Source organism: Phycodurus eques, chromosome 11, assembly GCF_024500275.1.
Source record: "Phycodurus eques isolate BA_2022a chromosome 11, UOR_Pequ_1.1, whole genome shotgun sequence".
Lineage (NCBI taxonomy): Eukaryota > Metazoa > Chordata > Actinopteri > Syngnathiformes > Syngnathidae > Phycodurus > Phycodurus eques.
The window spans coordinates 9,212,533-9,279,365 of NC_084535.1; the positions used below are offsets into that span (position 1 = coordinate 9,212,533).

Genomic DNA, 66,833 nt, shown 5'->3' on the forward strand with positions numbered 1-66,833 from the left:
GTGACAAAAAGTATGGGTGTTTAACCCTTTCAACAGAAACACCCACATCCTTGCGAGTGCGACAAAAACAAACGAAGGTATTGGTTTCAAAACACCCACGTCTGCTGTCGGAGCGACGGAAACCCATTCACCGGGAAAGGGATGGGTGTTGAGACACACGTCACCTGCAGGTGCAATGAAAAGTGTGGGTGTTGAACCCTTTCACAGGGGAAAAGTGCCACATGCCATGCAGGTACAACAAAAACGGTGGGGTTTTAAACCTTTCACCAGGAAAAGTGTGGGTTTTGAAACAGCCACATCCCCGTGCGGTTGGAAGAGAAAAATGTATTTTTCTACCTATAAAAAAATATATTTGTTTCCGTATTCAGATGAGCGCTGAGGTGTGTGTTTATGTATGTATCCCAAGACGTATCTTATTGTCTTGGCATTTGAATCTCATGGACCATTTAAAACCAACATATACATATATCATATTATAATGCAAGGGCTGCATTATTGTCTGAGGCACTTTAAATGACTTCTGAGAGACAGGCATTTTTTTCTTTTTTTTTTTTCTGACGAGCCCTCAGGATGATGGGCTGCAGAGCCAGAGAGCAGCGCGCATGCGCAGTGCATCCAGGGGCTCGGCGGCATTCGGAATCGGTGCTGAAGTGGGGGGATGGACGGAAGAACGGCGGCGATGGACGTTCCGCGGCGAAATCCCCATTGACGATGCCTTCGGGACGGCGTCGGGACACCGTCGTGTGCGCACCCACCACCCTGGGACACTGACAGTCCGACACAAAGCGGTAAGACGACAATTTATTCGTGCGCACTCTGAATCCGAGGGCACACACACACACCGGCGGCGGCGGCGGAGCTAGCTCGGCGATTAGCATTCTCAGCTAGCTCGCCCGCCCGCTCAGCTCCCTCCGCCTCCTCCCAATCATAGCGGCTCTTGGGCGGCTAGCGAGTGACAATGATGGTGCTGTCGCTCGAATAATGTCCGTCTCTGCCGACTCGCTGGGCCCGGGCGGCGGCTGCTCTCGGATGTGGCTAGCCAGCGGAGCTAATGGTAGTAGTAGTAATAGAAGTAGTAGAAGCAGTAGTTCCCCGTTGAGAGCAGGTTCAAGAGATAGGGGGAAATGGGGCCCTTGAGGCAGATGTAACATATCCACTTAAAACATAGCTTTTAGTCCAACCCATCCAAATGTTTTCAGCTCCTTGGGTGACCAGATGAGAGCACCCCCACAGCGTTGTGTCACAGGACCAACCTGGTTCTGGGTCTTCTCATACTTCCTGGTTCAGCTCATTCACTTATTCTCCTATTTCCTTATACAATCCATATTGTACAGTATATACAATACTGCCACAACATTACACCGGTATCCAAACATCTCGTTTCACGTTGGCAAATGTCTCTCAAGTTGTTTGGCATAACAGTCACACTAACAAAGGTGACAAGACATCCCCAAAATAACAGTCTGTCAAAATAGAATTTTGAAAATCGCATATGGGTTCCTGAGGAATTGATTTTTTTGTGTTGCAAAAAACAAAATGCCTTTTTGGGGGATGTTTTAGGTGATATTGCCTCCAGAAAATCTGGTTAAATTACACCTTCAAATTAGAATAAAGCAGTATAACAATTATTTCTCAACATATCCCCTCAACAATTTTGTTTCATCTACTACCTGTGGGCTACCTTCTCCGATTGGCTGACAAGTTTCAGTTACAAATATCCGACAACAAGCTCGTACAGGCCAAAACTGCAAGTTGACATGTCAAAATTACTGTAATGTTTCAAACAGCGTCACTTGCCCTAAAAAACTCCACTTAAGTGGCACTAATGGAACATTATTCGCGAGAAGAACAGTATGGGCAGTAGAATAGTTCATGAACATTAGTAATTATCCATTATGGTAAAGAAGGAGCTAAGCCGAAAGGCGAAGCTCTCGATTTACCGGTCGATCTACGTTCCTACCCTCAACTATGGTCACGAGCTGTGGGTCGTGATCGAAAGGATACAAGCGGCCGAAATGAGTTTGCTCCGCAGGGTGTCCGGGCCCTCCCTTAGAGATAGGTTGAGAAGCTCGGTCATCCGGGAGGATCTCAGAGTAGAGTTGCTGCTCCTCCACATCAAGAGGAACCAGATGAGGTGGCTGGGGCATCTGATTTGGGAAGCCATGTATTTCAGTGTGAAACATCATTGTTCCTGTCACTCAGTCTTTTATTATTTTAGGAAGCATGCCACTATAGCCTCTCCATGGCCCATCTTCCTTCTGGGAACCTTTGCCATGCGCGAAAGAAAAGGCTTGTCTTTTCATGCGGGCTATGCAAAATCCTTCTCCATGGGCTATTTTGCCATACAAGGAGGACTTTTATTTTTCGGTTTAATCTGTCGCCAGTGGATATATTTGAAGTTCAGAAGAAATGGTTGTATAGTCCAAAGAGTATCAGTCCAGCATGTTGTGTCATATGATGATAGCCACCCCGCACCCTCCTCCAGAAATAATCAGTTTGCGGATGAAAGATGACTATGCTTAATCGTGAAAGTCAAAACAGGACTAAGGAATAATGGAAATAATCTCTTCCGGGGCGATATTGTCACTGCCACAAATCCTTGTTTTAAGTTAGCCTTCGAATTTGTGTGTTGCACTTTTTAATCTTCTTTACTGTCGTACAAGTCAGGGGGGGCCTCGGTTTGCGACTGTACTGACATCCAAGTTTCAAGGTTACTAATAGCGCGCGTGAACTACTTTGAGCAGTGGCAAAAATCTGTCTGTTAGCTGTGTGGCCTAACAATCATATCCTCGTTTTGTTAAAACAACCACTCTTTCAGCGATGTGTGTCATAAGCATCACACACTTGTGTCATCAAAACAATCACTCTCAATCCTGAGTGGGATTACAATCAGACGCTAATGTCGGCAAAACAATCACGCTCAAAGCTACAGTATGTGTGGTGTGTATGTGGCCTCGTGAGCCTCCAGGTTGGATATTGAAACATAATAAAGGGAAAATGAACACAATGAATAGAATAATGGCTGAGTTACATTAATAAAATAATATACAGGGGGTCCTCGCTTTTGAATGTTACCGAAACTCAACATTTCGAGGTTTTGAATAGCGTCCAATAAAATAGTTTGTGTATCAGAGTAAGAGTATGTCTCCGACTTATGAGTTTTTCGAGACATTAGCAGTCGCTCAGCTCAGTATTCGTTGTGAGCAAAAATTTGAATTACGTGTTCGAAAATGGTGGCAGTGAGCTTCACGACAAGCAGCAGAACAATTCTTCAAAAAAGAGGCCAAGTGCTTGCTGCAAGCTGTTTAAATTCCCATTTTGAGTTGAAGTTTAAAAATAAGAGAATTACACTTTATTAATCCAAACCACAATTTGCAAAAGTCAGCCAGCTCAATGCTCACACACAATGCAAAACGCCATAGACGGGCTAACAAAACAAGCATCAATGTTGCGATTGTGATAACCCTTTAAGCAACGGATATTTGAACACAAACTGTGCAGCATCATGTATAGACAGACAATATAGCAATATTCACAGCCATATTTACCTTGTCTTCTGTGAAAAACGAGTACTATTACTGCAGCTTACTGAATCAGTAAGTTGTGAAACTCTTCTGTGTATTATGTAGGTCTGTATTATACTCCCCCCTTGTTTCCAACTCTCACACACCAAAAGAAGCTCAATGTGTATTGAAGCATGAAGTCATGATGCACAAATTTGTTTAATTTTTTTGCATTCTATTTGATTGTTATTACTTATAAAGTACAATACTGTACTGAAGACTTTAAAAACACGTTACAGTTTGGTTGGTGTTTTTTGTGGGGCTATAATGGATTAACGGCCATTCCATACATTTCAATGGGAAACATGATTTGAAATGATTTGTTTTGCATTATGAGCATAGTATCAGAATGAATTAAACCCATAAGTCAAGGCACCGTATGTCCAAATTTGATGCCGTAGGAACAAAACTCCATTGTGAACCAAGCACCCCCCTGTTCACACATTTCTGTATGACAGAGTTGTATGACGTTTCGCACTGATTACAAATAATACCTAACCTTCACGTAATTTAATCATCATGTGAAGATGATGACCACAGTGTTGTAGAGGTTTTTGGGGAAGCCTTTCTCGCTTTCACTTTCACCGTATGTCCGATTCTGGTGAAAAAGACAATTCCTGAAATCAAAACATGAGGGAGGCAGGCTGGCCGACAACGCCCAGATTGCATCACGTGACCGACGAATTGCCCCTCGCGGCCCGTCTGCTTAGCTTGACACGCACACGTCAAAAATTGTTGCTGCGCGTCAAACGCCCCGGAGATCATCTCTCGTGATTGGTCCGTTTTAGTCACATGCTGTGATGACGTACTCAGCGTGCCCCTTGGTTCTACATACCATCTACGCTGTCGATTTTGCAGCAATTAAACGTATCATCTGGTCATCTAGGTCCTTTTTGTTCTAGGAGACACTGTTCCACGGTTGCCATTGTTGTTGCTTTGTTCCTTGTTACAAAAAGTAAAGTAAAAACGGCTACCGGAAATGGCCCAAAAAATGCAGAGGAATCTCCACCCTGTGGTGTCCTAGCCAATACCAGTCGTAGCGACACCCCCGACTTGGAGGTAAGATGCAGTACATTTTCAAAACTGCGCGCGTGGGTTACGCTCGAGTATAAGGGCAAACTACGCGTGGGACAGCCGCAGTGACGTCAGCGCAATCGCCATCCGCGCTAGTATAAAGAAGCATTTAGTCAGTTTCCTTTCCGGGGAGAAAGTGCAGCAAAATTGCGTCTTGACTGAGTGTGTGCTCTTGTTTTTGGCTGAAGCAGTGAAAGTTGGGCTGGGTTATTATTCATGATATCGTTTAAAACTTTTGACCTATTTCCTGATTTGGTTGGTTGGATTCTGATGTTCGTCTTGGAGCGCTCGGTAAGCCTCCTTCAATATGTCACCTCATTGACAGTTAACACCATGGACCATTCAGTATCATGTCAGTGGTCGGACTGTCGCTTACTTTTTATGTTTTTATGCAGTGTTAATGGTGGATGTCTGGTTTGAAGGAAAGGTAATGCTTGGTTTCAAAGAACTTGTGAAGAGCAGAAAGTGTGTGGGTTGACTATAAAGTACCCTGGTAAACCTGCCAGAAGGGTAGCGTTTACAAGGCTCCGTTCACCCTGGGAATTTTTTTTTGCTGGGTCAAGACAAGAGCGGTTCACTTAAGGCTGTGAAAAGTTTACATCACGATTATGTAGGTATTGCCATTCAAACATAAAATCATTGCAATTCATTGAGTTTGGTTGCACGGTGGTCGACTGACTAGAGCGTCTTCCTCACAGTTCTGAGGACCGGGGTTCAATCCCCGGCCCCGCCTGTGTGGAGTTTGCATGTTCTCACAGTGCCTGCGTGGGTTTTCTCCGGGCACTCCGGTTTCCTCCCACATCCCAAAAACATGCATGGTAGGTTTATTGACAACTCAAAATTGCCCATAGGTGTGAATGTGAGTGCGAATGGTTGTTTGTTTGTATGAGCCCTTGGCTTGCAACCAGTTCAGGGTGTACCCCGCCTCCTGCCCGATGATAGCTGGGATAGGCTCCAGCACGCCCGCGACCCTCGTGAGGAGAAGCGGCTCAGGAAATGGATGGATCATTGAGTTTTACTTTGTTAACATTTTCGATCGGATCTCGTAGAAAATACACTTAAATCTTTTTACAAGATCTCAAAATCTCTTGTTTACCGTAACTTCCAATTCTGAAATGTTTTGTTGAAGCAAAACAAACAATGTAGTATTCTGCGCTGGTGCACCTGTACGCCTGATAATTAAACTTCTAAAATGTTTAAACAAAATTTCAGCATTTTTACCACAGTTAATCGCTAAACCAATAACTGTTCACACTGATATACATATGTACAAAATTTACCGAGTAAAAATTATTAGGCTTTCCACGATCAGGATTTTTGGGGCCAATCAGCGAGTTTAAAAAAACTGATAACCGATCACCGATCTGATCACAAGATGGAGCAATATGTCTATTTAAATGACTTGTTCATTCACTGTATATACTTATGTACTGTATACTGCGTATCTTCAAAAATATCTTGTCAGGTCATGTTGTCTAATCAGTCAGGTCAAACCAACATTACTTGACAGAAATAATGGGTGCTAACTTACTGTAATACCTTTATTGTAATTAAATTACTTCACACACAGAAACTTTAGAGCAGTGATTCCCAACCAGTGGTACATTAGTGTGTGCCATAAGCGATCTTCAGGTGTGCCATAGGAAATTATAAAATTTTATTTAACTGCTCAAAAAATTATTAATTCACAAGAAATGTATCTTTGGTCCTCTATTTATGCCAGTGAGGCATAGTGACAGACAGAACAAATAAAGGCCCTTCTATTAGATGGCAGGAAGTAAATACATGTAATTACGGTGTATCTACTATTTGCGACATTTTTGTTTGTTGGTGTGTCGTGAGATTTTCCAATTGTAAAATATGTGCCTTCGCTCCATAAAGGTTGGAAATCACTGCTTTAGAGCATGATTCGACAGAACGCCGCTACAACCGTTAGTGCTAGCACTATCTTGCTAGGCTAGATTACGTTTTGTTGCCTCCTTGCGAGCTGTATCGTAATAAAAGTATGTGAACATACCTCAAGAAAGCCTTGAATTAAAGTCCTCTCCCGAGCATCAGTGACCACCAGCACACGTTTTCCCCCATTTTGTTCTTATAGTACACAAGACACGATCAATTGTTTTTGTCGTGGCCGTGGTAACGGTCGTGTTTGAGTTGACAAGATAAAGCCCGGTGATCGTAAAAGACGGTATGCGGTGGTATCGGAATCCAAGATTGTATTGCAGTCGTCTGACATAGTGCAATCACGAAAGACCAAATTTCTCTTGTAGTCTGATCTGCGCATTACGTGTTGTCTGTCCCACAGCGCCGACATGTTTTTTAAAAAAAAAATAACTTTATTGGCTGTCAGATATTTACAGTACTACGTCAAAAGACACAACAAGGCTAAAAATAAACCAGCTTTTGGATTCAAATATACTGTACATGATGGCAACGCAGAATAAGTGTCTTTTGCTCGGCGAATTATGACATAAAAGCCGATCAGCCGATCCACATAAAATGCTAATTATCGTCCGATACCGATCAGGTTGATCAGATCGGTGTAAACTCTAAAAATTATTCGGATTAAGTCAGTAGTGGTTAGAACCGCAGTTTTGTCATATTTATCGGCAAAATGTCAGTGCTGTCTATAAGGTTGTGTACTCTTGTTGGCTTAATGATCATATCGTGCTATTTTTACCATCTGAGATATTACAAAGAGATTGGAAAACAAATGTAGTATAAAATTCTGTCAATTCTGTCACCATTCTACCACTGTAGAATGGTCTGCGACATCAGTCTGAAACACACTACCAGCGCAATATTAAATCATTGTTTAACCGAACCAAACCTGTCAGGTGTATTCGTACTTGAATTCATAAGCAACTGACTGAGAAGCAGAAGGTGGTATTAAGGAAGATTCGACTTACGGTTACGCTAAACATCAGACATTTTTATTGTGGTTAACTGGTTAACTGGTGACCCTTTTATCAGTCTTTCCAGTGGTTTCGGAAATGTTGTTGAAATGAAAATACAGTAAAATATTTTTGTTTCTATTTCCATTTCTATTTAACATTGGACCAAAAATGGCCTGGTAAAAGGAATTAGGATAAATTCAATGCCCCTTTGTTTTGCAACGCTGTCTGTTGGGCTACATACGCTTGTTGAGTTTATGTTCTGTGCTATTTGTAAGTGTAGATTCCATAAAAATATTAAAAGATAAAAAATAACATGCACAGGATTTCAACTGTTGCTCACACAGAATGGAGATATTGCAAAAGTCTGTTTGTGACAACTGTACCGATCTTTAGTGTTACATTTACATTATTAGGATTTCCAGACGCTGGAAACCTTTGATTCATGTAGTGTTCCTGTTTCATGCTAAATGGACCAGTCTGTAACAGAGTTTCTTTGTAACAAGTTTCAGATGTTAGCATTAGTGCACCGGGCTATCAATGCAATCGCACAATCTTTTTACCAAGCCTAACCCATCAAGTGTGAATATACTTTTTGTGGAAATCTTTTTCAGGAATTTGGCTTCTTAACAAACAAACACCCATGACAACGTAACCGCGTTGGTTGTGCAACAGATTGGCCTAAATCTATTTGCACGCCTCTCATTTATATTTGATCACACAGTCGGTCGGATAAGCCCTTATTGATTGTCAAATTTGCATTAGCTCTTGTTTTTTTTTTTCCCTCAGATGCTGTACTTTCAAGTCCTCAAACGACCCATTCGCTGAGATTGGAGGAAGCCCAGAGGGCTAGACAGCAAGAGAAACCAAAGGAGCAGGTGTGAACTGAGGGAAGATTTCAGTGACCATCTCAGGTCAGGGATGGTGAAACCACTAAGTGCTGTTGCTGTTGGTAAAAAAGGACCTCCTCGCCTTGCCCCGAGTCACCCGCCAGCAACACAGGCAGTCCGTTAGCCAATCAGACGCTCCGCCGAGCGGCCCCCGCTATCATCCAGCAACCGATTACCTCACGCCATGACCACTCTGTCAGAACTGCTTTCAAGAACTCACTAATTCATGGTAAGATGTGCTATGAAACCATCGTTTTTGGGGCATATTGAAGTCCATATTCTTACACACCAATGTGGCTGAAATGTTGAGGGCCCTCTTCTAAAACCTGTGGCCAAAAAATATTATTACCTTTTGAGAGTTGTTTTGTTATCTTGTCTTGAGTTTTTGGGGACCATTCATGCCACATAATACCTCAACTACTCTACAGATGGATTATTTACTTTTTAATTGCTGTTTGGTCTCAGGAGTGTCTGCCCACTCATCAAGTGTGAACTTAAACAAAAGTGAAACTTTTGGGGGTGGATTTTGTGCTTTCCCGACGGATCCACACACTATCTGACAATTTTATAACATGTAGAGTATGAAGTGCTGCTTCCACGAGTGAAAATTGTTTTATTGTCTTTACGGGTACTCGCAAGTTTACTGCAAAATAATGTTTTTCCAATAATTGCCCCGACACAATGCTAGGGCCATCAGGCCAGAACCTGCATGTTATTGGAATGTGGGAGGAAGCTGGAATAAAAAAAAACAAAAAACCCAGCCAAGCTTGGGTAGAACATGCAAACGCCACACAGGAGGGACGAAACTGAAACTTGAACTCCTAACCTCAGAACTGTGAAATAGACGTGCTAACCACTTACTATACCTTGCTGGCCTAAAACTAAGTCAAGTCGTAAAAACTGTAGCACACCGATTGGGTAAATATTACTGCTGTTACATATTTCAGTGGTTTTATATTGTAGTGGCTTGCATATGGCACTTCCTGAAGCACCAGAAACCTTCCACTTGTGGCGCTTTCATGCTTCTGCTGCCGTGTTTGTATTTGCAGTACAATATTTGCAAGTGCCATCAATGCAGCCTCCCCTCTCCAGCTTCACAACAAAGCTGCGGCACGCTGTCATTTGCATCTAGCGGGACCGTTTTATTTTTTATTTTTTGTACACAGGCTCGTTGCCTGGGCGCTGTATAACTGGTGCACTTTCCAATGGTCAGGCAACGTCATTTGCATATCAGACAGCCCGTCGCCTTAGTTTCCCGCCCATTGTACAGTATGTCCATATGCTGACCAGGTGAAACGAGACAGAGGAGACTAGACGCTCCGTGAGGAATAGATTTGCCAGGATCTCTGCTGCTCTTTTTCATATCCATGGTCTTAATGACAGGTTTGATAGTAGCAGGTAAGCACTCTCTTTATTTTATCAGCTGCAACTTTGATTAAATTCAGTTAGAATTCAACCCCAATGTGAGATTTATGTCAGGAGTTGTGATGTAACAGCCTGGATATATGAGAGCGCTGTTTCCTCAACAGCAAAAGGAGGCTTTCCCAGGTCCGTTTAACTTGCAGCGAGCCCGCCAGCTGGCCGCCTCGCTTGCCGGGTGCTTCAGAAATCAAATTACAAGGCCGCACTGTGCATTATTGTCTGAGGCACTTTAAATGACTTCTGAGAGACAGGCATTTTATTTAGATTAGCTTGCAGTGCTTTCTGCAATCTGGCCCGTAAAGAAAGGACACAGTGTGATGTTCAAGTGGGTCTCTCTACACCCCCCCCCCCCCCCCCCCCCACCACTTCTCTCTGCACCAACCACCACCCCCCACCCACAATTGTAACCCAAGGCCTCGCTCACATCCACCTTCCAAGCATGTTGAAATGTCAGGGGAAACCCCAGCCGATCATGGCAGGGCTCTACAAGGTGGAACACTGTGCACCCATATCATCCTTGAAGTACATTACCTGTAGATATAGGCAATTCTGGTTGACCTCCAGGGTGTTTTTCTCATAGAAAATAATGTCACGTGCACTAATCAGTTCCTTGCTTAAACTCATGCCATAGTGAAACCTTTATTAATTGCATAGGCAATGTTTTAATTAGTGTTTACCATTCCTAAATGAGATGCATTTTTTACACAATTTAAAACAATTCCTTAATTTCTTAATACCATATTAGTCAAAATTCACAAATGGTAAAGATCTCGGATTGAATTCATTCTGTTTTGGGGGGCAGTTCAGTCTTAAGCAAATGCTGAGTACAGCTTTTGTTACCATGATGACCAGTGGCGGTGCTAGGGCATTGCGACAAAGTGAGTGCTACTCAGTGTTTCTGTCTTAGTGACTTTTCCAATCCCGCCACTGCAGTAGTTTTTTGTAAACTGAGAGCTACTTCTTGGGTACTGAGTAATGCAAACGACTACCATTTTGATACACACTTCTGAAATAACAAATCTGCTCAAAGATGTTTAATTATATGTTATTATTAATAATCACTGGTATTCATCTTTGTGAAAAATAATTTAACAAGGTAGGAAATGCAGTAATTAGCAGTAGGCATTTATTTATTATTTATTTCTGTATAGTGTTTACATTTTAAAATGATCACTTTTACAACATTTCTAGTAAATCACAATGTCCCATCATTGGTGAGCTATTTTTATATAAGGGCCACGGACTACTTAAGTGCCTGTGGGCACAATGTGGGTGCCGCTTCTCGAGTGACTTTTCAGAAAAGTCCAGCAAATCTAGCAAAGTGATGCTAATGGGGACTCTTGAGACTCCCTCCAGAACAAGAGACGTTCACTCCTCTGTGTCCAGACTGCAAATGAATCACGCTTGTGCACAGCCACCATTGGGTATTATAACCTCTCCACTAGGGCTGCAGGATATTGGAAGAAAATGACATTGCAATTGTTTTTGTTTGTTTGTTTTTGTTTTAATACCTGCGATATATATTGCGATGTGAAATAATACAGGATCCGTGTTGTAAAAGTTTATTTTCTATGTGAACTAGTTCAAAATTAAATTCATTGCTCCAAAAATGAACTCGTTCAGTTCATAGTTATAATTCAAAATTTTGAAGTTCACTCGTCCAAAAACAAACGAGTTCATCCATCCATCCATTTTCCATACCGCTCATCCTCGCTAGGGTCGCGGGTGTGCTCAGCTGACTTCAGACGGAAGGCGGAGTACACCCTGAACTTGTCGCCAGCCAATCACAGGGCACATGTAAAACAACCATTCGCACTCATATTCTCACCTATGGACAATTTAGAGTCTTCAATTAACATACTAATTTTTGGGGATGTGCGAGGAAACGTGAGTACCGGGAGAGAACCGACGCAGGCACGGGGAGAACGTGCAAACTCCACACAGGGAGGCCGGATTTGAACCCAGGTCCTCAAAACTGTGAGGCAGATGCGCTAACCAATGGTCCGCCATCAAACGAGTTTGTGATTCTTTTTCTTTTTTCTTCTTTTTTCAATATGTTGCAGATGAGCCATTACCCTAAAAATACTGGCATTTAATTTCTCCATTGTTTCCACCCATTCAGTCCACACTTGTACAGCTGCCGCTTTCAGCCTAAAATATCAAAAACATGAAAGTTTTTTTAAAATAAGGAATTAAAACAAAAACAGGACTTTTGTCCTTAATGTGCAAACACAAACATGCAACACAGTATAACAGGAACGATGGTGAAAGGATAAAATTGATAACTTTGCATTCCTTGCAGATCTGGGCGACTATATTAACAAAATAATGTGTCTCCTCTTAGAGTACAAAGCAAAATTCTGATACAAATAATAATTTTACTAGTAATACATTTTTACAATTATGTACTGTATTACAAAATAACACGTTCACATTTATGCAGTGTCCCTGAACGCACCTAGCACACTCACGCAGCTGCTGCGTGCCTTCCTTATTTAATTCTAAAGAGCAAAATAAGAAATGCAGGCATACGATCTTTTGAGCGTGTCCAAACATGTCCATCTGTTGGTCACTTTTAATATTACAGTTGATTCACTGTATATTACACTACACCAACATCGCAGCAGACCCTGCGATGTGACTATTGCACACACGTATATTGAGATGACGATCCTCAAACACAAAACACCTCCTAAAGTGAGTGCCCATAAGGATTTATTTCCCTAACGAAATGTTAGTGCGAAGCTTTGCTAACATTGCAGTTCTGCTTACCTTTTGGCTTTGACATGATAGTTTTCTGGCAGCCAGTCGTTTCTTGAAAATGGCAGATCTTTCCCCAGGATAGCTGCCAAGTCATTTAGCTGCCAGGCCATTTACGTGAATCGTATAGATCCGATGAGTTTTTCCTGGGGGGGGGTCTCAGACCTCATAGACTGTTTCGTACTCCTTGAACGCTGGCTGCTAGATCCATTCCACACATCCACCATCCACACACAGATGTAATTGTGAATATTACTCAGTGGCGGACTAATATGCAGCGCATTGCCCTGAGGTTCCGCCTGTGCACTCGGGACCTGCTTTGGATAAATCAGGAGTTGATGAGACCAGAAAAAACACTTTCGGCACATCTGCTGTGAAGTAGTAATGGTACTTTTACTCCCTTACAATTATCTAAATGTCGCTCGCTACTTTTATTTATAAAATATTGATTATTTATCAACTATTTTGTGCGCGAGACTACGACTTCGACTTCCGCATTGGCCGCTGTTTGCTCCAATTCAGTTTTAAGCACTGGTGACGTTGAAGTCTACTTCACCATTCAAACAACACAAGAAAGTCACATGACCTCACACGTCGTCTTCTGTTGGGCTTCCCGGGCATAGGTATTAACACCAGATAAGACAGCCTGGCTGACCGTCGTGCCTACTTGGCCACCAAGGTTGTCGTTACTATGAAGGCATTGGCGCGCTACTCGTGTTTACATTTAGAGAAACAAAAACAACAGCTTTCATGTATTGTAGTATATGTCTGGTGTTGTCTGCCCAAATGAGGACATTTCATCCCACTTATAACTTGAAAAAACACCTTGCAGTAAATTGCAGATGTTGTAGATGTTGATGTGCATACACACGCGCACACACACAGCAATATCAGAATTTGCACATTCACATTTTATTTTGTTATGTTTATTTTATTGATGTTCCTACTGTGGTAAAAAAAAAATCAGTCAGTGTAATTTTTACTCTTACTTTTTTGGAGGACTACTGTTTACTTGAGTCACATTATTGTCAAGTAACAGTACACTTGCTTGAGTACAATATTTGGCTACTCTACTCACCTCTGGAGCGGACATCCTCTATTGCTACTCTTCCGTTCAAGCAACATTTTTTGCTCAACCAGTCGTATTTGTTGCACTGGTCTTTTGTATTTTCGCGTTGAGGTGTTGCGTGTCCTGGTTGTAGTCCCAGCAGAACCGCGAAGCACCGTAACATCGGCGACGAGCTGATCTGCTAGTACATCTTGTATTAATTAGGAAACGCGCCTACAATTATCTAATTAGTTTACGGATGTTAATGTTAAATGTATTAAGCGACGGAGCGATGTTAATGATTATGTCACAACACAGAATGAACTAACTTCAAATTCAGAAATGGCCAAAAAAAACCCGGGAAAAATACAGTACTTAATATCTTCCTGGAGGATGCATTTGAGATTAGCCTTTGAAGTTGGTAATAGTGAAAAATGAAGTAAAACAGACAATGATTTGAGTCAATTATTTTCCAGAATGAGAGTGCTTTAAGAGGAGGGTGCTATTCATGTGGCACAGCATGAAGCAGGCATCAGTTGCAGGTGGAGATGGCCCTGGCTCAAGTTGGAGGCCAAAACAAAAAAGCAAAGAAATTAGGCTAATTTTATTTTAATCTTAAATTTGTACATCAACGCACTTGAGTGGTGTAAATAAATGTTTTTCGCATGAATACATTTTATTTTGCCTTATTGTACTCTTCAGAGTCTTCCAGATTGCTTAATTTATGTTAAAATAAAACAAATTCTCTGCGGGGGGCCGGGGGATCCTCCAGACCCCTCCTACAATGCTTTTTTTTTTTTTTTGTCACGTTTTTCATGCCTTTGTGTTTGCATGTCTGTTGATAAGAACAGTGGGGTTGGAATTTATAATAGCTTGCTCACAAACACATTTTTGAACACAGGCTGCTAACAAGTGATTTACTTGGTAAGACCCAAATATTGTAGACAAGTAAAGTAAATTTTCTGCGTCACCTTTAAGTGTCAGCTATAAAAAGACACTAGACACTGTATAACACAACAGAAAAAACTAAAATAAATAAAATACTATAAATAAAACTACCCGTGAGTTGATTCGCCCTTGCCTAAAAATGGGTTTGTCTGGGCTTTAGACAAAGTGAGTGCACCTTTCATTAAATAATATTCTGTAATACAGGTGAGAGCTATTGTACCGATCACACAATTTCTGGTTGGGTTATTTAACTTTTTACTGTGTAATCAATGCCAACTGTGAACTTTTTCCGAGTAAAGAGTGTTTTGTGTGTGTGTGTGTGTGTGTGTGTGTGTGTGTGTGTGTGTTCTGTGTGCGCCAAAGCCCCGGAGTGTGAGTGGAGTGGAGATGAGAAAAAGGCAGGCGGCGCACATCGAGGCCCCACCACAGGTCCCCGGACAGCCCCGACCCAACACCTGCTGTCTCTGCTGGTGCGGCTGCTGCAAGTGTCTCTGGTAGGCTCTGCACTTCTGCATCCACGCAGACAAAAGACACGGGAATGGTTTTTTTTTTCCCCGCAACAAATGCATTTAAAAGTAAATATTTTAAACTTACTGTATATGTGGGTTGCACTTTGGTGCGTCTCTTGCAAAATGACAACCCCATCCCACCCCGCCCATGATGGACAAGCAAATATAAGATTGTGGATGTGGGCTTCGATTTAACCTAGCTGTTAGAGTGGACATCATTGGATAAATACCTGAAGGCTTAAGTGTTGTGGACAATCACAAGACTTGCAATAAAGAAACATTGCTAATGCTGGTATTTAAATGAGTCGAGTAGAAAAATGGTTTGGGAATGAAATCTAAATCTAATTCCGGAACCTCACAGCATTGAGGCAAACTTGCTAACCCCTAGTACTCCATGTTGCCTGGTCTAACCGCAAATTGTAAAACTGTAAGGGGTTTCCACTTTTGAGGTTCAACTGTAAATCCGAACTGGTCCATGTAGGGTGAAAATCAATTGAAGTTCATCCCTAGTTGCACCAAGTCCCACCTCATCAGGTTGCCCCTTGGCAAGGTAGCAAGTGAGGCCAATAAGCGGTCATGCTGCTTCACTTGGGCCGTACACTTGACCAAGCAGGCAAAGCTGTGAATGAATGGCCGTTGTGGGCCAGTGAATGGTGAATGTGTCGCCTCTGGTCAGCACTCCATCTGAAGAGGTGGCAGCTTGTCAAGCCTGGAAGGAGTCTCCCTACAAACCAGTGTTTGAATGACTTTCAGGTGGATCTGTTTTTTTTTGTTTTTAATGTGCTGATGGTTAATTTTTTTTCTCTTGTTGTATCAAACTTCCCCATCTCGCTTCCCCCATCCTCACTTGTACCCTCTAACCCGATCGTCACCCGCAATCATACTTCTATTTCCATCCTCTCATCACATGCAAAACAGCTGTGAAGAACAGCCTTGTATATTTAGCCATATTGTGAGGGTGCCCGGGGGCTGCGGCCCGCTTACCTTATTAGAGGCAGCACAATGGAGACTTTGACAAGAGCCAGTGAGAGGAAGCAGAGATCCTCCATGGTGGGACAAAAATAGACGGCGCAGTGTCTGTTGCATTATGGACCAAGGGGAGTGTGACAGAGCCGCAATGGACGCAGGGAGGCTAGCATGTGTGTTTATTGCGTTGACAAGTGCGTTGACAGGAGGACATTGTTCACTGGATGTGTGGCAATGTTTACTGTAGATTGTCTTGCTCACTTGAGGCTCAAACGCATGTTTCTCAGCTTGAAGATATAAACAAAAAAGCTGTCAGATACAAACCAAGAATTATATTCTGCTAGTTTTTGTGTTTTGTTTTTTTTAAGTTTGCGGGCCAATTTTTGGCAGCATCTGTTTCTTTTCTTAGATTATGGTAAAAAAAAAAAAAAAGACACCCTACCATTTATCTTTTCAGCCAAAAGAGTTGAAACACAGCCTGCCTCTCTCCATTGATGTCATGCGAAAGGTCATCATGTGGACACAAAATTTAAAAAATAAAATAAAATGATTCTGATCCGATGAGGACATCCTGACTGATGAAACATATTTTGTAAAATAAAATGGCAAATGTGCCATGCAACACTCTATAAATGCACAGACAAGCCAGTAAAATAGTTATTTGTCTTTGTAAATTTTTTTTGTGCTGAACTCCCATTAAATTTTAGTGTGAATGCTAGCATTGTGCACTACTGTTAATGGCAAGCTACAAATAATGCAAGCGTTGTTTTTGACTTGATCACAAGCTAACGAACTGACTTGTCTCTGCACATTTGTCAGAACTATATGTGCAAGAACACTTTTACTTACGTCCTTGGCGTACTTCACCTAATGAGAACTGAAGATCGTGAGCTTAGCTTACAGATTTTGAAAAATAGTATCATGGCCACACTGAGTTAAAAAAATTAATAATAATTTGCGGGGGAAATTTTTGATGTTATGAGAAAGAAATGGTAACGAGGATACAAGTCTAACCCTTATGTGAAAAAAAATGCTGTGTTTAACTTGACAGTACTTATCCTAACATTATGTTGCTAGCCGGGCCGCTCCTTAATGAAACCGAGACGCCCTGTCCGACTCAGTCGCCCTCGTGCGGACCCCGCCACCTCATTGGCGACCACTTCTCGCCTCGCTGCGGCCTGGCGGTGGGCTGTTCGGCGCACACAGAGTTTGTCCAGACTGCTCCTGCTCCGCTCAGCGGCAAAACTTAAAAATGTGTGATTCGCAAAATTCGACTTGCAAATTGCTAAGCCTTTTTTATGACAATTATTGTATGATTATGAAACCTTTTTCACAAAAAACAAAACTATTATCGTAAGATTCCATGTTTGTTAAACAATACTTTATTCTTGTAAAATTACAACTTTGCGTTCATAAATTGGAAAACAGAATCTCTAAAATATTATTCATATTCTCCAATGATTGACTTCCTTTAAAAAAAAATAACATTTTATTGTAAGTTTGACTTTTTTTTCTCTTGAAGAAATTTATTCTCGTAAGATTACATTTATTTCTGAAACAAATCTGACTAGTGTCGTAAAATTGCATCTTTACTCTCGTAAGACTACAAATTTTTCATTTTTAAATATGACTATAATTTTGGAACATTGCGTCTTTATAGTGCAAATTTGACCGCGGAAAATTGACTCCTCTTTTAATAGAACTTTATTCTTGCAAGAATACATTTTTTCACTAAAACAAATTGACATTTTTCTTTAAACGAAATACAACTTTGTTCTGGTGAGATTACAACTTTGTTTTCCAAAATACCATTTTATCCTGATCAAACTACTTTTTCAAAAAAACAGTTAAACCATTTTAAAAGCTTCATATTTCCTGTAACATTTCAACTTTATTCTTGTTAAGAATACATTTTTATTCTTTTAGTAAGATTATTTCTTTTCTTTTCATTTTGATCTAAATTAATAATGCCTTTGCTGGTAGATTGTTCATTAATTGAGTCTTGAATAGATAGAGGCAAAAAGTAAAGTCCTATAAGTGCACTATTTGGCTGCAGTCGTCAGATCCCTAGTCTTGATCGTGCTGGGACACAAAGTAAAAGCCTTCCTCCTGTCTCCCATGCAGGAGTGAAGACAGGATGGAGAGAAGTGAACGGCAGACCTGCACCAAGATGGACAGTATTGAAACTGCAGAAGAACAGTAAGTCCTCAGCCCTGTTGGCCTTCTCTTTGCGTCGTCACCACCGCGTTTTCTTGATCTCTAGCATGTCCCACCGCCGCCACAGACACCCAAGTCTCGACGAGGTGCTGTCGTGGTCTCGGAGCTTCGAGATGATGCTGCGCTCGCTGGAGGGCCGGGAGATCTTCCGGGAGTTCCTGAGGTCGGAGTACAGTGAGGACAACCTCCTCTTTTGGTTGGCATGCGACGATCTGAAGAAGGAGACGGATCCGTCGGTGGTGGACGAGAAGGCCAGGATCATATACGAAGACTACGTGTCCATACTGTCGCCGAAAGAGGTTTGGACTTTGGTTCCTTTTCGTCAACGGCTGACCGTTGTTTGAAAGCTCATCCTAAAATTTTTAAACAGGGTCCACAATAGCGATTTTCAACATCTTAACTGACTTTTAAAAATGTGAGAGACCACTTGACCCATGATGAGAGAAAACAAGTGCATGCTTATCGCTTTTGTAGTGTGTGGTGGACTCGAGATGAAAAACACAGCACACCACTCACAAACTCACAAACCATATCTTCTCTGACATTTGTGAGTCTCCTCCTCCAAACCAGATTATCTGTCATAATACCAAGACTGACACGTGATACGCATCACAGTGCCACAGTTTATCCAGGCTGCCGGAAACTACAAAGGGGGAAGAGAATAATAGTAGAGAATAAGTAAAAGAAGCTATGACTATGTGCTATAAGCTATAAGCTATGTGGTGAATGACTTGTGAGACATGTTATACAAACTTTCAACACAACCAGTTGCTCCTTGATTTGTGTGTCCCCCCCCCCACAGCGCAAGCTTCAGCAGGCTTGAAAATTGGGCTATTTTTCTGTTTCGTGTCACAATCATGTAGTCGGTGCCTTGGCCAGATTTGTAAATATTGAACATTTTTGTCCTGCCCCAGCTGTCTGTTGCACATTGGGGAGGAAAAATCACTCCTAACACACTCCACGCCAGAGGTTAATTGCTCAGGATAATCATTCAAGATATCTGATAATCGAGCCTTTGCAAATTGATAGGGGGAATTGGGCTCAAAATTCGCCCGATAATTGGTCTGGGTCTACCTTGCTTAACTGTACAGGCAATGTTTTAAGTACCATTTTGCCATTCCCAATTGTCATACAAGTATAAAAAGTTAACTACTGTTTATATTACAACGATATGCTGCGGACCTGCTTCACTTACACCAACTCAAGTGTTAGAATATATGTTAAAAGAAGTCAAACACTCAGGGCCTGATTTACTAAAGGTTTGCGCGTGAAAAAACAGGCATACATTTATTCCTCATGGGAACACAACGCACCCAGGATTGCATCTGCCAAATGTGCAAAATTGTCGCAGGTGATAACTTTCCTATTCTATGGTTATTCAATTTTACAGGTACCCTTTGGCCACAAAAAAAAAAAACACAAAATCAAACAAACAAAAAACATTTGAAGAGTCAACGCTTAAAGCGTGCTGAAGTGTGCGGGGTTCCGCAAGTATTTTCATGAGTGGCCGATTACTTGGCCATCGGTTTTGAGTTGTGCAATGCATCAATGTCACAGATTACAGCCAATTGAAATGCACTTAAGCTTTCACACACGCTAAAAATACATTTCTGGATTTTAGCCAGCGAGATACAGCCGGCTGCCGCCAAGCCATACAGATACAGTACATGAAGTATGCATAATTCATAATGTACCTGTGGATGAAATGTTATGCTTACAGTCTCTGTCACCAACATGTGTGCGAGCGATGCACGTACCGCGCCGATTACATTCAAGTGAATGAGTGGAGCTGATCCTCACTGATTCCCACTCTCTCTTTATTTTTGCCCATGTCCTCTCACTATATTGACCTGCTTCTTCCTTAACTATCACTATTTTCTATCAGTCTTTTAATGGTTTCATAAATGTGATAAAGTACAATATACTGTATGTGCAACCTCAAAAGCCTGTACAGGCTCGCTGTTTAGGGCGTCCACATATCAAATCGCTCAATGTGCAGGTGTGAGTTTACGACTGTGATTTTTATGCGACAGTCGAGTCCAGTTCTGTTCAGCGGCATCGCATGGTGTGCGGCGTGCCTTAGCTGCTCACTGAGCTTAGGCCTCGTGAGAAAATGTTCTTTCTCTACCACCCTGTCAGCCATTTTCTTTTTCTCATCTACGGCCCCAGGTGAGTCTGGACTCGCGGGTGCGTGAGGGCATCAACCAGAGCCTGGCCGAGCCCAGCAGCCTGATGTACGAGGAGGCGCAGCTCCAGATCTATACGCTGATGCACCGAGACTCCTTCCCCCGCTTCCTCAACTCAACCGTTTACAGAGACCTCCTCGCCGACCGGAGGCGCACCTGCCTCGACACCTAAAGACCCGCGCCCCACCTTACCCTCAACGCCCTCCATCGAGACTACTACGTCAACTATGGTGCCAGAAGTCCGGTTTGGAAAAAAAAAAAAACTCTCTCTAGATTGCAAAAAGACTGATTGATATCCGAGATAGCTAGTTATTGTTCTTTTTTTTTTTTTTTCTCGAGCAATTTCTAGCCGGTGACATGCGTTTGCTGATTGCTTTTAGGTCAAATTTGACGAGGCCGCCGTCGCCGGCCGCTGATTGTTTTCGTGAGCGCAGATGTCTTGATGGTCACGTTAGACTGTGGACTCCTCAGGACCAGGAAGAAAGAGAGAGAATGTGAGAGAGAGAATGGACATGCCAACTATTCCTGTACTGTAATAATTACACCTCACTTTTAATTTCTAACCCATTCTTTCCCCCACATATCATTCTGAGCTAATGAGAAGAAGGCTGTCTCATGCCAACGACTGCAACCATTTTAAACCGTTTTTTTAATATATTTTTTTTTTTCAGAATAGGCTTCCTAGGAAGGAAAAACAAGAAGAGTTCTAATAACCTTTATTGGAACGGAGGCGTCCACATTAAAGCAGCACCTGTCCTGATTCCATCCATCTCTCCGTCCATCTGAGCACTTTCCTTCTTTACGTGGGCGAAGTAAGGGCTAGACTTGTGGTTGGGCAGCTACATGTAACTCAACAATGCCTTCACACGTGTTTTGCATAGACAAAAAAAGGCAGCACAAGCGGCGCTGCTGGAGGTTTCCCCCCCACCCCCTCTCGGAAAGCAACCACAGTTAATCCCGACAATCCCCTTCTTCCCCCCCCCTCCTCCTGCTTCCCATTCGCACCCTCATAGCCTGACAAGCACAGGTAAAAAAAACAAAACAAACGCTGTCGTAGTCGTCTTCTACATTCAGGCACTGACGCGGTTGGGATAACGAAACCCCGGCCTTTTCCTGTAAGGCTTTATTACGACGTCTGCAGTGCCGCGGGTGCCAAACATGATGTCAACGGCGCTAAAGAGGAGAGTCTGCGAGTTTTAGCCAGCCAACTTTTAGTTAGCCACAATGCTAACATGCCCTTGTGGGCGCTAGAGTCGGTTGCTAAGTTAGCATGACTCTGCGCTCTACACACTCTTTGGTCTACTTTTATTAAAACATTTAAAGAAAAAAAATCTGACTTTGAACGCATGATAAGGTGTCGCTTTAATGAATTTAGAGGACAAAATGGAGGGGCGGGCTCTTGCCAAATGTCGCGGTATAAAAAAGTTTCCGTCCCACTCGACCTGTGGATATACAGCAGAAAGTGCATGACTGAAGTATTATGCTATTATTTTTTGTTTGTTGAATTCATTCTGATTATTATATTAACGGATAGATGATGATGTATCGATCAGGTCCTAAAGTTTTAGCGAAAACTGTGTCACTACTCGTTGATATATGGGAGGACTCGGCGTTGCCACCTATGTATCTAACTACCTGACGTTGACGTGCCAAGTTTTGGTCGAGAGCCATTGTAAGACAGGATAGCAAAAAAAGTGCCATTGGATGTACTGTAGTAAGCCTAGTTAGCAATTGTGTCTCTATCTTGCTAGGCTAGATTTTAGACTGCCAGAAGGACTCAAAATTAGGGATGGGCATGAAATTTCCTTGATCCACCATGGGTAAAACTAATAACTTTTAAATATTAGTAATGAGATGGGAAAATGGCTCTTGGAATGTTCTGAACTCCTGTTTCCATGCCAGTGTCGTATTGAGCATAGTTCTGAGTGGTTGTAGCTCAACGTCCAATAGCTGACGTCATTTGTTGTTGTTCACCTTCTTTAGACAGCGAACTAGATGAGAGGGAATATAAAGCTCCTCTTCTGGTTGAGTTGCTTCAAGACACCATAAATCAATTCTGCGCCACCCTAACAATCAGTGAACAGATTATTATGCCCATCCCAACTCAAAATACATTTGTTACTGGATGAATTGCAGTGGAACCTCTAAAAGCGGTACAATTAGGAGTTCAACCCCCCCGCCCCCCAAAAAACGTAAAATTTATGCCTCAAAAGTAAATGTATATAACGATGTTATGGCAATAGATTACATTTTTACGTGAATTTGCATCCCCATATGTTCAAATTTGAGTTAATCCCACCAAGTGTTTTGCTTTTTCTTAAACTTTTTCTTTTTGACAGACTTAATTAATTCCAGCAATACCTTTAAAACCACTAGGTGACAGTATCGCTCTGCAAATACCTTCCTGCTGTGTCAGCCTTCAAAGGTGAGTACTTTTACTTTATTTTAGTTGTATTTTACAGTGGTTCTCTTTGACGGTTTGGAATTTTAAACTGTTCCTTAATACATAGCTTAAATGTTTTTAAGCTTGGAACAAATGAATTCCCTTGACATTATTTGGAAAATTGTTTTTGACGGATTGAGTTCCGCATTGGAGGTTCCGCTGTACATTCAAACGCACTATTCGTCATTGTTATCAGCCAGTGGAGTCAATAGAAGCATTGTTTTTTAAATGAAAAAAAATAACTTTACGACAAAAGCTTTTTTATCCAGAGTGAAATGAATACAAAGGCTTCCTATGGCCTATGAGTTCCTCTAAAGAACTATAACATATTTAACGTTTGGCAATACATGCAGGCGGCCACATTAATGATGGATATTGCTTCGCTGTGCATGCATGGGTCCAGTTGAATCATGATAATAACTGAGCTTTTTTTTCCATTTTAGGGGGGGAAATAAGATTTTTGCCGAATCTTTTAAGCACATCTTAACGCAAGAATGTTTCACCGTCAAGCAGATAAATAATGGAAAAAATAAACATGGTGCAATTGAAATCAAGTTTACATTTATAAATAAACAGTGAGTTTATGCACGTGGTGCTGCCATGTTCGAGTCGGAAGGTTCTAGAATTGGGAGAGTTGTTTTCTCGTCCGGCGTCCTTTTTTTCTCCCCCGTTTAATTTATTGTGACTTTTACACAGCAAAGGCGTTTGTTTTGTGTTGAATAACTGTGGATCTTACGCGGTGGCGCGTGGCCATTTTCGCTTTATTTTATTTTTTTAGAGAGCTGAAGACTCCTGACGGGAAACGGAAGGTTTGCGAAGTTTTGGCCTTACTGACACATTTGTTATTATTATTATTATTATTATTATTATTATTTTTCCTTTTGAAGAAAACAAACAACAAGCGTCTCTGTAGGCTTTTCACTACCTCTCATGTTGGTTAATTTATTTCACATCTAGCTGTCAGTGTTTTTTTTTTTTTTTTATTTTGTTTTATTTTTAAGATTCTACTTGAAGCCTAACACTGTAAACTATAAAATGTGCACAGACAAAAATGTATATGAGCGACGGCATGTGGGGACAGGGGTGCGTTCAAGAGAGCTTAGCCGAGACATTAGTTTGTTGTTGTTTGTTATTTGTCTGTTTTATTTCGATTTTGAAGTAGAATTTTTGCATCTCTATTAATAATTCAGGAAAACCACTGTCTAAGGGCTAATCCCATTTTTGCCTATGCAAATGTGTTTTGGGGAGAGGGCGAGGTTCTACCCGGACCCATTTAAAAGATGGACCATGGTTTACATTGCCCTTTGCTGATGTCTTTCAATCTCACTCAGCAAAAATGAACGCTAATTATTTTTGTTTCTATATATTAATATCATATGAATAACTATATAAAACAAGTAATATACAAAGAAAATAGTATATGCCTTCGTGATGAAAAAACAAATAAATGTGTTTGTTCTCTGACATTATGTGGATGTGTGCTGGCGTCTTGCGAAGAACAGTAGCTAGCCTTGTGTGCTATTTATGAATGGAGGGGTTTTATTTGTAAAAACAAACATAAAAATTTGACTTTTTAGTGCCCATATCCAGCACATATCTCTTCAGTCATTTTTGCATCCATGAAATGTTTGGGGTGCTGAAATGTGCGAACAACAAGCTTGCAAAATCAAGTTCATGTGAACTTTTGATTTCATGTTTATCTGTGAAAAGAGGCAGTTTCTTTTTTTAATGCAAATTAAGAGCATGTCATCTTCGATCTATGACCTTCAAACATCTGTTTTTTTGGTTTTTGGGCCACATCCTCCCCAACAATCACTGTGTTGATGCAGTAACATTGCTGAGGGAGCGCAACCATTGGAAGTGGGTTTCTTTTTTTCCGTTTTTATTTCAATTAATACGTAAAATGCGTCAATGATGGCGATCGTTCACATAGCTAGTTTGATCCACTTGTTAAAAATCTTTGTGATGAGGTTTGATTTTGGGCTTTACCGATGTCAGAAATCTCTCGGGCAGGTTTTATCCATTAGCGCAAAATGCAGTTTCTCGACGTTAGTGTACGGTGCCTCGTTTCTGTTTCCCCGAGACCTCAAAATCAGTCGCTTTTATTTCTCGTGCTCTCGCTTCCTCTCTTGGTGACATGCAATACCACCAATCGCAGGCAGAGCGGCGACATTCCTCCACCGTTACAATTTTGATGTCCTCCCTTGGCTGGTGTGTGACAAACGGATTTTAGGCGATCACTTTTCTCTTTATTGATTTCGATGCCTAAGCCTCTTTAGTCAAGAGATGATTGAAAAATGTGACGGAAACCGAGAACTTTAAAAACAAATTGCTGATGGGGAACGGGTTTTTTTTCTATTTGAGCATGCTTTTTGCTAAATAAATAAAATAATTCAGTTATTTGCTACAAACGATACTGTATGAGTATGTATTCAAGTACTGCATTATGCAGACAATTAAAAAAACGCTTTTGAGTGTTTCAATATTTTTCTCACGAAAGCGTACTTGATTCTTGAGTGTCACATGATAAAAAGTTGCCTCTTTGTGCGAAGGTCAGCAGTTGGTCCGTTTGCATGAGTTTGTCCACTGGTTGCTAGATGACGTCAGACCGTGACAAAATTCTTAAACAGCGTAGGGCAGACAACCACATTGGAACAACAAACCAACTTTTGGCTACTGTTTTAATGACCCGAAAACAACTTCTTACCTTTGACTTCTTGAAAGAAGTTAGACCGACAGCAACGTTGGACCAAAACAACGGCAGCCTGACAAGAACTTTTTCAATGATGTCGGACAGAAAACGACTGAGCAATGTCAGACCGACACCGTCTTCTTACCATCAACACAGACCTCTTGCCAAAGACCTCTTTTACCACACAAAACAGCTTCTTACCGATGACTATAACAAAGTCGGACAAACGCTGACTTCTTCCCAAAAATGACTGACGTTGGCCCGACGCAGATTTCTTATCTTTGGCAAAGACCTCTTATTGATTTCTTTAACGATGTTGGTCACAGACAGACTTCTTCCAGACCACAACTTTTTTTAAAGAAGTCACACCTCTGATAACATCGGACCGATGACTTTTTTAATAATATCTGACAGACTTAACGATGACTACTATAACGAAATCAGAGAAACACAACAATCCCTTCCCAACAAGGACTTTTTTTAAATTTTATTTATTTATTTATTTTATATATAAACAAAGTCTGACCGACAGCAACAGGATTTGACCAACAACGACGACTTCTTTTACGATGTCGAACAGAAAACATGTTCTTTTGCAACATCGGACCGACGCAGACTTCTTCCTAACAACATCTTTATTGATTTGGGAGACAAAACATTTTCTTACCGACAACTACCATAAAGTCGGACAAACACCAACTTTCTTCCCGACGACGACCTATTTAACAAAATCAGACCAACAGCAATAATGTCGGACCAATAACAGCAGCGGACCAATAATTTTTTTAATGATATTGGACAGAAAACAACTTATTTAATGGTGCCGTACTGACACCAACTTCTTCCCTACGGCACAGATATTTTATCAACAACAACTTATTTAACTATGTCGGACACAAAACTCTTATTGATGACGACTGTACCAAAGTCAAACAAACACCAACTTCTTCCCAAGAATCATGTCTTTAAAGTCAGACTGAGAGCAACATCATCGGACTAACAACAACACAACTTATTTCACAATGTCGGCCACAAGACAACTTCTTAACGACGACGATAATAAAGTCGGAAAAAACACCGGCTTCCTCCCAGCCACAACTTTAACGAAGTCGGTCCAACAATGACTTTTTGATGGTTTCAGCATAATGTCATTCTTTCATCTTGTTTTAATATTGAAGAAGAATTGAAAGAGCAGCCAGTTAAAGTTTGGTAGAACAACCGCGGGCCCTTGTGGTCTTCTGCTTTGATCGTAAGGAATCCAACCAATCCTCGCTGAGCACTTGCTGCCCAAAGTGAAATGCAGGAAGCCCTTAAGTGTAGCATCTAGCGCGTCCGAACGTTGTCGCGGACCCGCCTTCTTATCTCGCTGTGTAAATGCGTACCTCAAGAAAGTGTTGGCAAATGTGTACTTTATGGACTTTTGATAATTAATGGTGTTGCTTTTGCAAGTCTTGGCATGATGGTTCAAATCAGATGTAACAAAACAAGTACTTTTGCATCTACATTTCCATTTCAAAATCATGTTTTTCATTTAAAGTGGTAAATTCCAACACATTTAAAAATATGAAAAACTTTGTGCCAAAAATGAGTCTTTTAGTCAGTTATGATGGGGAAAAAAACCCGGTTAAGTGTTCCTTTCCTTTCAGTGTTTGTTGTTTCTCAGAATTTGTCTCCATAAAACTTTGGCACGTAATACCCAACAAATATAAAGAATTTCTATAGAGGTGATATCGTCTTGGTTGATTTAAAATAGAATTTTAAATAAAATCACGCCAAATAAAAAAAGAAAAAGAAACTGATTTTCACCATTATTATTTTGAGTTTGTTAGTTTCTCTTAAAAGTGGGGCTTGTCTGATGTATCAGCAAAGTCGTGAGAGGCCTCTCAATGAGTCTCGCCTGCTGTGTGAAAGCTGTGGTCCATTTTGGTCTACAGTTCTCTGTCTTGTCTTTGTTTACAGGAGAAAAAAAATAAATACAAATTTTGCATTATGACAAAACGCCAATCTGTTGTAACTGCCCTTGAATATCTTGTCATTTGCATAGTGCTGCTAGAGACTGTAACAACTTAAAATAAATACTTACATTTTTTCATGTCATGGTGTCTTTCTTGGGATCGGACTGGGAAATAATAATAATGGAAATCTATGTAGCGCTAGCAAGATTTAGATTTAAGATCTATGCATAACACTGTCCAATAAAAAGCATGAATCTCTTTTTTTATTTACATCCAAAAAACAAATAAAACGTTTTCTTTATGTTTAGGCAGAAAAAATAAAAATAAAACAAATTCTAAATTCTAGAAACCAATATGAGGACATTTTTATTTTCTTTGTTCAAATTGGTGGGAAAACATCTATTTTTGAAGGTTAGAAGTCATCACAAGAAAAAGAAAAAAGTAAATCTCACCAGAATAGTCAAAAATGAGAAGATAGTCGGGCTATAACAAGAAGAAAAGTTTGTATTTTCAAAGTCAAGTGAATCTTACAAAAATATGTTTTGGGGATAAAATGTTTTTTAGGAATAAGTCAATATAACAACAAAAAAGTCATGTTTTTTAGAGATGATTGAGAACAACAAAAATATTTCCAAATGAAAACTAGAAAAACAAGTCTTAGTCATTTTACATTTTTTTAAAAAAGAAAAGTCAAACTGATGTCATGTTATGGGGATAAAAAGGTGAATGTTACAAGAAAAAGTCCTAATCTTACAGAAATTGTCAAATATTTTTTCAGAGAAAAGAGGAAATGTAATGGGCGACGGCTGCACCACCACGTGGTCGGAGGCCAGGCAGGTGCGCGCCCCTACCTGGGCTGCCCCCTACCTACCCCCCCCCCCTGGGGGCGGCGTGGTGGATGACTGGTTAGCACATCTGCCTCACAGTTCTGAGGACCCAGGTTAATATCCGGCTTCGCCTATGTGGAGTTTGCATGTTCTCCCCGTGCCTGCCTGTATGGGTTTTCTCTGGGTACTCGGGTTTCCGCCCACATCCCAAAAACATGCATGGTAGGTTAATTGAATACTCTAAATTGCCTGTAGGTGTGAATGTGAGTGTGAATTGTTGTTTGTTTGTTTATTTGTGCCCTGCGATTGGCTGGCGACCAGTTCAGGGTGTGGCCCACCTCTCGCCTGAAGATAGCTGGGATAGGCTGAGGATAAGTGGTACGGAAAATGGATGAATCGGTGGAAATGTAATGTTTTGGGTTTTTTTTCAATGCAGCCCTAGTGCTTAAAAAATACTAGTATTGTAGTTGGGGAAAAAAAAGAAAAAGGTATTTTTTGTCAAGGTAAAATTCGAGATTGAAAGTTACAAGAATATAGTGATAATGTTACGACTGTTTTTCTCAAACTTTGTATACCAAGTACCACCTCAAAAAATACCTCTCCAAGTACTACCATAATGACAACATTAAAATACAGTAGTGCAGTAGGCCCAAGTTTTCAGAAAAAAATGAGGCAAAGAGTTTATTCCTAAAAAGTATATTTAAAAAATGTAGTGTCACTGTAACAATATGCACAGTTTGAACATTAACATTGCTCTTAAATATTAAAAAAAAAAATACATAATCAATTAAAAAGTAATGCGCATTAAAGTAAAAATAAGACAACATTTCTACCTAAATGTTTCAAAACAAACACTTCTAAAAGATTGAAGAAAAATGTTAAATACAACTGAACAGTACTGAACTGAATTCAAAATAAGTTTAAGCCACTATAACACTGCACTGTGTGAAAGTTCAATTCAGTGATTCTGTCGTGTACCACTAGAGGGAACCCGTGTACCACACTTAAGAGAACCATTGCTATGAGTCTTTTTGCAAAAAAAGTCATATTTTCTTACTTTCTTCAGAGGAAACTCGTCGTAATGCTGCAAATAAATTACACTATATAGATAGATAGATCATATCATAATGTAATGTCGGACCTTTTAAAAGTTTTAATTTTAAGAAGTTGTTGGGTTTTTTTCGATAATGGTGGTAACATAAGAATAAAAGTCACATTTCTTCAAGAAAAAAGAAAAAAAACCGTCATCTGCACATTTAAGGAAAGGCAAATTTGAGACTTGAAGAATCTGCAGTCCCCTACCTGTAAAGACCACAGAAAGGCTTACGTTAAAACATGATTTTTTTGTTGTTTTTTTTCGTCGACAGTATCCATGATGGTGTTGACAGTACATTCAGAGAACAAGGTGAGAGCACATGCTGAGAATGTGGAGGCAGGTCGGTGTGCGTCACGATGGCTCTCGCCACTGACATGAAAATATTGTACCGTCCTCTCTGTAAAGGTGAAATTGTGTGTGTGCGCGTGTGTGTGTGTTCTCACACAGTCTTTTGATCAGGAGCTATCGAAGCAGCGTCCTCCGAGGGGGTTTTGTCCAATCCCTGGCTAGCACTCTGGTCATGTGATTGCTCGACGGCAGCGTTGGGAATGGTCTCGTCGATGCTTTCGTACGGTTCGGACGTCCACTGATGAAAGGCAAGGAATGGAAAAGTATTACTGCGCTGGTGGACCATAAGTGGTCTCCCAGCTAATGAGTTTAGCTTAGCAAAAAAAGATCTACCTTGGCTGTTAGCATAAGCTGTGTAGCGTTAGCTAGCAGTTTGATCCTTTTCGTAAAAAAAAAAAATATATATGTATATATATATATATATATATATATATATCAAATAAAACGTAGAAAAGACATAATGTAATGCATAATATGCAAAAAGTATTGTATAAAAAAGTATCTGTACATGCAAGCTGTGTTTTACTGTTCTCCTGGAATGCAATAACCGACTGGCTGTTGCTCTCCTTTCCCACATGCAAAGGCACAGTGAGCCCTACCCTCAATAGAAAAATCTGGGAATAATTGACAACACCCCCCCCCCCCCCCTATCACGTTTATAATTGCCTATATAGGCCTCAAGATGGGAGCACAGCACTACTTTTTTCTAAATGAAATTCCTCAACTTAATTCAATCTAGTTCATTGGCACCAAGATGCCACAAAATAGTGGCAAGGCACTACTGTCTAAATATACAGTAATCTTTCAACTCGCTCCAACATAGTTCCTTTCCACCAAGATGCCACAAGATAGCGCCAAAGATTGTAAATGCCGAACAGCAAATATGCAAGGTTCACTGTATGCTATAAAAACCTGTAAAAATGTGCTTTAAAAAAAACATTTGAATCGTGGCACTAATATGCCATTAAAGAAATTTGTCCACATACTGTAGCATGCTCCTGGGCTTACCTGTGTGGCCCTGCTGCCCGACCGGTGCGAGGGTCCCATGGCGATGTTGACGCTGGACGACGACTGCGTGTCGGTGGTGTTGCCCCCCTCGGCTGCCGACAGCCCCGAGATCACCAGGCCGCTGGAGAAACTGCGCTTGCCAAACAGCAGGCTCAGGGTGGATGAGGACGAGGACACCTATTAATTAACATGACGTCATCTCCATGAGACATAAAATCATCTTTAGTCTTCACACTTTTTAATTAATCTGAAATACTGCGTGTTTCTGTTTTGGTTAAGAAAGAAGTTAAAATGGGCTCAGCTGTAAACTATTCCATCCACGTAGAGGTTTCACATAGAAGATATCAATGTTATCCAAATCAACGAAAACGATGACTGAAGATGCTGTAATATGCATGCCAGGCCAGTAGGTGGCAATGTGACTTTGTACATGAACACTGTGCAGATGCACCCCTGACTTTTATAGATAATAATCAAAAGATGAATGAATTAAAACCTGTTATATTTATGGATCTCATTAATGAATTTAATTTCTAAATATAATTTTAATACTTTTATTGGGCCAACGTATTGATAATTTATTTCAAGAACAATTTGATGTATTCTTGAATATTTATATATTATTTTAATATTTATTTTGTTTATTATTTCACTTTTATTTCATATACCGGTAGTTTTTAGTTATTGAATCACATTTTACTAAATGAAATTGTCAATTATTAATTATTGTGAACTATAATTTATGATTATATTGAACCTATTTAATAATCATTTAATTCAGGAATGCTCTTTGTATCCTGACCTTTTTCACTTTTGAGTGGCATTATTTATCCATCCATCCATTCATCCGTTTTCTTTACCGCTTATCCTCACTAGGATCGCGGGCTGCTGGAGCCTATCCCAGCTATCTTCGGGCGGGAGGCGGGGTACACCCTGAACCGGTCGCCAGCCAATCGCAGGGCACATAGAAACAAACAACCATCCGCACTCACGTTCACACCTACAGGCAATTTAGAGTTTTCAATTAACCTACCACGCATGTTTTTGGGATGTGGGAGGAAACCGGAGTACCCGGAGAAAACCCACCCAGGCACAGGGAGAACATGCGAACTCCACACAGGCAGGGCCCGGGATTTGAATCCCGGTCCCCAGAACTGTGAGGCAGATGTGCTAACCAGTCGTCCACCATGCCGACACATTATGTTTTATTTGATAATTATTTATTTATTCAATAGAATGTTTATTTGAATTTTATGGCATTTTTATTTCATGTTTCATTTATTAATAAAAATGTGGAATATAATAGTTAATAGGTTTATTGAACCTAGTTAATAACCATTTATATATATATATTCGGAAAGAATTTTAATATTTGTATTCAATGGCATTTTTCTCGCCATTTTTATTATTTGTCATTTGTATGTACGTATTTAACGACATTTGTTCTAGTTAACATTTTTATTGATTTAGAAAAAAAACAATATTTTGAATGGCTTTTTATTTAATGCTAAAAAAAAAAAAAAAAAGGCCGCTCTGTGTTTAAAGAGCACGTATGCAAACGTTGTTTAGCAAGCTCGTACCTGGCTGGAACGCTGCTGATTCTGCGCCGCCTGGAGCTGCGAGCTAATCCCGCCGGTTCCCGAGAAACGAGGGACCTGATGGGGTAGGTGGGGTTGGGGGCAAAAAAAAAGTTGTTGTTTTGTTTTTTAACCCGAAAAGCCAAAGCAAACAATGAGTCATTAGTGTGGTGTCTGTGTTTACCTGGGAGAAGATGGAGGCTATCGAAGTGTTAAAGGACAGCTGGCTGTTGGACAGACGCTGGACCAGGCCGTGGTTGGAGGCCGAGTCTACGATGGGTCCCGATTGGCTGCTCACTGGCGGACGCTGGGTCTGAGGCTGCACCGACCTGCTGCGATACTCCCTCCTGGCTGCGCACAAAAGTAAATACGGAGACTAATATGAAATAGAAATCTTATGGCATGATGCAGAGCTCTTGCCTTGATTAACATGAACAATCACCTTCTTGAAGAAGAAAAAAGTGGACATTTTCAAGGGTAATGCTTGCTTACATTTCATTGTTTTGATGTCATACTATTACAAAAAATGGAATTGATTGTCCATTATTTCCAAAGACCGAAGGTACACTCTTTGTTAGTTAGTCAGTTGGTTAGTTCTTCAGTTAGTTGGTTGGTCTGACAGTTATTTCATTAATAAGTTATAATCAGTTGGTTAGTTATTTTGTTAAAACCTCCTTTAGTTGGCTGGTTTGTTTGTCAGTTATTCATTTAGTTCAGTTTAATTACTTGCTTAGTTATTTTGTCAGTCTGCTAGTTAGTTATTCAGTCAGTCAGTTACTTATTCAGTTTGTCAGTTATTCAATTAGTTGTTCAGTTAGTCAGATTGATAGTTGCTTTGTCCGTTAGTAAGCTACCTAGTTGTTTAGTTAGTTATTCGGTTAGTTGGTAAATTAATGCATTATTCAATCTATTGATTAGTCAATTACTTCACTCATTTAGTCAATTTATTAGTTGTTTTTTAGAGGGATTTTTTTAAGCTAATCATAGAGTTTGTTATTAAAATCTATCAGTTTATTTATTCAGTGTTAGTCAGTGAGTTAGTTTGGTAGTTTTCCATATATTTTTGTAAGTTATTCAGTGAGTCAGTCAGTAGGTTTGTAAGTTATTTGGTTAGTCAGTTACCTAACCTTCTCATTTCTTAGTTATTTCGTTAGTTAATTTGTCAGTTATTCGGTCAGTTAGTGTATTTGTTAGTTAGATATTCAGTCAGTTAGTTCGTTTGTACAGTGTAGTCAGTTAGTTAATTTGTTAGTCAGTTAATAAGTCAGTACCTTGGTAATTTGGTCAGTCAGTCTGTTAGTTTCTTAATTATTAATTGTTAGTCAGTTAACTTTTGTCATTAGTTTGTCCATAGTGCTATACTAAGGCCCTTTCCTGTTGAAGTCCTCAGTTAGTCAGTCAATTAGTGTGTTAGTTTTCAGTTAGTCTATTTGTTTTCCGTTATTTAGTTCATCAGTCAGTTACTTTGTATGTTAGTCTATTACTTACTTTTTTTTTTTTTTTTACCAGTTTACCCATGGTTGCTGTACTATGTCTCATTCCAGTTGTAGTTATTTAGTAAGTCAGTCAGTCAGTTTGTTAGTTGTTCAGGTAGTTAGTCTGTTAGCTTCCCAGTTAATCATTTAGTTTGTCAGTTAGCTCATTTTACTTTTTAAACTTTTCTTACCACTTTGTCCGTGTTGCTATTCTAAGTCCACTCCCAGTTGTTGTTGCATTGCCACGAGATTTGTTGTTGTACCTGAGCTGTGTTGTCGGTGGCTGCGCGTGGTCCGGGGGGCTCTCTGCTGGTAAACACTCAGACTGTTGGAGGTGACTGATGACGGCCGATTGTGGCTGAGGGACGACGACCCGCCGGTGCCACAGTCACCGTCGTCAATGTTGGCGCCGCTGTTGCAGCTGTTCAGGTTGTCTTTGCGCACCCTGACGGCGTATGTGACACATAGCCAGATTACGTACAGACAGTCTGTAATTTTTAAGATTTATTTTATTTTGCTCTTTTTTTTTTTTTTTTTTTTAATTTAAATGCATACTTTTAACTAACATCAGTTCTTGTCATTCGTATGAAATAGCAATTCAATATTAGTTTTTCAAACCCTTCAAATTGTATTTTGTTTGCACAATTCTTGCCGGTTCTAAAACAACCTCAAGAATTAGTTTTATATATTTTCAGCACAACTTTTTTTCCTTAACTTGCTAAGATTACAGTCTTTCTACAGCCAGCAGAGAAAGCTTCCACTTCTTAAAATAAAGTTGAATACTCTTCCATGGTCAGCAGGGAATACCTCCACTTCCTAAAATCAAAACTGGAACATTCATTCGCTCCACTGGAGTACAGTAAGCCATGAAACGCCTTTTTGGAAACTAAGAATAATTCATGAAATTGCTCCCTTGACCAAAAATGTACAAATTATGTAATCTAATGGAAAACATAAGAACACGAGAAGCTAAAATGTTCAGGTTTTCGTCTAGAAAGAAACCCATGCCATCCTCATTGTATAATTCAATCCAGTAAATAACAAGGAATTAAGAAGTGTCGTTTTCATGGGTTTCAATTGCCCAACATTGGCCATAATAAGAGCCAAAAGGTACAATTTGATGTCAACAGTATATTATTGATCTATTTAAAGAACTGGAATTGGAAATGACAAAATCCGAGAAAAATCCCTACCCTTGTGACTCACAAGTTATGAGGTTTTGTTACATTTGTATTAACACTGGTCAAATGGTTTAAGGGGGAAAAATGGGAAGTGAGGAAGACATAAATGGCACATGAAGAGCCCAGAGGGGTTTTTAAGGGAGGCAAAACTAGTAGAAACTAGACCTGACGTGTCAGGGCAGTTCTGTTAAACCTGAGCCATTTGGAGCACAGCCAGGAACGAATGGCGTCCAAGCCGGAAGCCCCTCCACCGATGGTACGCAGCGTCCTGTGAGTTCCCGCGAACGACGTTGTCAGCGGTGACACGTACCTGGATAGACACCACAAAGGAACCGACGTCAAACCCCAGAATATCTTTGATTCTCTTCCGCGGTCTGGCTGCACGTACATGGGGTAGCCCAGCGGCTGGTCGCACGACGAGTTGACCATGTTCCTCAGTGCCTGCTTGGAGTTCTGGATGCTGCCGCGTTCTGGGTTGCGGTTCCGTAAGAAGACCAGTTCTTGCTGCTGGCCTGCCCACAGGCCTCGCACGCACTCCTTGTTGATCTACCAAAAGAATTAAGTATTTAATTAATTAAGCGAACCCCCGTTTATTGTGAGGTATATCTTCTGGATCCACCCGAAATAAGTGAAATTCCGCCATATACATAAACCATATAAATAAACATACCATGGAATATTTGTCTCGTTACCTTGATGACTTTAAAGCTGAGGTGGCGCTTGTAGAGCATGATGATCTTGTACTCGTCCGTGCCATCGTCTACCATGTGGCGCAGTGTGAGCAGCGTGTCGCAGCTGGACAGCACCGCCTTGCGCCAGACCGGGTCGCTTTCGTGGCAAATGACCAGGCTACTGCGGTAGTTCGTGATGGCCTCGTACAAGATGGATGCCTCCTCCGTCTCCTCCAGACACGTGAAGTGGTCCTGGGAGTGGGAGGAGCCGTGGACTGACTGACTGAAACACTACTGGATGGTTTTAGTCGGGATTTTCGATGAAGGGTGTGCTTTGTTTGTTAGGTTTTCAGGTAGTCAGTTTGTTGTTAAGCTAGTAATTCAGTCACTTAGTTTGTTACTTTTAGATAGTCAGTCAGTTAGTTATTCAGTCAGTTAGTTATATAGTTAGTCAATCAGTCAATTAGTCACTTACGTAGTTCATTAGTTATTTAGTTAAATAGTCTGTTTGTTTGTTTGTTAGTTATTCAGTAAGTTTGCCTGTGAGGCAGTATTTGAGTTATTTGTTTAATAAATCAGCCATTTAGTTCGTTTTGCATTGTATTAATCAGTCTGTCTGTAAGTTAGTTATGTAGTCAGTTAGACACTTAGTTCATTGGTTATTCAATTGGGTATTTGTCTAGTAAGCCATTCAGTCCTTTATTCTGTTAGTCAGTCAGTCAGTTTGTTATTTGTACGGTTAGTAAGTAAATTTGTTTCTTTGCTATTCAGTCAGTTTGTCAGTTAGTAAAACTAAGTTTTTTAAAAACTTGATACCAGTGTTGCACATGAAGTGTGAAGGATGCGCAGTTGGCCTGTACCTGATGCAGCTTCAGGCTCATTCTGACGGCGGGAGCCACCACCTTCTGCAGTAGGTCAAGATCGACAAAAACCCACTCGTCCTTAGTAGCTATGCGGAAGTCGCCTTTGAACAGCGTGTTGAAACCATACAGGAAGGATTCCAGGCTTGATGGAAGAAGGAAAGAAAGACAACAAAAAGACTCACCAATGATTTCCCAAGTTTCATGGATGTTTGAAGACTCCAAATTGTCTATGTGAGTGTGAATCCTTGTTTGTCTATATTTGCCCTGTAATTGACTGGCGGCCAGTCCGGAGTGAACCTCGCCTCTCGCACAAAGTCAGCTGGTATGCGCTACAGCTCACCCACGGGCCTAATTGAGACAACCACTATAGGATTTTTTAACAATTTTTTTAGTCTATGTAAACTTCAAGATTCGGTTCTTCAGAACCGAAGACAACTTTTGTGTTATAGGTGAAACTTCTTCTACAGCCCAGTTTCCTTTTGGGATTTTGGGATTACCATAATCTGGGTGACTGAGCAGACAACCAATCTATCGGGGCACAAAGAAAAAGTGCAGTTACTTACCTGTTAGACATGTTGTGCGATGCTGTTCCGAGCGATCGTCTTCCCAGGACCGACAAGGCGTACGACAGAGTCACCAGAGGGGAGTCTTCGTCGCTGTCAACAGGCTGGACAAACAAACATGAGGATACAAGAAGAGGACACATTTTATATGATACGGGATGTTGGCACATTGGAACCTAGTGCCGATGTCTGTGGGCAAGCAATGGTATATATTATCTTTGTTTGTTTTTTAAAGAACATCTGAAACTGCACACCAGGAAAGTCGTTAGAGAAAACACTTTTGTAAAGAAACACTACGGTATAAATGCTTGTCTTCCTGAGTCTGGTCAATATGGTCTTCAAAGAGGCTTTGGCTGCATTTAAAATGTGACGTATGTAAATAAAGTGAGTTGTCGAGACTGGGTTGGGACCATTTTCAGTGCTTACTGCAGAAGCTGTAGCGGTGTCAAGCCCCCAAAAACTGTTTTCTTGGCCAAAACAATACAGGGTTGTTGTTTTTTTTTTTTTTTTTTTAATCCACTTTTGCTTAAAAACATTGTGTACAGTTTCTTAGGGTCTACGAATAACCAAACAAAAATTTAGGGACTGTTGGCGAAAGCCAATGTTGGAGTAAGCCAACATAACGTGGAGAAACCATGCAGGTAGAGGAAGAACATCTTACTGTTAGTCTACAAACCTATGAGTGGTCTTGGACCTTACTTGTTAGTTCCATATGAGGCTGCCCGACTTCTGAGGCTTCTGTCGTACGCCTTAGTTCATTGAGTGCAGTCTTATTGTGCGTTTCCACAATCAAAACTGAACAAAGTAAAGTAGCGTTTGATTTCTCTGCTTCTCAACTGTGGAACAAACTTCCTGATCTGCTCAAACTGTTGGTTACATTTACCGTAAATCCAGCCTGAAAACGTGATTGTGGATTTGTCTTGTGTATGAATGGTGCTATTGTATACAAATAACCTTCCACAGTGCGGACCCCAACTAAATCCCTTAGGCTTTGGTACCGTCTCCATCTTGCCAGCGCAGTACTGGATCCACTCCAGGTACACGTTGCAGAAGCTGGCTCGCGTCACCCCCTGCAGGCAGTGCACGTAGTCCTCGTCTATCTTGACGCTAAACACCTGAGGGTCTCGCTCGATGTGGTGCCACTTGGTGTAGGACTGCAGCGCCTCGTGAATGGTGGCGTCTTTGAGCCAGGTGGTCAGCTTGGGGGAGTGCACCAGGTAGTAAATAACGCTCTAGAGGGGGGAAGAAATGGAGGAGCAAGAGATTTCCTGGAGATGAATCTTCGGTTCTCTCGGTTTGACGAGTACCTTCAGGTAATAGGTAATGAGCAGCTTGCGGAGGTCGTAGACTTGCAACATGGTGGCGGCGTTATTCTCGCTGATGCTGTAGCCCTCCAGCAGGTACTTGGTGGCCGTCACCTCCCACGCCAGCCAGCGCAGGTTGAAGGCGGCGTTGCACGACAGCATGTGGGGCAAGTGGCCCGGCTCACAGCAGCAGCAGGCGTCGTCCTCTTCCACGCCCTCCGTGATGGCCTCCACCTCACGCTGCTGGCAGTAGGTTCCTGGCAAAAGGCAAACCACCGCTTCAGTCAAATAAAGTGTGAAAAGCTGTAAGTATTTGCTCCATCCTCATAACAACAAAAAGCAAACTTCATGAAAGATGTGGCCGAAGGTAGAATGAAAATGATGAAGAGAAGGGTGCCACAGGATAGAGCCCTGGGGTACAGCAGTGGAAACGGAACCCTTTCCCTGTTTTCCCTTTTGCATCCCAGGTCTCTATCCTGGTGCCTCCTTCGCTTCATCATCTCCATTCGACACTGTAACAAATGAGTGCTCTGAGTGTGAGAATGAATTTTACAAGCCCAATAAGTATACTATAAAAATCCATACAAAAACCGTCCCTTAAATAAAATGTGATACCGGGTTAAGCGAGGGAACTCCATACCTCTGAACTCCAGCCCACGGAGTTGGAATGTGACGAGGCCGTTGCCGATCTCAATGAGGTGCACCAGGGCGTTGAGGTAGTCCGAGGCCAGGATGAAGCAATCCCCGGCGCTGTAGTTGCCCCAGCGGCCCAGCATGAGGTCACCGCAGAGCGAGTGCTGCAACGAGCGCGTCAGGTACTCGTAGAAGATGGAGTTGAGGTTGTTGTCGTCGCAGCCTGGCGGCAGAAGCCGGTTGTTATGAGAGCACAACCGCCCTTCCCAGTGGAAGAGTAATTCAGAAGCACTGGATGGAGACCTTTAACAACGTCATAAAACGTGGCCCGGAACTCACCCGTCTCTTTATCCACTTGAGACACTAGGCAGCTGTTAGAGTTGTCAATGCGCTTTGTGCTGTAGGTGATGAAAAGTTTTAGCTTTAGTACCTTCTCATGTGAAAGGAACTAACATCGCCATAACTGTAAGGGACAGGAATTGCAATCACACATCTACTACTCTGTAAACAAACGGCGCACTCAGCGTCTGGTTAGTGGATGTCACGGTTTAAGGGCATACTGTACTTTTGGCAGTATGTCAAAAATGGCATCACGCCAACGTGCATGTCAGTGGTGCAGGAATAATTAATAATAATTCAAAATGTTACTGTCTACATCCATCATTTCCTAAAAACAAAACAAACTATTAATACTGAAAACTACGTTTGTCATTGTCATATTATTTTTTTTAAAGATACAGTATAAGGGAAAATGTAAATGATTGAAAGTTAACTATTGTTATTTGATTTTGCCGTTTTGTATTCTCCGTGCATTTGTACAGTATAGATTCATATGGGTCATTCAATGTATTAAATTATCACAAAAATATCTAAAACAATACAACAACGATAAGATATTGAAAATAAGGAATTATTAGTAAAAATATAAAACATTTAACTTATTCTTTCATTCTTTATGTATTGATTATTGGCAGTTTATTATTTAAGAAAGTTCATATCAGTTAAAAAATGCAACAAAAACTAAAATTGCCTTTTAATATTTAATATTATAAATAGTTTTATATTTAATATTCTTCTTTATCATTTTAAAACTAACCAAAAAAATGACTTTTTCTTCAATTATTTTCTAAAATATTAGATTCAAAATAAGTTTCCTTTAATTAAAAATGTTACATATTTTTTTCTAACCTCAGCTAATACAATTGTTAAATAAATATTCAATAAAAATAGCATTGGTGTTATTACAGCATAATAATTCACACCATTCAAACTGTTCTTGCATTTGCATTTGTCTGTCCATTCATTTCCTAAAAAAGAAGACAATCTTTTGATGTTACACTTTCCTAAATTGAAAAGCTTATATTAAATATTTAGTTTTCCATAAGCGTTATAATGCTGCGACTTCCAGCCTTACTTGTAGTTTCTCTCCCAGAACTTAATGGGTCGCGGGTACGAGGAGAAGAAGATGGCGCTGCCTAGAAAGGGGGCCAGCGGAGTGTAAAAGATGGTGGTGATCAGCGTCTGAAGCAGCAGCATGGCCGAGTCTGTTCACACGCCAGTCAAGAACAAACCTGTGGATGTCACGGTGAGCTCACACACACACACACACACACACACACAAAGGTAACTGAAGGATACGAGGTACGGCGAAGGGTTGGGCGAAGGCGTGGAAGGCGCTGCCCCAGGCGATCTGCCACGGGGCGATGTAGACTAGGATGAAGTGGAGCTTCAGCAGCAGCTCACGCATCTGCAACCCAAACAAAGACACACCTGCACACTTTCCAATATATTTTATGACCTTATTTAGCGAGATAAAAAGTTTTGTCCTGAATCTTACAATGCTTTTTTTTTTTTTTTTTTTTTATTTTACACTAATGAGTATTAATAATTGGCACGGTGAACAAGTGGTTAGTGGTGTGAGGGTGCTTGTTTGTCTACCTGTAGATGTGCCCTGTGATTGGCTGGCAACCAATCTTGGGTGTACCCCGTTTCTTTCGCCCAAAGTCAGCTGGGATAGGATGCAGCTCATGCGTTCCCCGAATTAGTAAAAGTGCTATAGAAAATGATTGATGGATATTATTATTGATTTTTGATATACTTTCTTTTTTTAGAGGCGTACGTATAGTATATCCTTATAGCGTCCTTGGTTTGACTTTAGCTTTGAATGCACTTGCGATACATTTAGTTTTGAACACTTCAAATGCATCATTCAACTTCTTAAATTATCATAAATCAGCCAAAAATAGAATTACGATCTAAAACAATGGTACCATTTTTATTATTATTTTATTATATTATTTTAATGATGATTTAGTGAATAAAAATATTTCAAACAATTATACTTTAACAAATGTCATTACAAATTGTTGACCCTCATTTCTTTATAAATGGCTTTTAAAACAGTTCTCTTTCAATATAAAGTTACAAAATTATATTGCCTTAAACATTTTTTATATATTTTTTTATTTTATTTCCTATTTTATATATATGTATTCTTTTCTTGCACTGTAAAAAAAAGACATGACATTTACAACTAAATGCTGTAAAATCTTAACAGAAAAAAACTAAATAGCAAAACACTGAAAACGTAAAATGTACATTAATATTTTGTAAATTACTTAACCATACCCAAATGTACATTTTACAGTGCAAATATGTTAAAATAACCACATTTCTCTGTAGAATTTACATATAGCTGTAGAAAAAAAAACATTGAAAAACTGTGATACAAAAAAACAATACAATGTTGTTAAAATAACAAAATGATTAAAATAACATTTTTGAGGGTGAGGTAATTTTTTCATTTTAGATTTCCAAAAACAAATTCAAAGATTTTAGCTCTCACCAAAAAAAGTTCCACTTGAACATAAAGTTAAAATATGAAACACAAACTGACATAAATGTATTTCTATTATTCTATATTTAAATATTTTTAAATGACAAATAATTTGAATCAATTTCTTTATTTTATTTGTGATGAAATTGTTTAGTTTCTGTTTTTCTCATATTAAATCAAAAAATGGACACAAAAATAGAAATTCTCTCCAAAAGTATTAGTATTTTTTTATCTTATAAATGTTATATATATCCATATTTTATCTTATATTTGAATTATTTTATCCATTTTTTATTTTAAATTTAAAAATATACATTGGAATGTGCTTTGACCATTGCCAAATAAATAATACAAATGTCAAATAAAAAGCTAAAACAAATCTGCAGAGTGATTAACGATATTCCACAGAGCATTTGACACTACCGGCGTTTTCCCAAAAGTGTGCTTAAACCCAAGCAACAAGCATCACTACAACTGTGTTGTATGTATGGCTCACCTTGTGGAAGAGGATGGACACGACGAAGAAGTCGAGTAGGAAGCTCTCGGAAGCGCGCGGGCAGTCAAAGTGAAAGAAAACCAGCGTGAAGAGCAAGGTGAGGAACTGGAAGCTGGGGTCGCAGAAGGACGAGCGCAGGAGCTTCATCCCGGCGACGGTGGTCAGCAGGACATCGCAGCTGCGTGGGGACAACAAAAACGCGTCAACGGCATCACCCCCTTGCGACCGAGCGAAGGTAAGGGCGAAGGTAAGGCGGGTCTTACTGGATCCCCAGCCTCTTGCGGTGGCTCAGGGAGAAGCCGTCGTTAGTGAGCGCGCTCAGTAGGATGGCGGGGTACACCACGTACTTCTCGAAGCACAGCAGACCCACGTACAGACGCTCGAACCACATCAGCACTGCGTCCTCTTTCACACGCAAAAAGCAGGTATGCTGTTTTTTGTTTGTTTTTACACTGCATTCCAAATTATTATGCAAACGATATTTTTGTATAATCTTCCTAAATCTTTGCTACAAATGACAGTCGGCATAATTTTCAAGTCATCAACCGTCAGAATAAAATTATTTTTTTTTCTTTTTAAACAACCTCCAAATGATGCAAGTATTATTTTTGGGGGGGTGGGGGGGGGAACCTATAATGCACTGTTCCAAATCATTACGCATAGTTTTAAAGTTTTAAATGGTCATTTATTGAATTTGCAGCATTAAGAGGTCCTATTTACTGAAATCAAAAGCTATTTCAATCAAAAACATTCTAATAAGTCAAGTTACATCTTGATATTGGAGCCCTTATTTGATAGCAGCTTCACAATTCTTACACCCGTTAAACTTCTGCTTGAACGTCTTTTGTCATGCTTGAAGACGATTTTGGTAATTAAAGCGCTGTTCATCCTTTGGTACCATGGAAGAAAATGGTCATTCAAAAAGTCCACATACTTTTCAGAGGTCATTTTCACACCTTCAAGGACCCTAAAAGGCCCAACAGCCATTGAACTTGTGACTTTCTGCAGGGTTTGTTCCTTCAATTTCTTTGCAGGATGTCAGAATAGCCTCCTAGAGTTGCTGTTTGGATGTCAACTGCCTCCCACCCTCAACAATGTTTTGCTTGAGGATGTTTCAAAGGTTCTCAATAGGGTTGAGGTCACTGGAGGATGGGGGCCACAATCTGACTTCCTCTCCTTTTATGCCCATTTAGCGGCAAATGATGCAGAGGTGTACCTTGCGGCAGGAGATTGACTGATGACCACCGCGCAAGCTTGGATGATCCAGATGGATGGAGTAGCGGATGGTTGGTGGAAGCCCACCGTGTCTCAACAAGGCTGCGACGTCGGCAAGGAGGTGGCCGACTGGTGGAGTCGCGCATTTAGCCGGAAACATGCCAGGGAGAGAGTTTGTCGCCCCCTGAAGGTGTGAAAACGACCTCTGAAAAAGTATGTGGACTTTCTGACTGACCAGACAGAGCGGTATTTCTCAACCAGGGGTCCGTGGACTACGGTGTCATTACAAGCGGTCCTTGTAAATAAAATACCTTCTTAAAGGATCCTATGACATTTACAGAGATAGGATTATTCTACTGAGATGCGATTGAGACCTTTACTTTCCTGAACTACAGAGGGTATCGTGACTTTTTTTTTTTTCTCTAATTCCATGTTTTACAAGTGTAATTCGTTGCATTTTAATGAGCTCTCGTCCCCCATTTGCAATGTTAAAGTTATTGCGAGATGCTGTTAATACAAACTAAACATGATCTGTATTCTTTTCAAATTATGAGCCTCCTAGCATTTCAGTTGGCATACACCATTATTTTTTTTAAATAATGATTTTTATTGTGAAACATCTGCAGGAAAGGGTTGTGGGGAAATTCATTAGCTTGCAAGGCTCAGCGGGTCCTCAGGGTCCATCAAAGATTTGCAGGTGGTCCAGGACCCCAAAAGGTTTGAGAACCACTAATTTAGATCACCCACTTAAGTAAGCAAACAGTCAGTCTCAGACCACCGATAAGGTTCTACAGCGCTGACCTCTGGGCTCAAACTGGTGGTACTCTTTGGTCTTGAGCAGCGGGTGCGAAATCCACAGCCAGGGGTGATGCTTCCTCAGCTGGGGGATCAAGTAGTGCGTCACGAAGCCCACCGTCCCGGCCAGCGCGTACAGCACGATGGTCACAAAGGGCTGACAAAAACAATTCATAAAGCATGCGGGAATATGAGTTAGTGAGGCAGACTAGTGGTTAAGAAGGGAAGTTTCACCTTTAGCGACAGGAAGACGGTGCTGGCGGTGACGGCGAAGGTCAGAATGTAGGCGAGCGAGCACACGATCACGTCCGACAGAAGAATCTCCTTCTGTGGAACATCCAGCATTTGTGATGATTATGATCATGAATAATACATATACATACACGGCTCAGAGTTCAATAAAGGCAGTCCGATAATATTGATGACTCATGGAAAATGCTCGCTGGAGGCTTGATACAAAATGAATTGTTGCACACCATAGAATTCTGCAGCTTCTTGGGCAGAGGGTCTTCGATGTCTGTGTCTTGACCTTCCTCTTCTTCACCCTCCACCAACGTGGGCATCACTTTGGACTTAATCAGCGAGCTGCAGGCAAAAGACAAGACAGGACGAGAAGTATTTTGACTTCCTTCTTTTTTTAGTTACCTTTTTACAGTTTGAACTTGTTTTTACACTCGTATGATCGTCAAGTCAACAAAGAGTGAATAGTTTGACTTCATTTTGGTTTTAGTTTATTGCGGGTTGCTTAATTTTACACTTCTATGTCAGTTCTACCACCAAAAGAACCTTTTATGCTCAAAGACATTTTTAAAAACATGTTTTTTTCATTTAAATGTATTATTTACTGTTTGATTTATTATTTTATATATTTTTTAGATATTCATAAAAAATGCAAATGTAAAACTGGTAATTTGTTTGAATTTGAAAGGACATAGAATTAAGCAAGAAAACATTTAAATAAAAATGTTAAAAATTATTTTTCCTCTAAAAATCAACGTTATTACTCGTATGACCCTTATACATCGTCACAGCTTGAATATTTGACTTATTTTTATTTATTTGAAAAAAATAATTTGAGAATCTTGTACATCTTTGGAAAGATGTCAAAAAAATAAAAGCTTATTTTAAAATTAAATTAATTGCTTTTTAAATAATTTCTTTTATAAAATAATACTTTTTTTCATAAAAATGAAATTAAAATGAGTAAAAATCGATGCAAATCTTGAGTATGTTTTTTAAATTAAATTATTGATCTAAAATAAATCCCTTAAAAATAAGAATTTTTTCAAGACGCATCATCAAAGGTTAAGTAGTTTTACTTCCTTTGAGTTTTATTTTTACAGGAGTTAACGTATATTTATACTTGTTTGACAGTTAAATTAAGGCACCAAAAAAGGGTGAGAAGTTTTACAGTGGATGACTTATTTTTACAATTGTGGGACAGTCAGGGCAAGGCGGTTTCAAAGGGCGAGTCGTTTCGTTTTAGTTGTGTTTAGTCTTGCTTTCTTTCATTTTAGTGCACTTGTATGATTACAACAAAAATGTTGAAATCTTCCTCACAGCATGACAGAGGGGTCGCTGCTCTGCCGACTGAGGTGGTAGGAGAAAACCACCAGCAGGCCGCAGAAACCGGAGAACAAGGCCGGCGTGTGCTGCTCGTCCCACGGCTCCTGCGACACACGCATTGAAACATTTTACCGCTTCGCAGTCAGACTTTATCCAGGTGTTTTTTGGGGCACATTGGACGCGTCTACCTTGAGGGCCCCGAAGCAGAAGCCGTAGAGCAGAGACAGAGCCGCCAGGCTGCGGAGGATGCTGTACACTGCGGAGATCAGACTTGTAGCCGCTAGAATGGAAGCACGCAAACACTTTGGCCTTGAATAATCTACCACCAAAAGAACCATTTTTCCATGCTTATCCTCATTAGGGTCGCAATCACACCTATGGACAATTTAGAGTGTTCAACGAAGCTAATATGCATGTTTTGGGGATGTGGGAGGAAACCGGAGTGCCCGGAGAAAACCCACGCAGGCACGGGGAGAACATGCAAACTCCACACAGGCGGGGCCGGGATTTCAACCCCGGTCCTCAGAACTGTGTGGCAGATGTGCTAACCAGTCGTCCACCGTGCGCCTGACTACAATATATTCTACTGGAATTTCTCATACATTCCAATACATGAGTGGCTGACCTGTGCCGCCAAAAAAATGAATGTCAATCTGCTCCAGCAGGTAGATGGTGAAGGTGTTGACTTGCGGGAAAAGGCCCACCAGAAACGTGATGGGGAAGCAGTGAGTGAAACCTGGTACAGAAATCGATCAACTACTTGCTCAGAACGGAAGTGGCTTTGAGGTTCAAGCGTCTCTCGGTTTGTCCGTACCCACTAGCAGATTCTGCAAAAAGCGCAGCGTGTCGCGGCACACGATGGTGACGCCGTACAAGGTGGACTCGGGGAGGTCCTTCCTGCGCAGGAGTTGCTCCAGCGTCCAGATGAGCGAGCAGAAGATGCAGAAGTATGCCGCGCGGCTGTAGGCCACCAGCTGGTTGTGACCCTGCACATACACACAATGACATTCCATCTACAGTATCTAGCAGTGTATGACACAGTAGGTCGGTAGACAGACAGACAGACAGACAGATAGATAGACAGATAGATAGACAGACAGACAGATAGATAGACAGACAGATAGATAGACAGACAGACAGACAGACAGACAGACAGATAGATAGATAGATAGGTAGATAGATAGATAGATAGATAGATAGATAGATAGATAGATAGATAGATAGATAGATAGATAGATACTCCATATGTTTTGTAAGTAAAACACTTATCATTAGTTTTGAACCATAGATAAGTAACTCACATGTGTTGGTGAAGCTGCATCTGGTTGAACACTCTGCAAAGCAAATGCACACGGAGTGAAATTACAATTTGTAAAGTGACCTGCACAAAATTAGAGCTAATACAATATTATAAATGCGCAATCTACAGTAGACTGTTTAATAATTTGATTATTAATGTTTAGTTAATATTACTGATGGTTAGTGTTCCGCCTAGTTCTACCTTCAGTAAGGAGTACTGGCAGCTGGCGATAACCAGACAGAACTGAAAAACCCAGAAGTCTTTGAAGCAGCCGTCGTTGAGCAGCAAAAAGCCAAGGAAGGAAACCAGGAAGGCCATGAAAACAGCCACCAGATTCTCCAGAACATCTTGGTTCCTACACATACCAAAACCTTCCGATTATAGTCATTTTTATGTTTGACATATTCAAAACAAAATTGGTGATGAAATGGGCTTACAGCGTGGTTAAAAAGTTTCAATGTGATTACAGCATATGTGAGGGCTATTTTAAGGCTTTTAAAACATATTTGAAAAAAAATAATTCGAATGATATGGTCTCTCTACATTACAAGTTTCACCTATTACCTTACCTGTCCAGAAGAGCGAGCAAGGTGAGTCGGTCGTATAAAATGTTGACCCACTTGCCAGGAAACAGCTTGAGCTTGTAGTATATCTTCCTGGTGGGCTTCTCCTGAGTGGTGGTCTCTGAGGAATCATCTAAAGAGTCTTCCTCCTGAAAAATATGTTATATGCGTATGAATTCAACTGCTGAAATTACAAATGTATACATCTACAGCAGTGATTCTCAAAGTGTGTAAAAAGTTTGAGAACCACTCCTTAACTTACAAAATCGACCCTGTGTCGGGTCCAACAGATGAATACTGCAAATATTTGTACTTTAACTACTTTCAAGCATGTTTTTTATTTTATTTTTATTTTTATTGGATTCACAGATGGACACCTGGAAGATCTCGGGGTGCGTCCTTCGGGGGCGAAGTCGGTGCGAAGGAATGATGCGCCGTTCGAAAGGACAGTCGGCGTGACCGCCCACCGTGCTGTCATGGCACTCCGAGTTGGAAGAAGTGGAAAGCAGGTCACTGAACACGAACGCACGTAAACGGACACACACACACACACACGCACACACACACACACACACACACATACACACACACATAAAAACTAACGTTAATTGGCAAGATAGGCCTGACCGGGGCAGTGGTGTTGGGTAGAGTACAAAAACATACTGGTGCAAGTTGTCAACATTATGGGAATTTAAGGAAATATGACAGAAAATTTGCACGATTAGTCTAAACAGGGGTGTCAAACTCAAATTCACGGTGGGCCAAAATAAAACATTGGGACACCGTCGCGAGTCAAACACAATATTTAATGAAGAATCACTGCGATGTGCATGTTTCCCTTTTCTGCAGAAATCTTACAATAAAGTTTATCATTGACATTAATTCAATTATGTTATATTCTTTGTTACAGCCACGTTGCTGCGCACACAACAAACAGGTCTGTCTTTTACTTTAGTGAACAGATAATCTGCCTCCCACCTGTCTTGGAAGTTAACCGTTTTCCATCTTTCGTTTGGCCAGTTTTGGGAAGGGGAAGTGTAAATTTGCTCGAGAAGACTGGTAGCATAGTTGCTAACGACAGCAGCCAGCTCCAATACACATTTAATATGGTCTTGCGGGCCAAATATAATTACATCGTGGGCCAAAACTTGGCCCCCGGGCCTGAGTTTGACATATATGGTCGATAACAATGAACCTAAAAGTATCATGCATCGTTTTGGTTAGATTAGGTAGATTGTTTTGACTCTAATGGTTTTGGTTTAAAAATCAAAGAACAAAAAACTATTTAATTCAAAAATGTAATTCTCATTAATTAACACCAGGACAGGAGAAAAGTGTGGGTGTTGAACCCTTTCACTCAGAAAAATGCAGTTGTGGAAACACCCCCATTCCCCATGGGTATGACGCCCCTGGGCCAAAATTTGGATATTGAACCTTTTCGCCGGGAAAGGTGTCTGTGTTGCAACACCAGCATCCCCCATGACTGAAACACCCCTGGGGAAAAGTTAGGTGTTGACCCCTTTCACTGGGAAAATTGCCCGTATTACAACAAAGGTACGGTGTCACTGAAAAAGTCTCTATCCCCCATGGGAGCGATGCCTCGGGGGAAAGTGGGTGTTAAAACCTTTCACCAGGAAAAAAACAAAAAAACAAAATTCATTTCATGACTGGTGTCCTTTACGTCGTACCACACGTTGCCTGTGATCAGCTCGGCTCCCAGCGGCAGGTTGAGGGCCCGCTCCGCGTATAGCTTACGTGGCCTCTCTCCTGGAGTAACAAACATGAAACTTACAGTTAAAGCTGTTGGTTTGTGTATTTAAATCTGAAAAGGTTATTGGCTTACGGTGCACAGTGTGGAAGGTGTACGCTTCCTCCTTGCTCGTAGCCTCTGGACGACAGATGACCTGCAGCATGGAGCTTTCAGATTGGGACGTTTGGGAAGGCAGAGAGTCGTAGTCGGGATCTTTTTCCGTCTGCGGACTGGAGATGGAATACGATAATGAGGTAAGTGTGTGTGTAGTGCTGTAAAAAGGTGTTTGTCAGTACCTGTCTGGTGAGACGATGGGAATGTGTATAGGCAGAAGAGACTTGTCGGGAGCCAGACTGGTGGGCGCTTTGGGTCGCTCCGCTTTGCTGTGTGTGTTGATCTCTTTGGGATCGTCCGCTCGGGACGATGCGCCGGCATCCTCTGGAATGCAATTCATGCCGTTGGGTTTGTTATGCACTATGAAGGGTGAATAAAAAAATGTAGGTGTGGAAGGCTTTCACCAGAAAAAGGGTGGGAATTGAAACACACACATCCTCCTTGGGTGCGATACCCCTGAGGCAAAAGTGTGGAAGGAGTTTTCCTAAAGTGACCCAAAATACACTCACACGAAAAAAGTAATTATTTCGTTTCAGTTTGTGTACACTGAGGCAAATTTGACCCGCGTCTACTAAAATGGATTTTCAATTTACCTGTGTGTGTTAAATCGAGGACAATGGTGGGAATATTGAAACTGTATATGCCATAAATTTGTGTAGTTTTTATGTAAGAGTGTTTAAGAGGGAGCTTAAAACAGTGCTGGGAACTGTCTGTGTTCTCCCACACATAATCCTGATCATACATACTTAAACATTACATTATTTGATGTTTTTAGCCAAGAATGAGTGGTGTAAAAAATAAAACACACTTTCTCTTTTCCCTGAAACATTAAGGATTCATCTTCCATATAATAATATCAGACAGGCTATTAATACATTTTGAAAATACCTGCAGTGCATAATTGGATATAGACAATTATTCAGTCAAAATTGACCTGGAACATTTGAAATGTGAATGGAAAATGAACAGTGTGTGAGGGGACCCAAAACATTTGGTAACGAACCTGCGTGTTGCTTTTCCGTCTCCAGGGAGGCTCCCGCTTCTGCCTGGAGCTCTGGTCCTTCATCTTCCTTGGTGCTCCCTCGAGTGCTGAGCGACTCCAACAGCGAGGCGAACTCCAAGAAGTTGGATTCGTTGGGAATCTGACCCTCCTTTGCCTCCAGATCTGACTTGGAGGTGGTCATGGTGGCCTGACATAGAAACGAGAGCCGTTTATACAGTACAGAATGCAGTATGTAGAAAACAAGATGAATTGTCACAACATACTGTGTTTTGGGAGCGGTCCGAGAGCAGCACGGCATCTTTCCCGCTGTCCATGCTCAGCCCACGCAAGTGCGTCCTTCCTCCGGGACCGTAGCGCCCCAAAGCGGGCGGCAGACGCAAGAAACCTTGAGGGTCCGCACAGGAAACTAGAGGGTCCGTGTCATCGGGGTTGAAGTGGGAGTGGACGTCGACGCCCGACGAGCTGTTGTTGTTGGTCTGCTGTGCGCTGGCCGGGTCCAGATGGGGACACTCCAAGGTGGCCGACTCTGAGCTGATAGTGTCTCTGCATAAGAAGAACTCCTCGCTTTGGCTCGCCGGCCGCCTCCGAGTGGGTTCGTCTTTTGTTAGGTCTGCTTCTTCTTTTTCTTGTGCATCTTCTTCCAATTCCTGCTTCTCGTCCTCAGGCAAGTCAAAGGTGATGACGGGGATGTTGATGTGACATTCCCCAGCATCCTTTTGGGCCTGAGACACATATGTGTTAAACATGGGGTGTGCAACTTACAAGCCATGGGCAAGAGGATATTGACGACACACAGTAGCGTCCTGCTTGTTGTGCAATAACAGCGGGGAAAGTGTGTGTGTTGAACCCTCTCACCAGGTGTTGAAGCCTCCACGGTCCTCATGGATGCGCCACCCGGTGGCGTAGCATACCGCTTGTTGCGTAATAACGGTGGTAAAAGTGTGGGTGTTGAACCCTATCACTGGGGAAAGTGTGGGTGTTGAAGCACCAACATCCCCCAAGGGTGTCAAAATGTTTCATTGGGATTTTGAGTGTTGATTCCTTTTCCCCGTCGGGGATGTGGATTTTGTGACACCCGCTCTTTTCCCGGTGAAAGGGTTCAACACCCACAGTTTTCCTGCATGTGTGTGACACCCTTGGGAAAAAGAGTGTGGGAGTTTGAAACCTTTCACCAGGAAAATTATGGGTGTTGAAGCACCCACATCCCCCATGAGTGCAGAAAGGTATTATTGCACAAGCGGCACGCAACAAGTGGTACGCTACACCTTTGCACTCACACTTTTCCAAGTGAAAGGGTTTAACGCGCACACTCGTGATTAGACGTGCTAACCACTACGGCTCATTGCTGCCACGGAAATAATTCGTGCACAGGACACCTCAACCTGACGCCACTTATCTCACCTGCGCGTTCTCCAGCAGGCTCAGCTTGACGCTCTCCTCCAGCTGAGCGGCCGTGCGAGGGTCGCAGCTCATGGCGATGACGATCTTGACCGCGTCGGCCTCGCTGTCCGCGTGAGGAGGAGGAGCAGACGAAGACGCCGGACCAGAGCTGTCCGTGAGGACCACTTCTATTTTATCGGAGCAGTACGTCTCCTCCCCTTGCTCGTCCTGACAGACGATACAAAAATACTTGCTAGTAACTCCGCTGACCTCACAAATGGACAAAATAATATGGGTTTAGTCAGTCAGTCATTTAGTTAGGTAGTAAGTCATCTAGTTTGGTCAGTAAGTTAGCTAATTAGTTAGCTAGCTATATTGTCATGCGGACAGTTAGTTAGTTGGTTAGTCAATCAGCTAGCTAGCTAGGTAGCCAGACAGACTAGACAGTCACTCAGTTTGTCATCCAGTTAGCCAGACAGTTAGTTAGTTAGCCAACGAGTCAGTCATTTAAATAGTCAGCCAGCTATTCAGTTAGTTAGTTAGTTTAATTAGCAACCCGGTCGGTTACTTAGTTAGTCACTCAGTCAGTTGGTTAAACAGTCAGTTAGCTTGTCAGTCAGTCAGTTGGTAAGTTTGTCAGTTAGTCAGTCAGTCAGTTAGTTGGCTAGTCAGTCACGTAATTGGTTAAACAGTCAGTTATCTTGTCAGTCACTCAATTAGTCAGTCGGTAAGTTCGTCAGTTAGTCAGTCAATCATAAAGGTAGTCAGTCAATCAGTTAGTGTGTCAAGTCAGTTAGTTGGTTAGTAGTCAGGTGGTTTGTCAGTTAGTCAGTCAGTCAATCAGTCAGTTAGTTGGCTAGTCAGTCACTCAGTCAGTTAGATATCCAGTTAGTCAGTCAACCATTCAGCCAGTTAGTTGTTTCCATGAAACTTTGGTGGTACAACAAGAACCCATTAAAACGTGTTTCATAGCCCCCTTGACCGACACTTGGCAGAGTATCTTCTTAGCGTTTTGCTTCACCACTACCACCATCTCTCCACCTCGGGGGAGGTCTGTGTTCAACCAGTACATAATCTACAGTATGCCCATTTAGTGTGTGTCAGCGCTGTACCTGTGTAGCTGCGTCTGGCATGTCGATGAGTTTGTGAGGGTACTCCAAGGGCGTCTCCAGTGAGTTATTGTTGGCATCTGACGGCTCCTTGTGGCCCTCACTCTCCGTCTCAACACGGTCATCTTCCTTTCTTTTGCAGGGAGGAAGACCCTGAGATGTTTCTCCACATGCCTCCTCATTCTCCTCATTGTCTTTCTCCTCTCGTCTTCTCTCATCTGGTGACTCCTTGTTGTCGTCGATTATTTTCACAGACTGAGTCTCCTGTCTTTCATTTACAGATGGGGGCCTCTGCTGAGCCTGCAGCGAAGGGGCAACCTTGTCAGGGAGGTTCTCCGTGGAAGGCTGCGGGCTCGGGTGTGGACCAGCCTCCCCTGGCCTCTCCTCTGTGGTGCATTTAGCATTGCAGGGCACTGCAACTGTTGAGACGATAGAGAAGAATAATACTGTATGTCACAATGTAGAGTTATGGACGGTGTGGCATGGAGGATAAAGGTACGCCCAGCAACCGGAGGGTCATCCGTTTGTAGCCCTGCCTGAGCACATGTCATTGCAAGACGCTTAACCCATATTGCATGAATCCATGTGGTTGGATGTTCGAATGTGGTTGGCTGTTTGGTGGTGGTCGGAGGGGGCCGAAGGCACAGAATGGCAGCCACGCTTCCATCAGACTGCCCCAGGGCGCCTGTGACCGAGGAATTAATAATGTGTGCAACAGTAAAGCGTCTTTGAGTTTTGAGAAAAGCGCTACATAAGTGTAATGCATTATTATTATTATTATTATTATTATAGAGCCTAAAATAATATTCATGGTGAATCCTCAAAAGGATCATCACAACTTTAATGCTATGCTCCGCCCACATTAGATGGCATAAGCAAAGGAAGCTTGACAATTTAGCATCACCCATCTGTCAAGGACAGTGTTTTCCAACCTCAATTGATCCAAGGCACAATTTTTAGGATATGAAAAACTCATGGCTCCCCACCAAACAAAAATGTCACAAAAAGTACTGGTATATACTTCTGCCATCTAGTAAATGAGCATTAAATTGTGTTGCCTGTAACTATATGTCGCCGGAATAGGTAAAGACATTATTTGTAGTAAAGAAGACCATCCCTCCATCCATTTTCTTTACCGTTTATCCTCACTAGGGTCGCCCAATTAAGTAAAATTGGATCTTTCCCATCTTCAAGTTGTTTGATACCATAAAGGTTAAGGTTCAAATAAATTATAAACAACAAACTTTATAATGAGATTAAATCTATAATGGGAAGAAAAATCTGAATTGATCAAAAATATTACTGGATGATAGAAAAGGTCTGTGTTTTGTTTTATTATTTTGATTATTGTTTATTGTTGGACTAATGTAAAATTTAAAAAAAGAATGCATTTTTTACTTCAGTGCATTTAGAATATGTATATGATTTGCGTTTCAGAGGTAGAAGTGCATCGAACACAAAAAAAGGCATAGTCACAGAGGACCACAATTATAAATAAAATTGATGAATTAATAATTCATTTTGTATCGTGTCATTGACATTCTATGCATACATACATACATACATACATGCATACATACATACATACATAAATTAATTAATAATTCATTCTGCATCATGGACCTTGTATGTATGTGCATGTATACATTTAGAGATTTTCCATGATAGTCATATTCATTGATACGCACTTTTATTTCATTTCAATAAGATGAAATTCAGGGGAGAACATTACCTTCTACCATCCTCCCCTCATCTGATTTGGAACACTCCTGCATGAAGGAGAAATAGCTTATTAAAATTCACCTGTAATATGACCTGTAACAGTATGGCCGCGTCACGTCAGCAGATGTTCATGGCGACCACCACTCACCACCCCGATCAGTCCCACGTCTGTTTCCGTCTGCTTGACGGTCACCTGGATCACCTGACTGGGACGCTTGCAAGCTAGCATCGTCATGGCAACGCTGTCTGGGATGGTGCTGCTCTTCCTATTGGACAAAGGTGAGGAGCTGACTTAGAGAAATTGATTTATTTAATTGCTTGTACAACCCCAATTCCAATGAAGTTGGGACGTTGTGTTAAGCATAAATAAAAACAGAATACAATTATTTGTAAATCATGTTCCACCTATATTTAATTGAATACACTACAAATAAAATATATTTAATGTTCAAACTGATCAAAAGAAGACTGAGAAAATAGTCGAACAGTTTAAGGACAATGTTCGTCAACGTACAATTGCAAGGGATTTAGGGATTTCATCATCTACGGTCCATAATATCATCAAAAGGTTCAGAGAATCTGGAGAAATCACTGCATGTAAGCGGCAAGCCGAAAACTAACATTGAATGCCCGTGACCTTCCATCCCTCAGGCGGCACTGCATCAAAAACCGACATCAATGTGTAAAGGATATCACCACATGGGCTCAGGAACACTTCAGAAAAAAAATGTCAGTAAATACAGTTTGGCGTGACATCCGTAAGTGCAACTTGAAACTCTACTATGCAAAGCAAAAGCAATTTATCAACAACACCCAGAAACGCCGCCGGCTTCTCTGGGCCCGAGCTCATCTAAGATGGACTGATGCAAAGTGGAAAAGTGTTCTGTGGTCCGACGAGTCCACATTTCAAATTGTTTTTGGAAATTGTGGGCGTCGTGTCCTCTGGGCCAAAGAGGAAAAGAACCATCCGGACTGTTATGGACGCAAACTTCAATAGCCAGCCTCTGTGATGGTATGGGGCTGTATTAATGCCAATGGCATGGGTAACTTACACATCTGTGAAGACACCATTAATGCTGAAAGGTACATACAGGTTTTGGAGAAACATATGCTGCCATCCAAGCAACATCTTTTTCATGGACGCCCCTGCTTATTTCAGCAAGACAATGTCAAACCACATTCTGCACGTGTTACAACAAAATATAGGTTTAACATGATTAGCAAATCATTGTATTCTGTTTTTATTTATGTTTAACACAACGTCCCCACTTCATTGGAATTGGGGTTGTATACACAAAGGTTTATATACAAAAGTTTTGTCACCAGAGTACCAGAGTTCACCATGTGTGGGACGTGTATAGCGTGAACCCTCTTTTATTGTGGTGTATATGCAAAAGCAAGTAAAGCATTTTTAAAAAAAAAAGTTTTACCCTTAACGTGCTTGTGACACTCTTTCCGACTTTTTTTTCTTTGTTTTTTATAATTAAAGACTCTATAAATAAACTTGACTATAGACTTAAAAAACTTGTTAAAAAAACTGAAACGTATTAAAACACATTTTATAAGCACATTGTAAATATATTTGACTACAAATCAGAAAACTGTTGGCATAAAAAGTATAGAAAATAGGCATTGGAATGTCTGTGTACATGCATGTGGCTTTAAGAGGCGGGGCCTGCTGGGGGGGGGGGGGCGGGGGGGGGAATGTGAAATGTCCGGGTGTGAGCTGTGGCCAGCAGCAGCTTCCATAAATGTCTGAAAAGTGAAACTGTTGTTTTCCTTTCCCAAATGAGAGGGCATTACAGTCAGTACATATACTGTAAAACCCATTAAAAAATGATCACTTAAAAAAGTTCAATATAGCAGGAGTGCAGATAATAAACCACTATATAACGGGTAACACTATTTGTGTTTGTGTCTGCTGCATGCGCCACATCAGCGAATCTGCACACTAAAGGACAAGTGTCATTCGGCAACTTGCCGGTGAAGTGCTGCCTCCATGGGTGAAAATCCAATCCTTGGTCTCTTTATGGGAAGCTCGCACTTCACACTCGCACTTTTAGACTCACGGCTCAACAAGTAGCTGCAACCTTGTCCTCATGGTAACGAAAGCTGTTCTCATGTTTTGACACTCCGCAATACAGAGGAAGCGCGGAGAGCAGTGGTTCTTTTGCATGAGACAGGACTACCCCCTCAAAACAAGCTAATTTGGAAGAAAAAGGGAAATTGACGCTGGATCCTTGGCGAATTTTGAGGAGGATATCGCAGACATTAGTAAGACACCTGGGAACTGTTTTAAACTGGGGCGAAATGCATATACAGGCATCTCCTTTAAGACTGATTTGTCGATAAAAGACTTATTTTGTGCTGTGAGTCTTTGAAAGGAAGTGGAATGAGTTTGAGTGGCATTTTTATTCACTCGATCACAAAACACACAATTTGTGACTAAAATAGTTCCCAAAAAGGAGCTATCAGGCCTAATAAATGCAAATAGCAGAAGTCCAATAGAGAAGTGCATCATACTTTGAGTTGTTACTACAGTACTTTTTTTTTTGGGGGGGGGGGGGGGGGGGGGTTACCTTAACTACTAGGTCAAACATTAAAAACTCTCAGTATGTCTCTCAGTGGAAACTACAAGCACAATTAAATCTGGAAGCAGTGATGAACAGCCTCTTACAACTACTTTTTCATGGTGAATCCTCGAAATGATCAAACCTTGGAACATGCTGTCCCCTCACATGATATGGTGTTGGCAAAAAAAAAGACCAGGAACTGGCCCAAAATGGCTGCTACAAACCAAATTGGTCAACTACCTGTTCAGTTTCGTGCATGGGTCCTTGAGACTTTTTCATCCGTCCTGTTATGATAAAGATGTTCACACAATTTTGTGTTGATCAGTAAAACTGGTGTCGCACCACATTACAAAAACAAGCATGTTGGCCTCATTGAAGACTAACTTGTGTGAATTCTCGTATGTTCTGCACCTGATGTTGGGGGGCAGGCAGGCGTCGGAGGCGGCGTTGCTCTTCTTGTCGGCGGCCTTGCTGAGGTCCGAGAGGCTGCTGCGGACAACCGCCTCGCCCTCATCAAACAGCACGTGTAGCCGATAGTTGGCCGTCTTGACCAGCACGAAGAAGATGGTGATGGAAGCGCAGTAGATGCTCAGGGCCATGGTGGTCGGAGGCAGGGCCTGCATGTGTGGACAACCATTGTTGATTAGTCAACTCAAAGGTATAAGGTTGAATCCCAGAGGTGGCATACTCACACTCATTACTTCAGTAGAAGTTAAAAAAAAAAAAAAAAGAGTCAAGAGTCAGGCAAAAGTAGAAGTACTGATTCAACTCCCTTACTTAAAAGTTAAAAAGTACAAACTCTGTAATGTAAATGACATTTTACTGTCAGACACAACGAATAAGTACAGTCACAGAGTATTCGTACTTAAACAGTAGGAAAACAACAGTCCTACTACTTAAACAGTAGGACTGTTGCATTGAATTCCGTACATTGTAGCCCCAGGGCAGTAGAACTGTGAGTGAAGATGGCCAATAATAATGCCATAAAATGTATCATAATGGGAACTAATGACAGAAAAGTGTTTTATACTGTGCCCTGCGATTGGCTGGCAACCAGTTCAGGGTGTACCCCGCCTCCTGCCCAATGATCGCTGGGATAGGCTCCAGCACGCCCGCGACCCTAGTGAGGAGAAGCGGTTCAGAAAATGGATGGATGGATGTTTTGTACTGGTAAAAAAAAAAAAAAGGTTATGTATTTATCCATGTCTATTATTTTTTTCCTCGTGGCTGCGCACACCCGCCAACACCCCAGCAAAGTTAACGTACCCACCTCCCCCTATGCACACACTAGACAAGTGGGAAAAAAAGTAAAACAAAGCTTGTTATCATACCATATATATATATATAGAGAGAGAGATAGATATATACACATGCCAGTATATTACAATTCATATCAAGGGAAACTGGAAAAAGGCAAACCAGAATGCTTGGATCTAATGAGTGCTCTAGCAGCCCAGAACACAAATAAACACGGACGGACGCAACATTGTGGCGCGACCACAACTTAGAGTCTACTGGAAGGCTGATTGTTGTCAAAGATGACGTGTCGACACAAAAAGATCATTTTTGATACTTGTTCACGACATACGATAAGAGTCCACACTGGACTGTTTACATGCTTCGGTGGGTGCTGCTGTTTTGGTTAGCAACAGCCTTCAAAGGGGCCAAGCCATCCGCTTGTGAAGGATAGTGTCTATTTACTGAGGTCATTACAGTTACTAACCATATTTTAGTAACTAAATAGGAGCCAAATAGGGCATCTAGGTTATTTGAGGAAGGCCTTCATTTTGAAGAAATTCAGTGGGGTATTTAATTTTCTTATTTTGTAAAAGACTGCCATGACTCTCTCAATCTTACACTGCCACATTTTGGGAATCCCTGCCTAGGCACACACACAATGGGGATGCGTGCACGGTGATGGCACCAGTTTATTTATGCTGCCACATGCGGGAGCAGCCATGCGCGGAGTGACTGCACACACCGAGGGGGCAACATACTGCGACAATGCCGCCTTCCTTTTCTCACCAATCACACAATAGAGGATGTCACAAAGATATTACTGGCACTTCACGGCAGCAACACCCCCCCCCCCCCCACACACACAAAAAAAAGGGCCCAACTCACTAAATGCAGAGACAGCGGCAGCATGAGAAGGAAGATCCACAGATAGAGGTGGCAGGAGTTGTTGAATTTCTGCTGCTCTGGGTCATGGTACCAGCCCCCGGTCAGGGACGCCCAAACGCCCTGACGCAGGGTCTGAGCAATGTGGGAGCCCATCTCTGCCTCCCTCTCCTCCTCCTCCTCCTCCTCCTCCTCCTCTTCCGCCCCGCTCAGGTCGGTCGGACGAATGGTGCTGATGATGCTGCTAGGCTACAATAAAGAGATTTTCTCCCTCAGCGGGTGCTACGCGCCTCCATGTTGCCTCTACGGCGCGACACCTCCCTCACGACTCGTCGCTCCTGGCCATTGCGGTTCTGGCGTCTCCCATCCCGGCGTCGACGGGTGAATCATCCCCAACGCCGCTGTCCTCATCCTGCTCAGCTTGCCTTCCCCCCTCTTTCTCTCTCGCTCTCTCTCTCTCTGTCTCTCTCTCTCCCTCCCTCTCTCTCTCTCTGGCTCCTCTTCCTCGCTGGCTCGACAGATGCGCAGATTTGACCGCCTCCTCCCCCCTCGTTCCCTGCCTCTCTTCCCTTCCCATCCGTCCCTCCTCCCCACTCTCCTCTTCTATTATGTGATTTCCACCTTCACTGTTGATTTGTACAGAGTAGCATCATCTAGACATTCACATCTCACGTCATAATACAGCACAATGAGCTAGTCTGCCTTTGTCTTAATGAGCACGGTTTCCGAAACAGTGGAACGGAAGACCCAAAATGTCTTATAGACTGGCAGCACGGCAGCCGAAAGGTTCGCACATCTGTTTGATTACAGACTAGTGTTGTGGCTAGTGCACAAATATGTAATAGGATAGCCGCTGCATTTTTTTATGATCATTTTTATGATGGATAACTTAGAACAGAAGTGAAAAGGTGAAACTGTGGCAAGCTTTCAAGGGCCACATAAAATGATGCGGAGGCCCAGATCTGGCCTGCGAGCTAAGAGTTTGTGCAGGACACATTTACTACACAATAACAAGCAGATTGTTAAATTAATATTTCTTTGACTGTCTGTCTAGCAATAGTCTACAGTCAACAGTGGTGTCAAACTCAGCTTTGTCGCAGCGACCGTTGTATTTATGTTATCCATCAGCGTAGCCTTTGTGACTGTGAAGTATTACATTTACACAACAAAATGATGGATAACTTTTAAAGTCCCAAGTCAACAAAAATAGTTTGTTCAACTATTGTTCAGTTTATTTTAAAAGGGGGTTTGGTAACACAAATGCTTGCAATATCTCACCCTTTTTGAAAGTGAAGACAATGTGCAATTATGGTATGGTATGGTAAGAAAGATGAGGCGTGCAATAACTCAATGTTATTTATTACATGTGAAAAGTTTGGATTTTGTTACAGATTTCAGCAAGAATGATGTAATTGACAAACATGTTTTGCTTTTGCAGGCCACATAGAATGATGTGGAGGGTTGGATCTGGCCCTCTGGCCTTGAGTTTGACACCAGAGATTTAGTAGAAGCACGATTTGCTGTAGCGAGCCACTTAAAATGATGCAGCGGACTGGATTTGGTCCTCAGGCCTAAAGTTTGAAGACTGTGGTCTTATACTAATGATTATAATATTGCTATTTCCATACAAAATGTGCATGATTTTGCGCTCTCCACACATTGCTATGTCGGCTCACCCCCCCCCCCCCCCCCCCCCCCCGCTCATGTGGTGGCGGTCACATGTCAGCAAATCCGCCAATCAAAGTGCGGCAGCCAGCCTAGCTCCGCCCCGTGCGTTCCTCTCCCATCCGCTGTGACTCGGCCGCATTTAGTCCTCCAAACTCCGACTAGCGACCACCTTCCACCGGGGGGGTTGTTTTGATAACCCCCCTCCTCCTCTCACATTTTTTTTTTTTTTTTTTTTTTTTTTTATACAAACATTCCTACACTGTTACTTTGACGTCGAGGATGTTGGATGGGATTTTGAGAGCTCACCCGCCGCCCACCGACGAGGACTGCCCGGTAGTTGTGAAGCCGAGAGGAGCAACTTTTGATCAACTACCGTATCGCTCCTCCTGACCGAGCTAACTCGTTAGCCGCGCGCGTGTGTGTGGAATGCCGTGGAAACTTCTTCGAAAGGTCGCCAACTGAGAGAGGAGCAACCCCCCCGCACGCGCCTACCATTAGAGTTATGGCCGGACGGCGGCTGGGTGACATTAAACGTCGACTTTGAGAGCGAAACCCGTCGCTGTGCGCCCGCATCCTTATTCCCGGGGCAGGTGCACCTCCTCCCCGCGGCACCTGTGACGAAGCCTCAGCGGAGTCGAGGGTATTAGCTTTAGCTTTAGCTTCAGCTTCGAGCACAAGTGGGACACACTGTTAACGTTTCCCCCGTCGACGGTTGAACTGTTTAACACTGGGAATGCACGCTGTTACATTTTAAAACACCAGACAACTAGACTGGGGCCCAGTTTGTCAACTTTTGGCGAGCGTTAAGCCAGCCACTTGTAGCCGGTTGTCGACGGAGTCGAGCGGAGTGGTGTTGGATAAAGTTTCAGTCCGTTGTGGGACGCTCCTCGCCGAGGGACTTTGGCCGGTGTCAGCAGCTCAGGCGGGGAATTCCACTCCGTTACATCCACTAAATGCAACAGCATGAGGAGCTCTAAAAGTCACCTTTACTTTTCTAATTTAGCCGCTTAAGCCCCGCACCCTATGGTGCCATTACGGCCACCGAGAAATGGATGTCTCGCAGGCCGCTTTCCCAAACGGTGAAGGGCGGCCGGGCGGAGGCGACGGTGGTGGAGGGATTAGGGAGCATGCCTGGACAGATTGCCACACTCACGCGTGGGCTCACTCGGCCCCGCTGTGCCCGACCCGGTCGCTGTGGACGGCCGCATACGACTACGAGGCGAGCGGCGAGGACGAGCTCAGCCTGTGCCGCGGCGACGTGGTGGAAGTCCTGTCCAAGGACGCCGCCATCTCCGGCGACGAGGGCTGGTGGACGGGCAAGATCAACCACCGCGTCGGCATCTTCCCCTCCAACTATGTCACCTACCAGCCGGCCATTTACCGTCTGCCCGTCGCGAGCGTGCGGGAGCGGGTCCCGGCCTCGCCCGTCCAGATCCCCTTCACCGAGTTGGTGCTGGAGGAGATCATCGGCGTGGGGGGCTTCGGCAAGGTGTACCGCGGCACATGGAAGGGCCAGGAGGTGGCCGTGAAGGCGGCCCGGCAGGACCCCGACGAGGACATTACCGCCACTGCGGCCAGCGTCAAGCAGGAGGCCAAGCTTTTCTCCATGCTGCAGCACCCCAACATCATCAAGCTGGAGGGGGTGTGCTTGGACGAGCCCAACCTGTGCCTGGTCATGGAGTACGCCCGAGGGGGCACGCTCAACCGGGCGCTGACCGGCAGGCGAATCCCCCCGCACATCCTGGTCAACTGGGCCGTGCAGATTGCGCGAGGGATGAACTATCTGCACGAGGAGGCCGTGGTCATCCACCGAGACCTCAAGTCTAGCAACAGTAAGAGTGCACTTTGTCTCTTGTTACAATGTCATAATAGTAATCTAGCCTTATTTAAATGCAAATCATATCAGACGTCACATAAAGGTCATCCAAGTGTTTACCAACCTTTGAGCAAAGGCACGTATTTTTCCAGGAGTTTTCAGTTGGAAACTTTCCATGAGAATAAATGGAAATAAACCGGAAATGTACAAAATAGAGGGTTGGGCCACAACCTGACGAAAACAAACATTTCTTGCCAGCGGTACCTTCACTTAGAAGTGGCCCAGTTTTTGAGTTGTAATCCATGTGCTTGGTCTATTTTATTGCTTTGTGTGCAAGCCAAAATTGGAGGTACGGGTAAGCTTCGACTATGCCACCGCTTAAGGAGCATTTAGGGTACTGTAATGCCCTCACATGTTGCCAAGGACAGCGATCTGTTTTGTAACGGGTGTCTACTCATGACAGAACAAAATGTTTATATTTATGTTTGAATACAATACCGTCCCATTAAAATACGGTAAATTCTCATAGATTCCCATAATCCACATGAAATTTTTAAAAATATTTTCAAACTGCCTCAGCTTTTCTTCCCATGAAAATATAGTGGAAACTTTTCGTAAACATATCGGACATTTTCCACCCCTTTGCAACCTTACTTGCGGCTCACTCTTTTCTATTTATATTTACTTACACATATGACGATTGGCTGGCAACCAGTTCAGGGTGTACCCCGCCTCCTGCCCGATGATAGCTGGGATAGGCTCAGCACGCCCGTGACCCTAGTGAGGAGAAGCGGCTCAGAAAATGGATGGATGGATGGATACACATATGACGTATAAATAATCACATTGTTACATCTCCACAACAAATTGACGAATAACTTGTTTTAAAATCAGAAGTCAAGGAAAATAGTTTGTTCAACCATGGTTCAATTTATTTGTAAAAGGGTTTTGGAAAATAGCCTTCCCATATTAAGGGCATAGGTGTGGATGCACTTGAAGTCAGTGTGTGGTGTGGGTGTGTGTCTGTGTGTGCGCGCCCTCGAGGGGATGTGAAATGAAGTTAGTTTGCACAGCTGGGATGCTCCCCCCTCTCTTATTCCTTAGCACACACATTCAGTCAAGCACACCTTCCCAGACCACAGCCCCCATCCTTTCCCCCACCTCTCTACTCCAACCTGAAAATGTTGTTCAAATAGAGGCAGTGATTGGACAAACGTAAACACACGCATGTTCGTGCCACATGAGCAGCGCGGTCACCGCAAGTTCCCAAGGCAATTTGACAGTTTTTAAGCCCATTTAAAGGGCAAGGCAATTAAATAAGACTAAGTGTGTGCATCATAAACTAGCGTCTTGTCAACTAAACTAAAGGTAATTTCACACTAGCACCATTTCGGTTCATTTTAAGTGAACTTTGGCTTTGTCAAACCCCCCCCCCCCCCCCGTGTAGTCCGTTGGGTCAGGTTGGATTGAATACAGTAATCAAACTGGAGTGGTCAGTTCAATAGTTTCAGACTAACTTGGGTTCAGTTTGGCTTTGTTTTGGTCGGAAAGTTATTCGATAACTTCAAATTGAAATTCGAACAGACCCAAGTGCGTCACTGGGCCCCGTTTTAGCCACACAGCCCCGAAAAAATCAGGGAAACTGAAATGGTAACATTTTAAAATAGTTTAACGTTATAGCTCCACAGTTGAGGTACAGATTCCAGCAAGAATGGTGATGGTTAATGACTTGTGACACACATACCAACAACCAGTTGCTTCTCTCGGCGACAGCGCGAGCTTCAAGTAGCTTCCTTATTGGCTATGGTTCCATTTCACACACAAATTTCACACTTGGAGTCTGTGGCTTGGCCCGAATTCAGTGTTGAACACACACACAATGATTTGCCATCAAAAATATTGATCGTGTTTAACATTTACAATTGGCTGCCCTGACAGTTTGCCGAGCAGATCATGGAGGAAAAATAGCTCTGAAAACACTCCTCAGCACATGATAATTGCTCGTTTTTTTTTTGTTTTTTTTTTAGACAAATCAAAGAATCAGACCTTTGCTGACTTTGAATGCAAGGGAGATAAAATGCTCAAATTGAGCCCAATTGTCAATATGCATGGACCCTGTGTAAGTGTTATGTCACACTAGCACCCTTTGGTCCATTTAAACGGAACGGTACTTTGTTTACCGCCTTGGTGTGTTCCCTTTGGTCAGGTAATCAAAAGGTTAATCAAACTCTGGTAAGGACCAGATCGATGGGTTCCTTTCAAACGAATGAACCAATGGAGTTTGACCCAAACCTGCATGATAGCAATAAACACCAAGTAATAAACAGATGAAACATAGACATAGCGAACTGATCTTCGGTTTAGCACGTCATCTGATAGCATTACGTCTTATTTGGGGTAATTTGATCGTCCGCTTTTAATGTATACTCCGCTATTTGTGGGTATGTTTTAAGCCTCCTAGATCGTCCACATAACTATTAAAGTGATCAGCAAAGGACAATGTTGCTCCATGTTGTGTTTATGAGCGTTGTTCTTACACCAAATCATCATCTTGTTGCCATTGCTGTGACCAATAAAAGACGAGGGAGATGCCACACAATTGAATTGATTCAGAGCAGAGAAAGTACACTCTCGATATTAAGGAGCACTGCTTGAGAACCAAAGTAAGAAATGTGTTGTTCATCTGTAGCAACAGGTCAGAAAAACTCTGTTCCCAGACTGAATAATGATTGAAGAATCCAGTTTGTTTCTTGCCGTCACTGGCTCCTACTAGCAAGTTGTTGGTTTGTGTAATATGATTCCAAAACACACGATTTTCACTGAGTCTCATCATCCCTCAATGTATGATGGTCTCAGCGGCTTTGACGTTAAAAAAAAAAAAAAAAAAAAAAAAAAAAAAGGCTGCACACAGGGTTTGAGCAGAAGCGTCAAACCAGGTTATTTACTACGACAGCTCAAGTTGAATTCAAGGCAACTTTGTTTGATATGCATGAAATAAGTACTAGTTTCTTCACTGGTACGGAAATATGGACAGTTTAAGTCGAACAAATAACTACGGTGTGATTGGTGTAGCAGTCATAACAATTCACTTTTAAACCAAGATGCTTTTTGTCCTCGCTTTGTGCCAGTGTAGACAAGCCCAACACCTTAAAGATGGCAAAGACTTGCATTAATTAGAGGCCAGATGGAGAGAAAAGATTTAAACGGTTGCGGCTAATCGGGTGTTTGGCGAATGTAAACAAACCCCCGCACTGCACCGCCCCTGCCCCCTTGAGCGGACGCAGGGCTGCTAACACACAGGTCAGTGTGTTTGTCCTGCCACTTCACTGCGACCTCCACGAAGATGATGGGCACAGTGAAACTAACAGCTGCATGCATTGAACTTTGGTTGTAAAAAGTGAGCACAGCCCTGTTTAAAAAATAAATAAAAATAAAAAATAAAAAATAAACGCAATAGGAAATGGATTAGTTAACCTCAGGCATCGTTTACATTCACTGTTTTGACTTTTCCAACTGCCATACAAGTATAAAGTGAAGTTTTGTCTGTATCACTGTGCAACCACACTAAAATAAAGTAAAACTGTTCACGCTTTGAATGCCCCTGACAGAGGAGTTGAATGAAGGGGAAGAGAACAGGAACATAATTGCAGAGCGATACTGTTACGTAGGGCTGGGCAATTCAAAGATTCTTTT

The 66,833-nt window shown here is 41.9% G+C and overlaps 3 protein-coding genes across 11 annotated transcripts in view; 2 read left to right on the plus strand and 1 right to left on the minus strand.

Moving 5' to 3' along the window:
• The first annotated feature begins 630 nt into the window (after positions 1-630).
• rgs17 (regulator of G protein signaling 17) lies at positions 631-27,704 on the plus strand. Of its 4 annotated transcripts, none has more exons than XR_009769463.1 (7): positions 631-788; positions 8,321-8,650; positions 14,963-15,093; positions 18,199-18,273; positions 18,338-18,590; positions 20,461-20,971; positions 21,149-27,704. XR_009769463.1 is itself a non-coding variant. In XM_061690306.1 (6 exons), the coding sequence occupies exons 2-6, from the start codon at positions 8,648-8,650 to the stop codon at positions 20,647-20,649; spliced, it is 651 nt and encodes a 216-aa protein (XP_061546290.1). In that variant the 5' UTR covers positions 631-788; positions 8,321-8,647; the 3' UTR covers positions 20,650-27,704. The 4 variants fall into 4 exon arrangements, 2 of the variants coding, with proteins under 2 accessions (XP_061546290.1, XP_061546291.1); XR_009769464.1 differs by having other exon boundaries at positions 20,461-20,707; positions 20,858-27,704; XM_061690306.1 differs by having other exon boundaries at positions 20,461-27,704.
• Positions 27,705-28,974: 1,270 nt separating this feature from the next.
• pcnx2 (pecanex 2) lies at positions 28,975-63,265 on the minus strand. 4 transcript variants are annotated; one of them, XM_061690773.1, is made up of 41 exons: positions 59,660-63,265; positions 57,947-58,152; positions 55,111-55,228; positions 54,973-55,009; positions 53,244-53,659; positions 52,153-52,359; positions 51,015-51,473; positions 50,752-50,938; positions 49,931-50,108; positions 49,728-49,864; positions 49,573-49,651; positions 48,262-48,397; positions 47,891-48,033; positions 47,523-47,676; positions 47,323-47,355; positions 46,836-47,007; positions 46,647-46,757; positions 46,210-46,301; positions 46,016-46,125; positions 44,932-45,040; positions 44,690-44,782; positions 44,462-44,612; positions 42,709-42,850; positions 42,446-42,623; positions 40,752-40,860; positions 40,528-40,657; positions 39,453-39,511; positions 39,121-39,375; positions 38,484-38,737; positions 38,175-38,408; positions 37,177-37,280; positions 36,611-36,755; positions 35,772-36,002; positions 35,468-35,625; positions 35,273-35,389; positions 34,162-34,343; positions 32,608-32,774; positions 32,427-32,501; positions 30,847-31,023; positions 29,934-30,076; positions 28,975-29,696 (listed from the first exon to the last, which is right to left on the minus strand). In XM_061690773.1, exons 1-41 carry the CDS (start codon positions 59,810-59,812, stop codon positions 29,693-29,695), a joined length of 6,345 nt encoding a protein of 2,114 aa, XP_061546757.1. In that variant the 5' UTR covers positions 59,813-63,265; the 3' UTR covers positions 28,975-29,692. The 4 variants fall into 4 exon arrangements, with proteins under 4 accessions (XP_061546757.1, XP_061546758.1, XP_061546759.1 ...); XM_061690774.1 differs by having other exon boundaries at positions 28,975-30,076; positions 49,931-50,072; XM_061690775.1 differs by having other exon boundaries at positions 28,975-30,076; positions 39,121-39,336.
• The window catches only part of map3k21 (mitogen-activated protein kinase kinase kinase 21), a 35,393-nt gene continuing 30,006 nt past the window's right edge, over positions 61,447-66,833 (plus strand). For 2 of the 3 annotated variants that reach the window (XM_061690778.1, XM_061690780.1), the window contains exon 1: positions 61,448-63,156. In XM_061690778.1, coding sequence (XP_061546762.1) covers positions 62,373-63,156 — 784 coding nt within the window. In that variant the 5' untranslated portion in view covers positions 61,448-62,372. Of the gene's footprint in view, positions 63,157-66,833 lie in introns of all 3 variants that reach the window. The other variant, XM_061690779.1, reaches the window with a different exon arrangement.

Bases quoted from the DNA above. Each gene is read 5' to 3' on its own strand.
- rgs17 (XM_061690306.1), top strand. The intron at 15,094-18,198 runs GTAGGCTCTGCA...TCTCCCATGCAG, and splicing joins GGCTGCTGCAAGTGTCTCTG to GAGTGAAGACAGGATGGAGA. The intron at 18,274-18,337 runs GTAAGTCCTCAG...CTTGATCTCTAG, and splicing joins ATTGAAACTGCAGAAGAACA to CATGTCCCACCGCCGCCACA.
- pcnx2 (XM_061690773.1), bottom strand. From the start codon at position 59,812: ATGGGCTCCCACATTGCTCAGACCCTGCGTCAGGGCGTTTGGGCGTCC. The intron at 49,865-49,930 runs GTACTGACAAAC...TTCCATCTCCAG, and splicing joins CCCATCGTCTCACCAGACAG to TCCGCAGACGGAAAAAGATC. The intron at 40,861-42,445 runs GTGAGCCATACA...TTTGGGTTGCAG, and splicing joins TGTCCATCCTCTTCCACAAG to ATGCGTGAGCTGCTGCTGAA.